This window comes from Haliotis rubra, unplaced genomic scaffold (genome assembly GCF_003918875.1).
Source record: "Haliotis rubra isolate DU_JTF1 unplaced genomic scaffold, ASM391887v1 Scf1360, whole genome shotgun sequence".
In the NCBI taxonomy this organism is placed as follows: domain Eukaryota; kingdom Metazoa; phylum Mollusca; class Gastropoda; order Lepetellida; family Haliotidae; genus Haliotis; species Haliotis rubra.
Window position 1 is genome coordinate 145,254 of NW_025765293.1, and position 62,648 is coordinate 207,901.

At 42.1% G+C, this 62,648-nt stretch overlaps 1 protein-coding gene across 5 annotated transcripts; it reads right to left on the minus strand.

Annotated features, from left to right (window-relative positions):
* Positions 1–15,141: 15,141 nt before the first annotated feature.
* Positions 15,142–44,539, minus strand: LOC124268113. Of its 5 annotated transcripts, none has more exons than XM_046703132.1 (6): positions 44,512–44,539; positions 30,127–30,323; positions 18,019–18,077; positions 17,103–17,163; positions 16,872–16,940; positions 15,142–15,988 (listed from the first exon to the last, which is right to left on the minus strand). In XM_046703132.1, the coding sequence occupies exons 2-6, from the start codon at positions 30,149–30,151 to the stop codon at positions 15,333–15,335; spliced, it is 870 nt and encodes a 289-aa protein (XP_046559088.1). In that variant the 5' UTR covers positions 30,152–30,323; positions 44,512–44,539; the 3' UTR covers positions 15,142–15,332. The 5 variants fall into 5 exon arrangements, with proteins under 5 accessions (XP_046559088.1, XP_046559086.1, XP_046559087.1 ...); XM_046703130.1 differs by lacking the exon at positions 44,512–44,539 and adding an exon at positions 39,961–40,069; XM_046703131.1 differs by lacking the exon at positions 44,512–44,539 and adding an exon at positions 34,561–34,594.
* Between the last annotated feature and the right edge of the window lie 18,109 nt (positions 44,540–62,648).

Below are 62,648 nucleotides of genomic sequence, written 5' to 3' on the forward strand. Positions count from 1 at the left end.
TTAGCTGTGTTTGCTCCAATAGTACTTTAGTTCAACAGCACCTACCTATTCCCTAATTGGTGCTTGGTGTTTAAGGTGATAAGGCCTGGTACCCTTGAAGATCCGGGTTAGAAATGGTCGTCAGTAACCCATGCTTTTCGTAAGAGGCAACTAACAGGATCGAGTGGTCAGGTTTGCTGACTTGGTTGATACGTCATCGTATCCCAATTTCGTAGATCGATAGTCATACTGTTGATCAATGGATTGTCTGGTCCAGACTCGATTATTTACAGACAACTAAACTAAACTCACTCACTCACTTTGACCCATTTCACTTCACCTCATCTTAAACCTGTGAAGATCCGGGGTAGAATAGGTCTTCAGCAACCCATGCTTGCCACAAATGGTGACTATGCTTTTCGTAAGAGGCGAGTAACGGGTTCAGGTGGTCAGGCTCGCTGACTTGGTTGACACATGTCATCGGTTCCCAATTGCACAGATCGATGCTCAAGCTGTTGATCACTGGATTGTCTGGTCCAGACTCGATTATTTACAGACCGCCGCCATATAGCTGGAATATTGCTGAGTGCGGCTTTAAACTAAACTCACTCCCTCACCTCATCTATATTGGGGTAATGGGGTAGCCTAGTGGTAAAAGCGTTCCCTCGTTACGCCGAAGGGAAGGGTTCGATTCCCCACATGGGTATAATGTGTGAAGCCCATTTCAGGTGTTCCCCGCAGTGATATTGGTTAAATATTGCTAAAATCGACACAAAACCATACTCACACACTCACTTGCCTAAGGTCCCATGGTCCTTAGTATGGTGATCTACTTTGTTGTTGTACTTGTTTATGATCTGTAGCTTGTTTAATATGTTGTATTGTCTGTGGTTTTTCATTAATATGCTAGATTTACATCTGTATCTGTGATTTTCAGGTTGTTTTTAATGTAGTTTGTCAACCAGCTTTTATATTCTCGGTTTATGTGTCATGAATGTATAACTTGTTTTAGTCACTATATGGCTGAAATATTGCTGATGTGACTAGAAACCCTAACTCACTCACTCACCCTAAATATACGTATGGGTGTGATTGTAGGACGAAGGTTATTACCCAGAAGCTGTGCTGAACTACGTGACTAAAGTAGGAGGTGGTTTCTCAAGTGACGGAACTACCGGGTACTTCTTGGAGGACATGATTCAACAGGTAATACAGGCTGTGTTCTTGGACACACCTTTACGCCATTCGCTCACTAAACGTGTATATGGCAAACTTTAAAGGTACTGACTGGTCGTGTTGGCGCACTCAAGAATCTGAAATGCTTTACGAGTTTGTTTTCACATGTCGACTCAAGAAACAACCGGCCGAGGGCTCTGAAATACATTTGTCTCATTGATGAGGAAACTATCAGGTGTAATAAGTTTTGAGTTTATACTTTAAAGTTACCATGATTATACGTATAATGATTGTCACTGGTCATTGTTGACGCATCGAGTTGCGATGTCTGCATGTCAAATAGAGTAAGGGAACGCATATTAGTAACTACTTAGTACTGTATGGCTAACAAGTCCGAGAACTTTAACATGCCCACGTAGATAAGGACAAACTTGATGGATGAACAACGTCTTTATTGGATGATGCAACGTTTCGATACAGATTCTTCTTTTGTTGTCAAGCAAGTATGAAAAAAACAGGGTCATATACACATACGCACTTACGCATGCACATATGATATTTGTGCAGTGACAATGTGATAACAAGGGATTACATGTAGAGGCCAGTGACAGTGGATTACAGTTAGAATCCAGTGGGATGTACAGAGCAGGAGAGATTGGACAAGTATATACAAGCATACAAGAAGTTAGGGGTGGTTGATGAGTTCCTGGTTCTGTATGTATATAAGTTCATCTGGCAAACGTAACAGACTTCCCTCCAAACAATGTCTGATCAATGTAGATGTAGAATTAATTTCATAATCTGAATATAATTTCTTGCACAATAAATGTGTTTCAGTTCTCTTTAGAGAAACTACGTCGTAACTCTGGGAGACTGGATCCGGAATTCCTGGATGAAGCGAACCGTGTTCATCTTGGCGCCAAGCTCAGCAGCAGTAGCAGATGGCAGGTTATAGAAGATGTCCGGATACTTGTCAAGGCCGGACATAGTCACAGGTGGGGAGACAGACCCATGTATATTAAGGCCGTAGATTTAAAACAAAACAACTATGAATGTGTTTGTCAAAGATTGACAATAACCAGTTTGTTGTCATGGTAAAGTTTTTAAAACGTTTGAATTTTTCAGCCTGGGCGAAGGTGTGTTGAGAGATCAGATCCTCAGTTCGGAGTACATTGGAAACATCCTGGACTGTGCTTTTGAGGAGGTAGGTAGAGTTCCACTTCTGTCTCTGCAGATTATCATATGTTTATATATTTGGAAAAGTTAATGACAATTGAGATATTGAAAGAGAGGGACACTAAGTGTGTGTAGCTTTGTTGGCAGGACACAGACCTTCAATATTTGTTGGTTGGTTTCTTGCTTTACGTCACATTCAGCCAATATTCCAGCTGTATGATGGAGGTCTGTAAATACTCAAGTCTGGACCAGACAATCCAGTGATCAACTGCATGGGCATCGATCTATGCAATTGGGCTAAGATGACGTGTCAGCGTGTCAACCAATTGTTGGAGGTGTTCAGCTATATTAGCCATCCAAAAGGATTCGATAGTCAAATCTTCCATCAATACACCTGTTTGACAAATCATCTTTGTACAAGCATCTGGTTTCTTTGTTGTTTAACGCAAATTCAGCGAGCCTGACCTCGTCAGTCACCTCTTTTGACAAGTATGAGTTACTGAAGACCAATTCTAACCCAGATCTGACCTTGATTTTAAAGATTTAGATTTTATCATATCAAATTAGGACTTCAGAATTATAAGTACAACAATCATTTCTTTAGTATCCAGAAATTATTGAGAATTTTAGGAATATGTTTAATTGGATTTCTTGACCAGCTATCAAGTGCTTGGTTTCATTCAAGAGAGATAGCTCCGTTAATCCTTTTTCATTAGTTTGTGAAGAGTTATCCCCCTTTGTTTTCTTGCTAGCAGACGTCATTTTCAGTGATCCTCAGTGTGGATGATAAAGAGAAGAGGAAATTGATTTTAGAGTATTATAATAAGGACATCAGATCAGCTGACGTGATTTAAAGTAGAACAGGCATCCCTTTGTCCACTGTTTATCATGTTTTGAAAAATATTGCATTGATATGGCATTGAGCACCAGGGAGGCGCAGGTAGGCCCAGAAAAATGACTGTCGGTGACAGGAGGCGTCTTGGTGTTCTTGTTTCTAGAAACAAATGAAGGAGTTTAGAAAACTTAAGGCTGGATATGATTGATAGAGGAACTGTGGCTGTCTGTAAGGAGACAATTAGAACTGAGCTGCATGCAGTGGGTTGGCAGAAAAGTCAAGGAATTCCATCACCGATCATGAAACCTGAATAAAAGGAGCGAAGATTGAACTGGTGCTTATAGCATAGAAATTTTAACTGGGACAATGTGATTTTCTCAGATAAAAGTTCTGTGTGGGTGTTTCCTAATACACTGAATTTGTGGACCAAACAAACTGAAAACCTTTGTATCAGCGCCCAAAGTACAGTCCGAAATTGAACGTGTGGGGTGGCATATCTGTGTTAGGGGCAACACCCCTCTGTGTATTTGAAAGGAATATGAACAGTGAGTGGTACACATATATTCTCGAGGGACATTTACTTCCATCTGCTCACGTGTTCTATGGACATTTTTAGAATTTCCAGCAGGACAACGACCCAAAACATCGTTCAAAGCATTCACAGGCCTGGTTTCGGACCCAAAATATGACATTATTAGATTGGCCAAGCTATAGCCCTGACCTAAAATCAAATAGAAAATGTTTTGGGACTTATGAAGGAAAGTGTCAATAAGTAAAATCTGACAAATATTGCTAAAATGAAAGAAGAGGTGGTCCGATATTGGGACAGCATGGACGACGACTTTCCAACTTTTTGATCAGTTGCATTGAAGCCTGCATTGCTGCCCATGGTGACTTGTCAAGCTACTAACTGTTCACCTGTCTTTTAATCTGGAGTTATGTTCTGCTAATATTCACATTAATACATGAGTAATGAGTGAAAAAAATGATAAAAAATTACAATCTTTAATTTTTTTTCCTCATGGTAATGTGCATGTTACCTTTGCTCATCCGATACAAAGATTGGAAACGTGATCGATAAGTATCCTTGTTGAATACTATCATGAAACTTGTGACGTGTCGATCTCGTCCGGCGAGCGGAAGCACGCCCCCCAATCCTGTCACGTGACAACGTGAACACGTCACTTTATCCTTTATCGCACAGTGAGTTGGACGTGTATATGATATTTCTGTTTCTTTTCTTACTGTTTCTTTGTAAGGTAAGGTTTTCCTATTGTATCCTTCTACCATGATAAAACGAAAAGCTACTCGCTGCTGGCTGTTTTTTTTCTCACTGTACGGTCTTTGCAGTGTGTTGTTTTGCTTTGTTTTGCCTCACGTTGTTTATCCAGCTTCGCTTCGGCAGAATTAGGTAGCCTGGGTTGTTTTTGTCCTTGCTTGACCATTGTATGTCTTTTGTTCTCTTTCTTTGTGTCATATTTTGTGTGTTTTTCTTCGTAGAGGTTTTTCACATGCTTGCCACTAATGGTGGCAGTCGCTTGGCGTGGCACATACATGCAGAGCTACCTGTGTGTGCTCTCTGTTGTCATTTAGTTTTGTATTCTGCTTTTCCCGCCGTTTTTTTCGCTTCACTGTCGCGTTAAGTTGTCGGCGTTTCTTTCTCATTTGGGTAAGCGTGTGTATACCAAAGTTATGTGGTTTGCACGTGGGCCTTCCCTTCCCATATAGGCTTATATTTGCTTTATCATAACTGTTTGTTTTGCTACATTTTCTTCGTTATAATGTTAATATTTACTTAACATGTGTTCAACAGTAATTGTTTTTCTGTTGTTGCAGTTTGCTGTGGTTAGTTCATGCCACGGGTTTACTGCAATCGGTGTAAGTCTCAGAAGTCGGCTAAAGACCCCCATCCTGCTTGCCCGGATTGTCTGGTCGACTCAGTGTGTACTTGGAACTCTCGGTGCTGATTTTGCCGGCACCTACCTTCCACCGACTTTAAAGCGTTCTTAGCTGCTCGGAACAAACGTTTTACTCAACGCAAGCGTTTTACTCAACGCAAGCATTTTACTCAACGCAAACGTTTTACTCAACGCAAGCGTTTTACTCATGTCTTCTAACGAGGCCTCTGAGACTGCTCAGGTTCCTTCGACGCCTACGGCTCAGCTTGGGAACGTCTCTACGCCTTCAGGGCATCGGCGATCTACGACTTCGCCTCCCGGCCAGTCCTCATCTCCGGAACGCTCCAGAGCGAGCCTCCTCACACAGGCCCAGATCGACAATGCTGTGAATCCAGGCGCTCCATCTATTCTTCAAGATTCCTGGCTTACGGAGCACTTGGTTGGTTTACTTGAACGGGGGGATCGTCAGCGTCCAGATGATCGTTCTTCACCAAGCCGTTCACCTGCGCGGGATGCTCGGCGTTCTCCCAAGCGCACAACGGAGTGTGACGCTCGGCGTTCTTCACCTAGACGTTCGCCTCGGTGTTCACCTCGGCTCTCCCGTTGTCCCAGGCGCTCTCCTGTATGGGACGTTCGGCGCTTCTCGCCTCGGCGTTCCCCTCTCTAAATCCTTCCATCAAGCCTGCTAAACACGATTACAAGGTGCATTCTTTTGACTTCGTGGATTTTGGTGCTACACAAGATGAAGCGGCCAAACGATTGTCGGATGCTTCTCAAGCTCAATACAAGGTCCCAGATGCCAAGTTGTTGGTGACTGATACGGAACTCCATCGAACCTTGAAGCCCCTCTCTGTGCCTGCTTCGGCCACGGAGGCCATGTCTCAAGATCTCTCTGAGGATAACCCTTCCTGCTTAGATCATCTTACCACTATCTTTAGATGGCAGGCTAAAGTTCTGTCTGATGTGGTGGATCACATTCGTTTATCCTCAGCTACCACCACTGTGACTAGGAGGACTGGGTTACTCGCTCCCTGTACCTGGCAGGAGGAATTCAAGAAAAGACTGATGCGTTTGCGGCTCCCACCTTATTCGCGGATAAGATCCCGGATGTCTTTTCAGAGCATGCCTCCTTGACCCAAACTGAGATTGTGCTCCGATCTTTTCGTCACTTCGCCACTTTGTCAGCGCCAACTACCAGGACCACCGACCTTTACCAATCCAGTTCAATCGGTTCATGGAGCCTTTAGAGAGCGTGGCAGGTAACGTCCCAACAACTTCCAACGTCGTCCTGTCGGTAACCAAAAGGACTTGGGCAAGACCGGCAAACCCAAGTACAAGCACCGCTGGTGTTTTGGGCGGTCACGTTGGGACCTCCTGCCCCCAGCGGTCCATATCCGCGATATACCTGTAGGCAGGAGACTCGGGGTCTTCTGACCCAACTGGACAATCCTAGGAGGCCCCTTTGTCACCAATCTTCTCAAGACAGGCTACAAGTTGCCAATAGCCATGTCGCAGCCTTTGACCACCTCGCCCCGGTCTCACGAATATTCCATCGTTCAACACCAGCACCTGTTGACCAACATTCAGGCGTTGTTGGACAAGAAGGCCATAGAACAAGTACTAGAGCCCAGCAACTCCCCAGGGTTTTACTCTTCCATCTTCTTAGTACCCAAAAACAATTCTCAGAAGATGAGGATGATACACAATATTCAACAAACTTTACCTTCCGGAGTTGCCACATTTTCGGATGGTATCTATGATCCAGCTACGAACCAAACTGTCCCCCAAGGATTGGTTGGTCAGTCTGGATCTTCAAGACGCATACCTACATGTTCCCATTTATGAACCTTGCCGGAATTTCCTGAGGTTCATTTTCGACGGTCACCATTACCAGTGGAAGGTCCTGCCATTTGGCATCTCCATGGCCCTGTGGCTTTTCACTCGAATTACAGCAACGATTTCCCGGTATCTTCATTTTTAGGGGGATAGAGTTCGACCCATACATAGACGACTCCCTCATGAGTCAAAAGGAGTGCTGGCTGCTATGCAGACAGAGGGACTTTACACTCAAGCTTTTCCACCAACTTGGTCGGATTGTCCAACCTAGAGCCGTCCCAACAGTTGATTTTCATAGGGGGTTTGTTCCTGACAGATCAAGACCTTCTGCGGGTTCCACCGGACAGATGGCAAAGAATCCTCAGTCTTGCTCCGCGGGGTTTGTCACACCCGCTTACACTCAAGGAATGGCAGTCCCTACTAGGTCTGACGTCAGCTCAGGATCTTACCCTAAGAGGGAGATTAATGCTCAGACCGCTTCAACGGTTCCTCTCACCTTTCATCCTCTTAGACGACCTCAGGTCACGGTTTCCGCTGCCCCTTCATCTTCATCCTTTCTTCAGTGGTGGACAATCGAGTCGAACGTCTGTGGTGGTGTCTCTTTGACACGACCGTGAACTGTTTGTGGATGCATCTCTGCAGGGTTGGGGCGCTCACCTGGACTCTCAGACAGAGGCAGGGCTGTGGTCAACCGCACAGGCAGGTTGGCACAGCAACAACCTAGAGCTCAAGGCTGTCATCTTAGCCATTCAGCACTGGATTCATTCGTTACGGGGTTCCCAGCTCTTGGTGGCATCGGACAACTCGACAGTGGTCTGGTTGATCCGCATCCAGGGAACAACCACCTCCGGTCTTCTCTTGAATCAGACGTTTCATTTGTTTCGCCTTCTGGACGACAACAACATCCAGATCAGAGCTCATCACATTCCGGATTGCAGGAACGTCTTGGCAGATGCTCTGTCCTGACCAGACAAGCTATCCCCAATAGAGTGGATGCTTCATCCGGAAGCATTCGATCTGGTTTGTCACCTCAATCACAGACCGTTAGTGGACCTCTTTGCAATGAAGCACAACCATCAACTTCCGGTCTAAGTGTCTCCTCTTCCGGATCCTGTCGCTTGGGCAGTGGATGCCCTGTCCCTCTCATGGGAGGGTCTAGACGTCTACGAGCTTCCTCCTCCAGTTCTTCTTCCCAAGGTCGTAGCCAAGCTCAAGGTATACCAAGCAGATGACTCTGCTTTTGGTCGCGCCTTGGTGCCCGGCGAGAACCCCGAACTACGTCGACTCGCCGAAGGAGATCCTCAACTGCTACCACAGTGGCTGCACCTTCTACGGCATCCTCACAGCCGCCTGTTGCACCCAGATCCGGACAGATTTCATCTATGTGCTTGGGTCATCTTCAGAAAGCTCTGAAATCCAAGGGTTATTCGGCTGGTGTGGCTACAATCATTGCCCGTGCTCATAGTGTGTCCACCTGCAGCTTGTACAATGACAAATGGTCTGCATTTGAGAAGTTTTGCGCTGATTGCTCTAAGAATTCGGTTAAAGCTTCTCCTCAATTTATTGCGGAATTCCTCCTCTACCTACGCAACACTCGTCATCTGAAGGGTGGTACGATTTCTACTTATTTGGCAGCCCTTAATTCAGTGCTGGCCGTCAAGTCTGATAGGAAGGTTTCCAAGATCCTGGAATTACTGGCCATGCTGAAAGCGTTTAAGTTGGAGGATCAGAAGTCGAAGTTCCGCCCTCCATCTTGGGATCTTAATGTAGTTTTACAACACCTTCGTGGATGTCCTTATGAGCCTTTGTCTGTGGCCTCCTTCGAGGACTTGTCCAGGAAAACAGCTTTTCTTTTGGCGCCTGCTACTGCGGCCAGAGTAAGTGAGCTTCACGCCATAGATGTCACCAGGCTTAGGTTTGAACAGACTCGTCACGGTTCTGTCCATTTGGGTCTTCTCTGGGACTTCCTTGCCAAGAGCCAGTTGCCTGGTCAACCGGATCGTATGTTAGTCATCCCTCCTTTGTCTTCTATAGTGGGCAGTGACGACTCCGATGAACTTTCATTGTGTCCTGTAAGGGCTCTTAAAAGAGTACATCAAGCAGTCAGCAGTCAGGAGACGTACCAGAAAACGCCTTTTTATTCCGTTTTCTTCTGCGTCGAAGGGTGAGGTCAACAGAAATACCATCACTTTGTGCCTTCGCTCGACTATCCTCGCAGCTTACGATTCCGCTGGTTTGCCTCACCCAATCGCCAATAACCCGCACGAGATCTGGGCCTTAGCGTCCACCATGGCTCTGCACAGAAACTGCTCGGTCCCCACTATTATGGAAGGTTGCTTTTGGAGGTCTAACACAGTCTTCGCCAGCCATTATCTCTGGGATTGCAGTCCATGATGTACAGGGGCTTCAGTCCTTTGGCAGGGGCTTCAGTCCTCAGCAACTGATGCGGCTCTCTTCTCACCTGGTGCTTATTCTTTTGTTTAATCATCTTAGTGATAGTTTTAAGGGTTAACCCACGTTCTCTCGTGTTGTGTTTTCCTTATCAGGGGTTCTACTGGTGGTTTATTGTTCTTGTTTCAACGATTCCAGTTCAACAAGTTTCCACGCCCCCGGTTGTGCTGTTTTGGTCTGATAGTTTTGGCTGGTCCTCGCTTGTGTCCGACCCTCCTGCCTTTCACTCGGATCAACATGCACATTACCATGAGGTAAGGTAAGTTAAAAAATTATTAAAATCTAAATATTTTAGATATTTAAATACGATGGATCATGTCCCCCGCTCTGGACTCCGCTCGGACTTCAGGATTCGGATAAAAGTGACGTGATCTCGAGGCAAAACAAGGCAAATTAACACCCCGCAAAGACCGTACAGTGACAAAGAAACAGCCAGCGGTGAGTAGCTTTTCGTTATATCATGGTAGAAGGATACAATAGGGAAACCTTACCATAGCAAATCACAAAGAATACAGTAAGAAAAGAAACAGAAATACCGTATACACGTCCAACTCGCTGTGCGATAAAGGATAAAGTTACGTGTTCTCGTTGTCACATGACGGGATTGGGGGGTGTGCTTCCGCTCGCCGGACGAGATCGACATGTCACCAGTTTCATGACAGCATTCAACAAGGATACTTATCGATCACGTTTCCAATCTTTGTATCGGATAAGCAAAGGTAATGTGCACATTACCTGGAGGTAAGGTAAGTATTTAAATATCTAAAATATTTAGATTTTAATAATTCTCAATAATTTCTGGTTGTACTGTTCATAGATTTGATGTAGAGGTGGCCATCTTGTCCACATGCCAGTGCAAAACTGAACCCCCAGTACTGCATTATACTGTGGACAACACGAAGTATTTATTTGGTTCCATCAACTTTGATATAGCGGTGTTCGACTGTACTTTGAAAGAATAATTACCTGGTATATGGTTGAGTTCCCTGATACGTGTTTCAGGGCAGGATTATCAAACCGAAGGATCTTCTGAAATCAGACTGGAGATTTCTATGGAGTGCTCCGCAGAGGGAGACTGTTCAGGATTTGAAGAGTGCGTCCATCGATGTTGCACACTTGTTGGAGAGTTGCTGTCGCAGGCTGTCTGTGATTCATGGCTTTGATGCTGATCAGCTCCAGAAGGAGCTGCAGGAGCTGGTGCAAGGTGAAGGTCATTCTGCCAAACCCGTCATGCATAGTCTGAGGCAGGCACTCAGTGGTGTGAAGGTAATTACATTTCATGCGAGAAGAGATAGGATGAATGTCTATTTTTTTCATCACAATCATTAGTTGTTTTACTTTGATATGAGGCGGTGGGATGGCCTAATGGGTAAAGCGTCTACTCGTCACCTGACGACCCTGGTTCGATTCAAGACAAGGTGGCGAAAGTTACAATGATCCCCACCCTAGCTTTGGTTCCCGATAGATTGAGTGGGAGTGGGAGTGCTTGTGGGTGTGTATACAGTTATATGTTTGTAACATATGTTATATTTGGCATTACACTTTCTTTGAAAAGTACAGATTCTAGTACTTTTTGTTGGGTTGAGTCCAATCCGGGACTCGAACCCACACCCTCAGAGTGAGGCACCTAATCGCCAGCACACAAAGCCAGATGCCTATACCGCTCAGCCACCGCGGCTTACACAAAAAAGGAAGTCGGACAACTGGTAGTCTAGACTGCGGACTTTGTGTACCCCTCTGATAAGTGTTGATTGGCACGGCTGCCACGACCCAAAGCTATGAAATACACAATGCCATTTAGAAAGTGATCAAATGTAACAAATGTTATATTTAAGATTGCACAATCTTTGTAAAGTACAGTAAATTATATGTATGCACATATACATGTACATACAAACATAGGTATGAATGTGTGCATGTATGTAAGTGTGTGTATGTATACATGTATGAAGGAACATAGGTATGAATGTGTGCATGTATGTAAGTGTGTGTGTGTGTGTGTGTGTGTGTGTATACATGTATGAAGGAGCATAGGTATGAATGTGTGTGCGTGCGTGCGTGCGATCGTGGGCGTAAATAAGTACGTACGTAGGTACCTATGTATGTATTTACGAATGTACGTATGTATATGTATTTATATGTATGTCACCTATATGGCGGCGGTCTGTAAATAATCGAGTCTGGACCAGACAATCCAGTGATCAACAGCATTAGCATTGATGTGCTCATTTGGGATGTGATGACATGCGTCAAGCAAGTCAGCGAGCCTGACCACCCGATCTCCTGACCACCAGATCCCGTTAGTCGCCTTTTAAGATAAGCATGGGTTGCTGAAGACCAATTTTATGTGTGTGGGGGCTGCATGCGTGCGTGTGCGCGCTTGTAATTTGTACGAATGTACGTATGTACGTATGTATGCTGAAACAATGCCACTGTGGTGTTAAATATCAAATGACTCTGAAACACAGATGATATTTGTGGTTGTTTGTTTCAGGAAGGGCCTCGTGTGGTGGACAAGATGATGGCACTGGGGAGGGACCACACTGTACAGCGACTGAAGCACACACTCCACATCCTCTCTCACACATGACAGCTGTCACTCATGTGTCACCCAGGTGATATCTACTAGGCGCCACAACACACGGTTTCAGGCCAAGCGAATTCCCAACTGTTGCAATACGTAATATTCCAGCAATAACCTGGCGTAGGACACCAGAAATAGGCTTCGTCCATTATATGCATGTAGGAAATGGAACTTGGTTCTTTGGTGTGAGGGACGGTGGGGTAGCATAGTGGTTAAAGCATTCTTTCGTCACGCCGAATACCCAGGTTTGATTCCCCACATGGGTACAATATGTAAAGCCCATTTCTGGTGTCCCCTGCCGTGATATAGCTGGAACATTGCTAAAAGCGGCGTAACACTAAACTCACTCACTCACTTTGGTGTGACGAGAAAACACTTTAACCTCTAGGCTTCCCCACCACCCCTCGCTTTAAAGAACTTGCCTCGGTCATCATTGAGATGTATGTGTAATTTGATCCTGTGAATGCATAAAAGTATTATATTTGCAGTTAAACTAGGCTGAGTGAAAGACTGAATGCAAGTGGTGAAACAGTGAATGTCATTTGTATATTTGATGAATAAAATATATATACTGAAATAAATCATTTGTGATCAAGTTTAATATATTTCTGCCTTTGAGAAAATAAATATTTGAACTTTTGACCATCACAGTACATATACCAGAGATGACAGAATACTTGGGTTAGAAAGTCGATATCCAATTACTTAAACCACCGTTTTTCAGTAAAGTATGAAATTACAAACAGTTTTTATGAATGATTCCTTGCTCAGAGAAAAACTGATTGATCATGGGTATATGTACAGTACTTTTCTCCATCGTCCCTGGAGCCTCCATACATATTGACGCCAAAAACATGTTGGAGCCTCAATACATATCCCCTCTGCCCCTCAGTACATGTTGGCCCCCCAACACATGTTGGAGCCTCAGAACACGTTGGCCTCTCAAAACATGTTGGCGTCTCAACACACATTGGCTTCTCAAAACATGTTGGTGCCTCAATACATGTTGGCCTCTCAAAACATGTTGGCGCCTCAATACACGTTGGTCTCTCAAAACATGTTGGCGCCTCATACATATTGCCCTCTCAAAACATGTTGGCGCCTCAATACACGTTGGTCTCTCAAAACATGTTGGCGCCTCAATACACATTGGCCTCTCAAAACATGGTGGAGCCTCAATACACGTTGGCTACATGTTGCCCTCTCAAAACATGTTGGCGCCTCAATACACGTTGGTCTCTCAAAACATGTTGGTGCCTCAATACATGTTGGCCTCTCAAAACATGTTGGCGCCTCAATACACGTTGGTCTCTCAAAACATGTTGGCGCCTCATACATATTGCTCCATGTTGGCCTCTCAAAACATGTTGGCGCCTCAATACACGTTGGTCTCTCAAAACATGTTGGCGCCTCAATACACATTGGCTTCTCAAAACATGGTGGAGCCTCAATACACGTTGGCTACATGTTGCCCTCTCAAAACATGTTGGCGCCTCAATACACGTTGGTCTCTCAACACATGTTGGAGCCTCAATACACATTGGCTTCTCAAAACATGTTGGAGCCTCAAAACATGTTGGTCTCTCAAAACATGGGTTAGAGTTCCTTACGTACCCCCCATCTAATGTTTTCAATAAATACAAAGATACACAAGTAATGAAAAGTACCTTATAAAATAGGCGGAACTCTTTCCAAAACATGTTGGCACCTCAAGACATGTTGGAGCCTCAATACACCTTGGAGCCTCAACACATGTTGTAGACTCAATACACGTTGGCTACATGTTGGCCTCTCAAAACATGTTGGAGCCTCAATAGATGTTGGCTACATGTTGGCCTCTCAAACGTGTTGGCGTCTCAATATATGTTAGCCTCTAAAAACATGTTGGCGTCTTAATACATGTTAGCCCATCAGTACATGCTGCCCTCTTCAATACATTCCCTACACCACACAAGCTGGTAGTGTGAGATTGCTGCTGAAAAGTAGATGTGGATAAGTAATAAATACACGAAGATGTCCTGCTGTGTTAGATTATACCCAAAGCCAACTTTACATCGACACTTCATATGCAAGCCACTGTTATTAACTAATTGTATATATACTCATGGAAACGAATAAGGCAACACCTGAAAGTACATATGTTCCTTTATTCTTTTCCAGGTTTCTTCACAAGGTATGTATTGTACTGTGAGTGAAATTCTGGAAATAAATAAAGGAACACTTGCACTTTCATGTGTTCCCTTATTAGTTTCCATGAGTATAATGTATAATTTCTTTTGCTCTTCTCATGTTAATTTTATTTCCCTACACAATACAGAGACCTTATATGTGTATACAAGCATAATAGAAGTGTAATAGTGCACTAGTTTATTTTACAAGTCTTGGTCTTACATTGTACATTTCTTCAAATCATAAACGTCCGATATAATCAATGTCACTAACAAATTTCACATTCATAATTTGATGTTGGAAAGCATGTTCATGCCCCAGACAACAGGCTACACATAATGTGTACAGTATGGCTGGACTGACAGTGTCACCAACAAATTTCACGTTCATAATTTGTTCTTTTAAAGCGAGTTTATGACCCACAGGATACACATAATGTGAACAGTATGGCTGGACTCCGTGTCCTGAACTTTAACAATGTGTACAGTATGGCTGGACTTCGTGTCCTCTACGTTAACAATGTGTACAGTATGGCTGGCCTCAGTGTCCTCTACGTTAACAATGTGTACAGTATGGCTGGCCTCAGTGTCCTCTACGTTAACAATGTGTACAGTACGGCTGGACTCAGTGTCCTCTACGTTAACAATGTGTAGAAAGCTATTATAATACAAACATTTCAAGTCCTGACAGCAACACGATGAGGAGATTAGTAGTAATCAGTGAGGAGCATCTTGCTTAGACAGGGTTTAGACTAGTGTCTGTCTGTCTGTCTGTCTGAAGTACCGTCATCATAAAATAACCAGAACTTTCTTCTCTGCCATGTTTATGACGCTGTCCACAACGCTTTGTGTTGATCTTCACAACCATGGGCGCCGGTGTCATAACATGGCATCATGACAGTGTCTTATAACTAGAGCTTTCTTCTCCCCCGTCATGTTGATATCGTTGGTACATATCTCCGTGTGTTCCTACTCACGACAGTGGCCGCCGGTGTCATAACATGGCATCATGACAGTGTCTTATAACTAGAGCTTTCTTCTCCCCCGTCATGTTGATATCGTTGGTACATATCTCTGTGTGTTCCTACTCACCACCATGGCCGCCGGTGTCATAACATGGCATCATGACAGTGTCTTATAACTAGAGCTTTCTTCTCCTCCGTCATGTTGATACATACGTATCTGGGTGTGATCATACTCACCACCATGCCCGGCTTTAGCATGCCACATCACGACAGCGCCTTGACAATCATGGCTTTCTTCTCCTCTGTCATGTTGATGTCACTGCCCACCACAAGTCTCATGCTGAGAGTGACGACAGGTGGGCTAAACACCCCGAACATCGGCCACAGTGGTTGACTGGAGTCTACATTGTCTAACGTCGATATCACCTTGTTCTCCTTCACATCAATGAAGACAATCTTCTTCCTGGCGTCATCATAGACAACACCGTAGTGTAGTGTGTGTGATGCCCCTGCTGTGTTGGGGATGGTGTCAGGTAGATGTAACACAACCTTTCCCTCCTTCAAGGTTACCCTACATATCCCTTTGTGAGTAGGACAGTGGTGGACGGTCAAACTGTAGGCATGGGGACGACGGGCTACAAAGTGAGTCATGTCCATCTCTTCCTCAGCACAGACACCAACCTCCAGGATGAGATTGCTCCCTGTGAGTGTTTTGTCCAGTCCGACCCTGGTCTCCGTCTCCCAGTACTGGGGACAATCAGCCAAGGGGAGGGGGATAGTGCTGCATGTGCCCCAGTAGTTCGTCAGTCTCCCTTTCCCTGCAGACCTGGTGTCAGACGTGCTGTTGATCAAGTCCCCCTCTGTGTTGATGTGGGTGTAGTCAAGGTTTACTTTATCTGTGTCATACTTCAGATGTATACCTACAACACATAAACGTGGATTAGATGCTCATGTTGTCAATCACTGGGTTGTCTGAATAATTTCAAACCGCCGTCACATATCTGGAATATTGCTGAATGCAACGTTAAACAACAAACAAACGAGTAAAAGATAATCTTAAGAACAAAAATGATAAAAAACACAACAACGTGAAGGTCAGATTTGATCACTGATTGTTATGTACAGGCCATAAAACTACCGTATCCCGTGATGGGATTCAAACCATGGACCTTTGATTGAAGTCGGATGGCTCGTCCACATGGCCACAGGAAGCTGACAAAGCGAAAATGTCATATGTATATCATTTCACGCCCTGTCACATAAACATCGTATCTACTGAGTGTAACATTCTGAAAGAAGGTACAATAAGTGACCAGTCCAGCAAACACTAATCAGGTGTCACCGATTCAGAAGACAAATTCTCTCTAGGATGATGTTGCTGTATCCCAAATATAGTCAGCATTGACATCGGGATCAGAATTTGTGTTCAGCAAACTATGCTTGTCGTAAGAGAAAACTAACAGAATCGGGTGGTCAGGCTCGCTTGGTTGCCACATGTCATCGTATCACAATTGCGTAGATGGATGATCATGCTGTCCATCACTGGATTGTCTGGTCCAGACTCGAGTATTTGCAGACCGCCGCCATAGAGCTGGAATATTGCCGATTGCGCCGTTAAACAACAAACAAACAAACACTTTGTACGTCGATCATTAGCCAAACAGTTGTTCCAAAACATTCTACTACAGAATACACTGGGTGGCTAATGTAGCCAAGCCCCCAAATCACCTCCATGATGTGACAATAGGGTTCAGAGGTCTGTAGTGTAAGCATAGATGGTAAATGGGTAGATTATGAACGTACACTTCAGCACCATCGACTTGTCCAAGACGTCTGGTTTCAGCAGGTGAACATCGCATTCATTGAGCAGCCCTGCAACATCAACATTGCCATCACTTTGATAAAGCAACATATTCATATCTTGTAGTGAATGTCAATAATATACCCAACACACAGGCCAACATTTTAGTGTTATAACCTGGACTCAGTTATCTGAATGAAGAAAGTAAAGGAACAAAGGTGACTGGACCTTACCAAGCAGGAAATGAGTGGTTTCTGAGGCTCTCTTCACGATGTTTTCGTTCTCATCGATGCTCTGAAAAGATAACCCTTAATCAGACATTATTGTCTGTAAGTATGTATGTCGGGACATATGGGGAGGTAGGCGATAGGTATGTACAAATATCTAAATATTTTAAACTTAACTCGGAAAAGAACATACAATGTACCGAATATGCCGTATATTTTATCTACTGGCACAGCGATGTTTCTGGATTGCTTTACAATGGTCTGACAACCTTATAACGGCCTACGATGTGTAGTCACTATAAAAGTGTTATCTATAAATTGTGCCCACTTCGTTGTCAACGAATACCTCCAAAATAACTGAATGAGTAAGTCAGTGAGTTTAGCTTTACACATTTTTTAGCAATATTCCAGCAATATCACGATGGGGGACACCAGAAATGGGCTTCACACATTGTGCCCATGTTGGGAATCGAACCCGGGTGTCCAGCGTGACCCAAAATAACTGAAGTTACCTTGTACCTCTTTTTAATAAAGTGAATGTTTAAAAAGCATATCAGTCTCAGATTGTTAATTCTGATATAGCTTGCATGTATTTCGATTTTGGTTTTGTCTCAGTCAATGATCCTCTTCTGTTTTCCGATGTGCTGAATGAATGAATGAATGAATGAATGAATGAATGAATAATTATTCCTTAACCCCGCATCAGCAATATTACAGCTATTCGCGGCAAGCGATGTGCTGTAGACATTAGATAGGTAATTATGGTAATGTACTTCTGAAAACGGATTCAAAATGTTTTAGATCGTTGTCTTACATTTTAATTGGTTCTAGTACATTTAATACTTTGTAGTCATACATACTATCTCATACGCTCTTCTTTAGCGGTTATGGTGCATTATATTATTTTAATTACCAAACTCACGTTCTTATATTTGATTTCCATCTCAGCTATGAAGTCATGTTCAGTTTGAGTTTCCTTGTCTGAAACAACACCATGATGTAAATACACCCTTAAGAATGAATGAATAATTGGTGCTTTACGCCCCATCAGCGATAATGGGACATCCATAAGAAATCTCGAGAAATCTCGACTGTAAAATTCCAACATCAGCTGACTATGAGCAAGTGTTACAATATTTATAAAGTGCGTGGCTTAACACATTTTTTAAGTATCTAAACGCTTTAACCACAACTCGTCCCCTGACTAGACAATGGCATTGTGTCAATAACTACCGGTCCTTGATCTCGTACCCCCAGTGCGAGATCAAGTCCAACAAAAGCCTCTATAAAGCTTCATTCATGAAATAAAGCTTTTGTCAGGCTCTTATCTCTCTCCGCTATTGTATATACCAGGTTTGAGCTCCCAGTTAACTTCCTGGTCACTATGACCGCGAACCAACACTTTCCTGATCACGTGACACTATGTCGTGTTGACAGGAAACAGTTTAATGTGACAGGATACTATTGGGATCACTCGCCATGTTAAATATTTTACATTGGGGGTAACATTGTGGGGGTAACATTGTGGGGGTAACATTGTGCCGTGATTCCTCTCTGACGGCGGCCCGTTGCTGCCCTACGTGATGTTGATCTCAGCAAAACAGTTTAACGTGAATCTCCTATGATTTCTTTGGTTTTCGTAATGAAGGCTTGCTGGGCTTGTTGTATCCCCTGTTCTATGTTACCTTTTTTTCTCGTCTTCGGTGACGGCAGTCTTACGAGACTTGGTTCGAATTTCTCGTTTCATTTCGTGATATTTTCAGAGAGGACCAAACGAAACTCTTACTCTGAGATTTTATTGTCAGTGAGAGCGGTGGAAATATGGTCGTCTATGGTGTTTAACTTTGCATCGGCTAGGATCCTGATCTCGTCGTGTTTCAATGCCTTACGATGCAGCCTGCGTGACACAAACTTAAAGATCATTCCAGCAAACCCTGAGACCCCAGCTGTTATTTCGATGCCTAGCACTACGGGTGTTGCTACGATGGTGGCCAACAACCCCACACCTACTGCCCCTAACCCCATGCTGGTTGCCATAAGGGTGGTATCGGCCCCGTCCACGACATTGAAGCTCTATGGTACTTCTTGTACAATGCTGCCTGTCTGTCGCGGTCTTGTTCTAGATGGTGTGTTATGTCGCATAACTGTCTCAAGCGGAACCCGTCTACGGTTTCCAGTGTCTTCGCGACTTCCTCTACGACTGGGTACAGACCCATTCTGTGTGCATATAATATATCTTATGAGATATTTTCTAATTGGGCTTTATTTAATAGGCGATCAATGTACTTGAGGCTTATAAGGCTTAGATTCTCGCATCGGAAGATACGGGAAAGGTCAATAGGTAACTTCTGGTCTATACTAACCCACGGGAGTTCTATTGAGGGGAGCAGTAATCTCAGTGAGGGGTCCGAGCTCCGTCGTATGACAATACTGCAACGCATGGGGCTTCGCATTACGGTGTCGTCCCAATGTACTGTCACCCCAGGTAAAAGTTGCAGGCCTGAACCCTTAATAACGCCCCCAAGAGCGACTTCTATGATGAGTGTGGAGCCTGGTGCCATAGTCATAAGACCTGATAGGGCATCGGGTGAGTCGGCCCTTAACTCTGACTCCATGGATGAAACTAACATGTTGCCCGGGTGACCTGCTATTTGGGAAACTATCACCCTTTCATAACTCGGAATGAAAGACGTGAGGGCGAAGCCGTTTTTCCAAATTTCGGTGACATGTCTACGTTCGTTTAAAGAGATGTAAGGTGCGGTGAGTCAAGAAGACACTCATCTGTTATCACTGATTCAGATAACAAAATTCTATCCATGATGTTGTTGCTGTATCTCATGTATGCTTTTTTTAATTAATGACATTAGTGAATATGAATTTAGGCAAAAAATGCAGGAATCACAGAAATGTTACTCTACACGTTTCATGGTCTTATATGAAAGACACAGATAAACGCTTTACGTCTAAGAACGAAGAGCCATAAGGAGCTCATATCACTGGGAGCGATCTGAAGGTCTAGTTGTTAAAACATTCACTCGTCATGCCGAAGACCCGGGTTCGATTCCCCACATGGTTACAATGTGTGAAGCCAATTTGTGGTGTTCACCGCCGTGATATTGTTGGACTATTGCTAAAAGCGGTGTAAAACTCAACTCACTCACTCACTCTTATCACTGTGTCTCAGGACCGCATTGCTTGATTCGGGAGCAGGGTGCAGTTACAGGGGCAAACACGCCGAGATACAGTAGACGGTCAGCACTAACAAGACGGGTCAGAGATAGCAACATGTCAGGTTATAATGTGGCTCATGACATTTTAACACCTAATTTAGTATCATTCAGTGATGTCATGGTCTCTTTTCTGAATATTCTGGTACGTCATAATTGGGGTATGTGATGATGTCTGTTGTCTGTTTTCCATCTGATACGAAACTGAAGATGACCAACAGGAACTGAATTGCTGGTATTTTAGTACTATTGTACTAAATTAACATGGAATGTACTAAAGGGAATAACCAATAACGTGTTGTTTGACACGCAACTTCCTAGTTCAAGTATGAAATCGAAAAGGCGCCGGCCAAGAACGTGCAAATCATGAAGTAAACGCTCCTAAAATTGCGTGTTTGAATAAATGTTAATGTTCGTTTAAGTCTTCAACTAATGCTCGACGTTGAGGCACACATTCTGCAGTAAACCACTTTTATAATGAACACGCTTATAACGAACTAATGGATATTACGAACTTCTATTTTGAGTCGAACACACCAGCGACGGACAGCTTGAAAATGGTCCCTGCCTTTAAGACAGAATAACAAACAGTGAGGTGACATATTACCCAAGAAGCGTGAAGATCCGGGTTAGAATTGGTCCTCACCAAACCTGCTGTGTTTGTCGTAAGAGGCGACTTATGGGATCGGGTGGTCAGGCTCGCTGACTTGGTTGACACTTGTCATCGCAGCATTCCTATTTCGGACATCGATGCTCTTGCAAACGACCACTGGACTCGATTATTTACAAACTGTTGGTGGAATATGTCGACTGCGGCGTTAAACAGAAAAGAAACATATTACAAGTACCGGATACATGTACGTCGATAATTAGTCTAACAGTCGTTCCATAAGGAACATTCTACTATGGAACACATTGGGTGGCTCAGGTAGCCAAACCCCACAAACCACCTCTAGAATGTGACAATAAGTTCTGACTTAGTAGTGAATGGGTAGATTATAAACGTACAGTTCAAGACCATCGACTTGTCAACGGTGCCTGGTTTCAGCAAGTGAACGTAATTGGTGACGTCAACGTTGTATTCATTGATCAATCCTGCAACATCAACATAGCCATAACTATGATAGTACAATATTTCTACATCTTGCAGTGAATATCAATAATATGGCTAGTCACGTTGTGGCTGAAATATAGACGATGTGACTGTCACTCACTTAATAATAAGGCCAACAGACAGGGCCACTAATTTAGTGTTAGAACTTAGAATCAGTTATCCGAACGAAGAAAGTAAAGGAGCAAAAGGGAAGAGCTTACCGATCATATCCCATATCTTGGCGAGGAAAAAGCTGACATGTTGAATAGATTACAATCTTTATCCCACTTCAAAAGACTGTTCAAAAAGGAATCTAATTCCACGAACTTGCTGCAACTGCGTTCTATCGAGGTGCATGCAAACGCTCGTTCGGCTGCTGCTAAAGCTTTACTGACATTATTCCTTGTTTAGGAGAACTGGCGATGAATTTCCAATTTTGATCGACGCCATTGTTTTTCAGCTGCACGGCATATCTATTTCTGCTTGCAGGTGTAATCGTTATACCAGCCACCGTGAGGACACATGGCAACAGAACTAGGTATCAGAGGAGCATGCTTATCCAATATCCTTGATGAGCAAGCAGTTAACACACCAGTCTTATCACTGCAGCAGCTCAAAAGATGCAATGCCGTTAGAAAACTGCATAACGTCTATATTTCAAGTCTGTCTGTAATTTCTTTTCTCACTTTCTTGGGTTTAGTGAATTTGACAGAGCACTGAATATGTGAATGATCAGATATCTGTTTGTCACTAACATCGACATCCTAAATATCACGACTATCCTTGGTTATGACTAGGTCTAGTGTATGACCTGATTGATGAGTTGGACCAGACACGTGCTGTAGGATATTGACAGATGTTGGCATGTCAAAGAAAGATATAGCAAAGGAGTGAAATACAGAATTAATATATTGATATCCCCCATTAAAACCAGATGACCTGTTGTGCAAGGACAGTTTTGACAAGGCATTCAGGAACACTTGTCACATGATTTTAACCTTTATCATACCGGTATTAGATTCCATAGTCAGAAACACATCAAATTTACAGGAGAGTTTTATAACGGCGTGACTAAGAAAATCCAACATTTCATAGTGATATCTCGGACGGTTCCAAAATATAGGTATGTTCCCATAATGGAATATTGGCAGGATAATCATGAAAAATGAAACAAAACTATATGTTAGTAACACATCTTCTATTTCATTGAAATAAAGTTCACAAAACTTTCCTTAACATAACAAATCGCTGATGCGGGAATGTTCCGGGAAGAGCTTAGGTAATGAAATGTTTGTTAAACAATCACATAAAATAACATACACTAGCTTGTTATTGATTGTTACCTCCACTTACGCAAATGGAATGGGTTTTCTTCGCAAAATTTCAGCGATTAATGAAAATCGGATTTACTTCTATACACTAAAACAATATTAGATATGTATGTATTTTCGTTGATATGTTTTTGCGTTCGGAAAACTAACGTGTATCACATTATCACAATTTAGATTAAAGAAACACAAAACGTATATAAATATCACCAAGATAGTATCACATCTATTATAATATGTGTCAGTGACGATAACAGATATAATCGTATGCCGCACAGAAAAGGCCATGCTATATATATTAAAGACAGTTTAAACATCCCAACATATAATTTATAAACAAAGATTGAAGAAGAAAGTGTTTGTATTCCTGATTTTATAACGCTTCATATTACGATTACTTCCCTTTGAAAATGAACAACATTGATTTCTCCCTACCCCACAATGTTTTGCTATCATAACTAAAATATATAGTATTATCGTTTCCCTATGCAGAATCCATCCATAGGTATGATAAAATTATAATCGAACAAACAATCATAAAAATTGAAAGTTGTCAAATTTACTCCTACACTCCATTTGATCACAGCCCCTAAAGGTCGGGATTGGAATGAACCTTCAGTAACTCAAGCTTATCATAAAAGGCGACTAACGGGATCGGGTGGTCAGGCTCGATGGCTTGGTTGGCACATGCCATCGGTTCCCAATTGCGCAGATCGATGCTCTTGCTGTTGACCACTGGATTGTCTGGTCCAGACTCGATTATTTACAGACCGCCGCCATATAGCTGGAATATTGCTGAGTGCGGCGTAAAACCAAACTCACTCACTCACTCACCACTTGATCACTGATGCTATAATGAGCACTCGCTTCGCAAAAAATACGACAAATGCAAGGAGGGTGGTGTTACAAGATCTATTTATTAAAAACGGCAGCACGAGGTGTACATGGTACATGCAAAATCTCTTTTTTTTCTTCTTTTTTCTTTAGCTAAAGGTCAGATGTTACACATGCGATACATAAGTACATACATAAGCGGTGTGTTACACTACTTCTATGTGATTCCAAAAATGCAAAATCTCAATATACTACAAGCGGTCGATCGAAAGCAATTTCCATGTGAAGGAGTTTATCCATATAATTAAATGACGTCACGAGAAATCAATCATTCATGTCAGTGACAGCGGTGCGATGAGTACCGGAAATCCATTATAATAGTAAGAAATATTTATACATCTAGACAACACGTGTCTAAAGCTTGATTATAATAACATGACATTATGACAGTGTCTTTGATAACAGGACATTTCTTCTCCGACATGGTGATGTTGTCTACTACAAGTGTGTTGGCAGTCACCGCCATGGCCACCTTAAGCAAGCCTCAGTGCCTTGACAATCGTTGCTTTCTTCTCTGTTGTCATTTTGATGTCCTCTACAAGTCTCATAATGACAGAGTGGGTACTCAGTGGCGTGCTAAGAACCCCGAACATCGGCCACAAGGGTTGACTTGTGTCTACCCTGTCAAATGTACCCATCGCTTCGTTCTCCTTCACATCAATGAAGACAATCTTCTTCCTGGCGTCATCATAGGCAACACCGTAGTGTAGGTCGTGTGTCCCTGTTTCGTTGGGCATGGCGTTAGATAGATGTATCGCATCATCATCACCCACCTTGATTTCCCTGTATATCCCCTCGCGATAACGAGAGTGGGCGACTATCAAACTGTAGGCACGAGAACGACCGGCTTTGTAATGATCCATGTCCCGCACGTCATCAGCAAAGAGACCAATCTCCAGGATGTGGTCGTTCGATGCGAGTTTTTTGTTCAGTCTGACCTTTATCTTCGTCTCCCAGTAGTCAACATATCTAGAATGTGGGAGGGAGATAGTGCTGCATACGCCCTGGTAATTCGTCAGCCTCCCTCTTAATTCAGACCAGGCGTCCGACCTACTGTTGATTAAGTCCCCTTCTCTGTTGATGTGTGCGTAGTCAAGGTTTATTTTATCTGTGTCATACTTCAGATGTATACCTGTAAAACATAAATGTGGTTTAGATGCTCATGATGTCAGTCACTGGATTGTCTGAATATTTCCAAACCGCCGTCACATAGCTGGAATATTGCAGAATACAACGTTAAACAACAAAGAAACGAGCAAAATATAATCTTAAGAACAATCTAAAAAACAACAACAAAGCGTAAAGGTCAGTTTTGGTCAGTGAACCATTTTCCAAGCTGTCCGCCTTTGGTGTGTTTGACCCGAGTTTCATTTTTGACAAGTCTATTTGTTATATACAGGATACTAAACGACATTCCGTGTAATACCATGTTTATTAAACGAGTTAATGATTTGGTATGATACTAAATCTTTCACGAGTTTAATAACAATGGTATTTCGCGGAATCGAGTTTAGTATTCTGTTTATTACTCATCAACATAAATTGACAGCAAGTGCCCTTCTGTGTGATGATTCTCAGCTTTCCGCGAGTCAACCAAGGCCTAATACCATTGTGGCAAAGGTATTAGCAGTGTGACGTCATAGCTGTAAACCATTATGACGTCATATGTATGGCGGTATTACACTAGCGTAATATAGCCGTAAAATTATTACACTGCAGTATCTTCCACGGGCGGATAATAAAGATAAGATTTACTGGCCAGGACCAAAACAGAAGTTCGCAATATCCATCAGTTCGCTATAAGCGTGTTCGTAATAAACGTAGTTTATCGTAGAGGTTATGTCCTCAGCGCCGAGCACCACAAACCTCAATTATGATGCACCGGAGTATTCAGACGAGGCCGTGAAATCACTACGTGATACTAAACCGGGTGTTAAAATTTCATGAGACAGATTACATATTATTTGTTATTGTATGACATGCTACTGTTTCCGACCCGTCTTGATAATGCTGACCATCTACTGTATCCCGACATGCCTCGCTCTATAACCGTGCTCTGCTCCCCAAATAAGCCACGAGGTCATATGACACAGTGATAAGAGTAAGAGATAGAATTTAGTTTAAGGCCGCTTTTAGCAATATTCCAGCAATATCAGTAACGGACACCAAAATATGGGCTTCACACATTGCACCCATGTGGGGAATCGAACCGGGGTCCTCGGCGTGACGAGCTAACGCTTTAACCACTAGGCTATCAGACCGCCCCCAATGATAAGAGCTTGGTATGGGTGTGCGTTCTTAGGCGTAACGCGTAAATCAGTATCTTTATATAAGACCATGAAACGTGTACAGCTGCAGAGTAACATCACTGCTTCCTGATGGTGGTTTTTGCTCTAATTCATATTCACTCATTTCACTAATTTTGATTCTAAACAAAAAATAGTCGAGATACAGCAACAGCATTGGAGAGAACTTTGTTTTCTGAATCAGTGATAACAGATGAATGTCTACTAGACTGGTCACATGTTGTACCTCGTTTCCTGAAAGTTACATTCAGTTTATGTTGCAGGGCATGAAATAATTATACCGGTGACATTTTCGCTTTGTCAGCTTGCTGACGGTGTTTGCCTCTGTTGTCATGTGGACGAGGCATCTGACTTCCGATCAAAAGATCCATGGTTCGAATCCCATTACGGGACTCAGTAGCTTTATAGCCGTTGAGACAGGATAGTTAACAGTGAGGTTACATATTGCTAAAGATCCGGGTTAAAATCAATATTTCCAAACCGCCGTAACATTGCTGGAATATTGATGAATGCAACGTTAAAACAAACATAATATAAAGAACAATATGAAAACTCAACCAAAACAAAACAAACAAAAACAAAGCGTGAAGGTCAGTTTTGGTCAATGATTGGTTATGTACAGGCAATAGAACTACTGAGTCCCGTGATCTGATTCGAACCTTGGACCTTCTAATTGGAAGTCGGATGCCTCGTCCACATGACCACAGAGCTAAACCCCGTCAGCAATTTCTGATGTCTGTATATTATGTCAAGCCCTGACACTAAAACATCGGATCTACTGACTGTAACATTCTGAAAGGAGGTACAACAAATAACCAGTCTAGCAGACGCTGGTCTGTTATCACTGATTCAGAAAACAAAATTCTCCCTAGGATGTAGTTGCTGTATCTCATATATGAATTACTAAAATGAGCGAATATTAATTAAAGCAAAAAAATGCAGGAATCACAGAGATGTTACTCTACACGTTTCATGGACTTATATAAAGAGACAGATGAACGCTTCGCATCTAAGAATGAAAAGCCGTAAAAGGATCATATCACTGGGCCTGAAGGTCTAGTGGTTGAAACATTCACTCGTCATGCAAGAGACCCGGGTTCGATTCCCAACATGGTTACAATGTGTGAAGCCAATTTGTGGGTGTTCACCGGCATGATATTGCTGGAATATTGCTAATAGGCGGCGTAAAACTCAACTCACTTTTATCACTGTGTCGTATGACCGCATTGCTTGATTCGGGAGCAGGGTGCAGTTATAGAACAGACTCGCTGGGATACAGTAGATCGTCAGCACTAACAAGACGGGTCAGAGATAGCAACATGTCAGTTTTATAATGTGGGTCATGACATTTTAACACCTAATTTAGTATCATTCAGTGATGTCATGGTCTCTTCTGACCATTCTGGTACATCATAATTGAGGTATGTGATGATGTCTGTTGTTTGTTTTTCTTCTGATACGAAACTGACAATGACCAACAGGAACTGAATTGCTGGTATCTTAGGACAATTGTACTTATTAACATGGAATGTACTAGAGTGAGTGAGTGAGTTAAGTTTTACGCCGTTTTAGCAATATTCCAGCAATATCACGGTGGGGACACCAGAAATGGGCTTCACACATTGTACCCATGTAGGGAATTGAAACAGGGTCTTCGGCGTGACGAGCGGACGCTTTAACCACTAGGCTACCCCACCGCCCGAAATGTACTGAAGGGAATAACCATTAACGCATTGTTTTGACACGAACCTTCCCAGTTCAAGTATGAAACCGAAAGGCGCCGGCCAAGAATGTGCAAATCATGATGAAACCGCTCCTGCACGTTTGATTAAATGTTTATGCCTGTTTAAGTCTTCAACTACTGCTCGACGTTAGGGGCACAAGCTCTACAGTAAACCACGTTTATAACGAACTAATGTTTTGGTCCCGGCCACTAAATTTGATATTCCATCTATTTTGAAAAGTCCTGTCAAAAATAAAACTTGGATTAGACACACTGGTGGCGGTCAGCTTGAAAATGGTTCCTGCCTTTTAGACAGGATAACAAACAGTGAGGTGACATATTACTCAAGAACCGTGGAGATCCGGGTTAGAATTGGTCTTCACTAAACCTGTGTTCGTCGTAATGGGATTGAGTGGTCAGACATATGTCATCGCATTCCTATTTCGGACATCGATGCTCTTGCAAACGACCACTGGATTGTCTGGTCCGGACTCGATTATTTACAAACGGTTGCTGGAATATTGCTGATTGCAGCATTAAACAGTAAACAAACAAACAAACAAACATGTTACAAAGACCGGATACTTGTACGTCGATGTCTAACAGATGTCTCCATAATGAACATTCTAATATGAATACTTTGGGTGGTTAAGGTAGCCAAACGCCACCAAATCACCTCCATGATATGACAATAGTTTCTGACTTGGTAGTTTAAGCATAGATGGTAAATGGGTAGATTATGAACATACACTTCAGCACCATCGACTTGTCCAAGGCGCCTGGTTTCAGCAGGTGAAAATCATTCAATGAGCATTCCTGCAACATCAACATTGTTATAACTATGATAGTACAACATTGTTATATCTTTTAGTGAATGTCAGTAATAAGGCTAGTCACGATATGGCTGAAATATTGCCGATGTGACTGTAAATTCATTCACTCAATAATAAGGCCAACAGACAAGCCACTACTTTAGTGTTAGAACTCAGAATCAGTTATCTGAACGATGAAAGTAAAGGAGTAAAAGGGACTTGAGTTTACCGATCAGGAAATCGATGGTTTCTGAGGTCTCTCTTCTCGATGTTTTCTTTCTCTTCGACGACCTGATACGATAAGCCATAATCGTAAATTATTATATGTAAGTATGTATGTCGGGACATATGGAGAGGTGTTAGGTAGGTGACTGGTAGGCAAAAAGAATATAAAATAATAATGTTGAGAATTAAACTTGACAAAGGGCACACGATGTACCGAATAGAACTTATAGTCTACTGCCATAGGGATGTTCCTGGATTCCCATACAATGGTCTCACAACGTTATAGGGCATATGGCGTGTAGCTATAATGCTATATTAAATAAATTGTTATCCACTGTGCCCACTTTGTCGTCAACGAACACCTCTTAAATAACTGATACTACCATGCACTTCTGTTTGATAAAGTGAATGTTTGTAAGTCATGTCAGGCTGTTAATTCTGGTATTTAGTTTGCAAGTATTTCGATTTTGTTTTTGTCTCAGTCAATGTTCCTCTTCAGTTTTGCGATGTGCTGAAAACGTTGGACAGATAATTATGGCCATGTACTTCTGGAAACGGATTTAATTGTTTTAGATCGTTGTCTTACATTGTAATTGGTTTTAGTACATTTAATACTTTGTAGTCATACATACTATCTCATACGCTCTTCTTTAGTGGTTATGATACATTATATTATTTTATTTACCAACTGCAGGTTCTTAAGTTTGGTTTCTATGTCAGCCACGGAGTCATCTTCAGTTTAGTTTCCTTGTCTGAAACAACGCAATGATGGAAGAAAAAGCATCAAAATCCGTTATACATCCACACGAAATCTCGATTGTAAAATTCCCAATATGTTATGAGCAAGTGTTTACAAATTGTGTGTACACCCAATAATTAACACATGTATATGCTGCTAAGAATAATGTTTAAAGTGTTTTATTTGGGATTACACTTTCTGAGTAAAGTACAAATTTTGTTAGGTTGAGTCCATCCGTGATTTGAACCAAAACTCTCAGAGTCAGGCACCTAATCACATAAAGTCTGCGATCTAACCCACTCAGCCATCGCGGTTTCCATAAAATGGAAGTCTGACAACTAGTATTCACGTACCTTGTTTACCCCTGGACAAATGTAAATTGACATGGTTTCCAAGGCCGAAGGCTATGAATACACAATGCCATTTTGAAAGTAGTCCAATGTAAGATTTGGGATGACACTTCTTAGTTTTCTAGATTCAACCCCAAACAGTTCTAGATTCATCTGAAATTCACTGAGAAAAATTGTAGATCCTATGGAAAATATAACACTATGGACATATAATTGTAATCCAATATAAAACACTATAGAAAGGTGTGTATTAACAAGAATACTGTGTCTGTAAAAACACTATCATGGAACGGTGTTCCAGTTCCACATGGGCACGAAACGAATAAATAATACCTCTTGCATGTTCTTCTTTAGACATTTCTTTGGTCAAGATGGCACAAAATCACAAAATCCGATGTATTTCAGCTTTGACAGGTCGTTGGTTTTAAAGACAGCTGCAGGTATGTCGAGTGTGTGAGTCTCCTTCGTCTGACCTTTCAATATCCACCAGGAGCTCCTTCTTTCGCTGATCAAGTTGTGCTCGCAGTGATCTGAAAGTATGGCCAATATTATTTTCCCACATAGTGTGCTTTGTGTCTGTTATTTCGGTCCCTTGTCTGCTATTTGAACATAGGACTGTTCCTAACTCAGTTTTGTGTTGGTCCATTTGTTGGATCCCTCAGCAACAGACTCAAAGAACACCAAACGGCCGTCAACAAACTCGACCTCAAATCCGCAATCTCTGGCCACATCAACAAGAACCAAAACCATGCCATAATGTGTGAAGCCACCAAAGTCCTAGCTACCAGCAACAACAACTGGCGTCAAAGGAAACTGTAAGAGGCCATATACATCAGGAGACCCCGACCGTGACAAGGGAACATATCCGCCTAGAGCTTGGGACTTATTATTTATGGCTTCGATTTGTTTCCATATTTTTCCTTTCCCTTGTTAAATGCCACCAATGTTACCTTATCACGCATGCCTGGGCCGAAAGAATGTCTGTTGTGTGGAGTGTCTCTTCTGGGATATGTCGTGATAAACGTATATCTCCAAATGTGCAGATAATGTTTGTCTAAGAAATTCAATCATTACCTTATCACACTGTTCATACCCTGTTCAACTATCAATATGACCATACTCGCATGTAAGTTAACAATAGTCTAATTTGTGAAATATTCCATGACTCAAGACCACGCGATGCTCTAAATCCAATGATTTTTCAACATGCGAAATAAGAATTGCGAAGCAAGTTGTTTAATGATTTTAAAAATGCGTTTTCTTAAGTATTACGGTTTCTCCGTTAATAATGGCGTGCTTTTTTCAACATATATCTTTATGGCCAACTGACACAATTTTATTTAGAAACAATGTAGAAAAAACCCTTCAACTTCAGTAATAAATAGTGCGCAAAAGGAATACTTACTAGGTAATGGGCAATGTAGTAGCAAAACGTATTACATGTCCATTGCTTACCATCAATCTCGTATTTAAATCATTCGTGAACCGCTGCGTCATAACTATGGCTGTAACTGGTAGTATCCTGTACCTTTATATCATTGTGTATCATTATATATTGTGTTCATAACAGTTGTTGCCACTTTACTGTCACCACGTCCATATCAGTTCAACTTTAAAACACTTCCCCGTACTTCGTATATATGTCTCTGTACGTCACACTAAAACCAACACCTAACCGTCGCTTCTAATTTCGATAGACGGCGTTCATCCATCTTACCCTTATTCACCTGTTGCTTGCCTGATGCATATAAATGGCGTACTGTTGCATTTCAAATATTACAACTCATTGCGCTTGGGTTCTATAGCCTGCAACATTGCCACACCACCGTGCGGTATTTGAGCGGCTGGATCTTATCATAATAACTGAGAAATTATCGACCCAACTCGAATACCCGTAAAGATCCGTGTTAGAATTGGTCTTCAACAACCAACGCTTGTCGTCAGAGGCGACTAGACTAACATGACGGGTGGCCAGGCTCGCTGACATGGTTGACACATGTCACTGTAACCCAATTGCGTGGGTTGATCAGTGGATTGTCTGGTCCAGACTCGACGCTATACACACCGCTGCTTTATGGTTGCCACATCGATGGGTGCAGTGGTAAACAATAAACAATAAAAACACCAGACCCATTCCGAACCTACCCACGAGTCGGTCATCTAAGGATGTTAAATGTGTAAATCAACACATACTTAATGTGTAAAAACTGAATGGATATCATTTTCAGTCCTTTCAAGTTTGTCTCCAAAAACCTTAGATCCGTGTGTGTGACTTTGACGGACACAGTTACTGAAATGCATAGGGACCATACTAATAAAAATGCTTACACGTGATATGGTGTCCTATTTCAGAAGATCAACCGCTGATAATCTTATTGAACATGGTTGCCTTAAAGCAGGTTAGCTGATAAACAAGATCACATAGATACTATTGGTCAAACAAGACATTTCCTGAAGACTTCACGACACATGCACATGCACATGCTAAGCTGTCACCCATGTCAACATGTAATCTTTTCAATTTATCCCCAATTATCTTCTTATGCAACTGTTGGACAATGATGGCGTGTTACATTGTTACGCCTCCTAAATCTGAAAACCTCGGCGTTGGTCTATATCAGTGGCAACATCTATAATCTATATAAGTTATGCGTTGTTCAGTCTAAGAACTCACTGTATATGGTATTGAACATGCTGCAACTTAAAGGACATCGATACATTCAGTGACGCAAGAGGTTTCAACACAGCTACGTAATGTAAGTCCCCATAGTTCCTAGTATGGTGATCTACCTTCAGTTGTTGGCGATCTTTATCCCGTGTTTTAAATTGTATTGTCTTAAAATGTTTTAGTTTTACAGGCTAGTTTTATATTCACATCTGTGATACTCTAGTATTTTTACCGTCATTCGTAGACAGGTTTTACTTTTCAAATTATTTTCATTTTTATTGTATAAATTGTTTTCGTCACGATATGGCTGAGATATTGCCGATGTGACGTTAGAGATTAAGTCACTCACTTACTCAACACAGCTACATAACGCGCCGTGTACATGCACACAAAGGCATATTATTAGCGCCGAGATTAATCGCGGTGTACTTTCAACATGAGTAGTTTCTTCTTTGAGAGGCATTTTAGAATTTGTAAAGATGAAGAAAACCAAGTTCTATGGATAGTCAACTTCCTAATTGCAATGAGTGCAACGTTTCGGTGGCGGTACTTAACACTATCACTAACTAACTTGTTGGAACCAACGGCAAACTTTATTCAGATGGATTGTACGAGGATCATGCATTAATTTGCTAAAATGCATGTAAAAATATCGTTCATGTGAACAGCTGCGTTTTGTTAAGAATTCGCCAATTTTCACCGATTTTTAATCATTTACTGAACTCATGACAATAAGCTTTTCAATGTTACGGATTTGTTTTACAATACATCAGTTCATGTGTAAATCGTACCTTTAAACCTTAATCCGAACGTATCTGACTGAGGAGGCAGTCAAGACACTAGTCCAAGCTTTTGTCATCTCCCAACTGGACTACTGCAATAGCCTCATGTATGGCATAACCAAGACTCAGTTGGTCAAACTGCAGCGGATACAGACCACTGCTGCAAGAATGATCACGGGTACCCGGAAATTCGACAACATCACCCCAGTACTAAAAGGTCTGCACTGGCTGCCAATGAATGAACGGATACAGTTCAAAGTCTTGGTTCTGGTATTCAAGGCACTCCATGGGTTAGCACCAAGCTACATCCAGGAGCTCATCAAGCCATACAGGCCAAGTAGAGCCTTAAGATCGACATCAGGCTTGACTGTCACTGTGGAGATCGGTCATTCTCCAAGGGTGGTGCTGACCTCTGGAACAAGCTCCCTGAAGATCTGCGATCCACTGAGACTCTGGGAAACTTCAGAGGAAAACTGAAAATATTCCTCTTCTCGAGAGCATATGACTGAGCGCCTTTGAGCAGAGTCCTTATTATTTAAACTGAATGGAATATTTTGCAAAATCAAGTTTAGAACAGTTGACTGAAGCAAGTGGCTACATTTACACCAGAGAGTCTAAACTTATGATGTATAATATATATCAAGCAGCATGTTGAATAACATAAATGGAGATCGGTAGACAGCATTGTGGACTCTGGAGGGAATGGCACAGATCCTCGAGGTTTGTTTAAATAGCGAGTATACTATTGTCGTAACTGCCGATTGGGTGTCAGAAGGCCTTTCAACAGTAACTTATTAATATGACCGTTCCACTTGGTCAGTATGAAATGTAAGCTCAAGCTCTCAACTCGCTTGTTCGGTTGGGAGATTCTAAGTGAAGGAGTGAGGTGTTGGTCGACCACGACCCATAACTAACCACATTGCGTTCATGTACTGGCGCACATTCATACAATAATTAAATCAACACCAGGTTTTATACTCACCTAGGTTTACTCAATCCCTCTCTTCATTACAAGGACTGGACAGGACAGGGCAAGCTCTACACTCTACACACTACACACTACACTTGGGGGATGCTAAGTGAAGGAGTGAGGGGTGAGGGTGGCGCACATTCATACAATAATTAAATCAACACCAGGTTTTATACTCACCTAGGTTTACTCAATCCCTCTCTTCATTACAAGGACTGGACAGGACAGGGCAAGCTCTACACACTACACACCACACACTACACTTGGGGATGCTAAGTGAAGGAGTGAGGGGTGAGGGTGGCGCACATTCATACAATAATTAAATCAACACCAGGTTTTATACTCACCTAGGTTTACTCAATCCCTCTCTTCATTACAAGGACTGGACAGGACAGGGCAAGCTCTACACACTACTCACTACACACTACACACTACATTTGGGGATGCTATGAAGGAGTGAGTGTGTTGGTCGACCAGACCCATTACTAAAAACATTGTGGTGGCGCACATTCATACAATAATTAAATCAACACCAGGTTTTATACTCACCTAGGTTTATTCAATCCCTCTCTTCATTACAAGGACTGGACAGGACAGGGCAAGCTCTACACACTACACACTACACTTGGGGATGCTATGAAGGAGTGAGGGGTGAGGGTGGCGCACATTCATACAATAATTAAATCAACACCAGGTTTTATACTCACCTAGGTTTATTCAATCCCTCTCTTCATTACAAGGACTGGACAGGACAGGGCAAGCCTCTCTACACACTACACACTACACACTACACTTTGGGGATGCTATGAAGGAGTGAGGGGTGAGGGTGGCACACATTCATACAATAATTAAATCAACACCAGGGTTTTATACTCACCTAGGTTTACTCAACCCCCCTCTCTTCATTACAAGGACTGGACAGGACAGGGCAAGCTCTACACACTACACACTACACACTACACTTGGGGATGCTATGAAGGAGGAGGGGTGAGGGTGGCGCACATTCATACAATAATTAAATCAACACCAGGTTTTATACTCACCTTAGGTTTACTCAATCCCTCTCTTCATTACAAGGACTCGACAGGACAGGGCAAGCTCTACACACTACACAGTACACACTACACTTTGGGGATGCTAAGTGAAGGAGTGAGGGGTGAGGGTGGCGCACATTCATACAATAATTAAATCAACACCAGGTTTTATACTCACCTTAGGTTTACTCAATCCCTCTCTTCATTTCAAGGACTGGACAGGACAGGGCAAGCTCTACACTACACACTACACACTACACTTAGGGGATGCTATGAAGTAGTGAGGGGTGGGGTGGCGCACATTCATACAATAATTAAATCAACACCAGGTTTTATACTCACCTTAGGTTTATTCAATCCCTCTTCATTACAAGGACTCGACAGGACAGGGCAAGCTTTACACACTACACAGTACACACTACACTTGGGATGCTAAGGAAGGAGTGAGGGGTGAGGGTGGTGCACATTCATACAATAATTAAATCAACACCAGGTTTTATACTCACCTTAGGTTTCCTCAATCCCTCTCTTCATTACACGGACTGTACAGGACAGGGCAAGCTCTACACACTACACACTACACTTGGGGATGCTAATGAAGGAGTAAGGGGGTGAGGGTGGCGCACATTCACACAATAATTAAATCAACACCAGGTTTTATACTCACCTTAGGTTTACTCTAATCCCTCTCTTCATTTACAAGGACTGGACAGGACAGGACTAGCTCTATGCACTACACACACACTACACTTGGGGATGCTAAGTGAAGGAGTGAGGGGTGAGGGGTGGCGGACATTCATACAATAATTAAGCCAACACCAGGTTTTATACTCACCTGAGGTTTACTCAATCCCCTCTCTTCATTACAAGGACTGGACAGGACAGGGCAAGCTCTACACACTACACACTACACTTGGGGATGCTAAGTGAAGGAGGAGGGGTGAGGGTGGTGCACATTGATACAATAATTAAATCAACACTAGGTTTTATACTCACCTAGGTTTATCTCAATCCCTCTCTTCATTACAAGGACTGGACAGGACAGGACAAGCTCTACACACTACACACTACACTTGGGGGATGCTAATGAAGGAGTGAGGGGTGAGGGTGGCACACATTCATACAATAATTAAATCAACACCAGATTTTATACTCACCTATGTTTACTCAACCCCTCTGTTCAATACAAGGACTGGACAGGACAGGGCAAGCTCCACACACTACTCACTACACACTACTACACACTACACATTACACTTGGGGATGCTAAGTGAAGGAGTGAGGTGTTGGCCGACCACGACCCATTACTAAAACATTGTGTTCATGTACAGGCGCACATTCATACAATAATTAAATCAACACCAGGTTTTATACTCACCTAGGTTTATTCAATCCCTCTCTTCATTAGAAGGACTGACAGGACAGTGCAAGCTCTACACACTACACAGTACAATTGGGGATGCTAAGTGAAGGAGTGAGGGGTGAGGGTGGCGCACATTCATACAATAATTAAGTCAACACCAGGTTTTATACTCACCTTAGGGTTTACTCAATCCCTCTCTTCATTACAAGGACTGGACAGGACAGGGCAAGCTCTACACACTACTCACTACACACTACACACTACACTTGGGGATGTTAAGGGAGGAGTGAGGGGTGAGGGTGGTACACATTCATACAATAATTAAATCAACACAAGATTTTATACTCACCTAGGTTTACTCAACCCCTCTCTTCATTACAAGAACTGGACAGAACAGGGCAAGCTCTACACACTACACACACTACACTTGGGGATGCTAAGTGAAGGAGGAGTGGTGAGGGTGACGCACATTCATACAATAATTAAATCAACACCAGGTTTTATACTCACCTTAGGTTTACTCAATCCCTCTCTTCATTACAAGGACTCGACAGGACAGGGCAAGCTTTACACACTACACAGTACACAATACACTTAGGGGATGCTAAGTGAAGTAGTGAGGGGTGAGGGTGGCGCACATTGATACAATTATTAAATCAACACTAGGTGTTATACTCATCTAGGTTTACCTCAATCCCTCTCTTCATTACAAGAACTGAACAGGACAGGGCAAGCTCTACACACTACACACTACACTTTGGGGATGCTAAGTGAAAGGAGTAAGGGGTGAGGGTGGCGCACATTCATACAATAATTAAATCAACACCAGGTTTTATACTCACCTAGGTGTACTCAATCCCTCTCTTCATTTTACAAGGACTGGACAGGACAGGACTAGCTCTACACACTACACAATACACTTAGGGGATGCTAAGTGAAGTAGTGAGGGGTGAGGGTGGCGCACATTGATACAATTATTAAATCAACACTCAGGTGTTATACTCATCTAGGTTTACTCTAATCCCTCTCTTCATTACAAGAACTGAACAGGACAGGGCAAGCTCTACACACTACACACTACACTTGGGGATGCTAAGTGAAGGAGTAAGGGGTGAGGGTGGCGCACATTCATACAATAATTAAATCAACACCAGGTTTTATACTCACCTAGGTGTACTCAATCCCTCTCTTCATTTACAAGGACTGGACAGGACAGGACTAGCTCTACACACTACACAATACACTTAGGGGATGCTATGAAGTAGTGAGGGGTGAGGGTGGCGCACATTCATACAATTATTAAATCAACACTAGGTGTTATACTCACCTTAGGTTTACTCAATCCCTCTCTTCATTAGAAGGACTCGACAGGACAGGGCAAGCTTTACACACTACACAGTACACACTACACTTGGGGATGCTATGAAGGAGTGAGGGGTGAGGGTGGTGCACTTTCATACAATAATTAAATCAACACCAGGTTTTATACTCACCTTAGGTTTCCCTCAATCCTCTCTTCATTACAAGGACTGTACAGGACAGGGCAAGCTCTACACACTACACACTACACTTAGGGGGGATGCTAAGTGAAGGAGTAAGGGGTGAGGGTGGGCACATTCACACAATAATTAAATCAACACCAGGTTTTATACTCACCTAGGTGTACTCAATCCCTCTCTTCATTTTACAAGGACTGTACAGGACAGGGCAAGCTCTACACACTACACACTACACTTGGGGGGATGCTAAGGAAGGAGTAAGGGTGAGGGTGGCGCACATTCACACAATAATTAAATCAACACCAGGTTTTATACTCACCTTAGGTTTACTCAATCCCTCTCTTCATTTTACAAGGACTGGACAGGACAGGACTAGCTCTATGCACTACACACTACACTTTGGGGATGCTAATGAAGGAGTGAGGGGTGAGGGTGGCGGACATTCATACAATAATTAAGCCAACACCAGGTTTTATACTCACCTGAGGTTTACCTAATCCCTCTCTTCATTACAAGGACTGGACAGGACAGGGCAAAGCTCTACACACTACACACTACACTTGGGGATGCTAAGTGAAGGAGTGAGGGTGAGGGTGGTACACATTCATACAATAATTAAATCAACACTAGGTTTTATACTCACCTAGGTTTATTCAATCCCTCTCTTCATTACAAGGACTGGACAGGACAGGACAAGCTCTACACACTACACACTACACTTGGGGATGCTAAGTGAAGGAGTGAGGTGTGGGTGGCACACATTCATACAATAATTAAATCAACACCAGATTTTATACTCACCTATGTTTACTCAACCTCTCTGTTCAATACAAGGACTGACAGGACAGGGCAAGCTCCACACACTACTCACTACACACTACACACTACACATTACACTTGGGGGATGCTAAGTGAAGGAGAGGTGTTGGCCGACCACGACCCATTACTAAAACACTTGTGTTCATGTACAGGCGCACATTCATACAATAATTAAATCAACACCAGGTTTTATACTCACCTAGGTTTATTCAATCCCTCTCTTCATTAGAAGGACTGGACAGGACAGTGCAAGCTCTACACACTACACAGTACAATTGGGGATGCTAAGTGAAGGAGTGAGGGGTGAGGGTGGCGCACATTCATACAATAATTAAGTCAACACCAGGTTTTATACTCACCGTAGGTTTTACTCAATCCCTCTCTTCATTACAAGGACTAGACAGGACAGGGCAAGCTCTACACACACTACTCACTACACACTACACACTACAGATGGGGGATGCTAAGTGGAGGAGTGAGGGGTGAGGGTGGTACACATTCATACAATAATTAAATCAACACAAGATTTTATACTCACCTAGGCTTTACTCAATCCCTCTCTTCATTACAAGGACTGGACAGAACAGGGCAAGCTCTACACACTACACACACTACACACTACACCTTGGGGATGCTAAATGAAGGAGTGAGTGCTGAGGGTGGCGCACATTCATACAATAATTAAATCAACACCAGGTTTTATACTCACCTAGGGTTTACTCAATCCCTCTCTTCATTACAAGGACTGGACAGGACAGGGCAAGCTCTACACACTACACACTACACTTGGGGATGCTAAGTGAAGGAGTGAGGGGTGAGGGTGGCGCACATTCATACAATAATTAAATCAACACCAGGTTTATACTCACCTAGGGTTTACCTCAATCCCTCTCTTCATTACAAGGACTGGACAGGACAGGGCAAGCTCTACACACTACACACTACACTTGGGGGATGCTAAGTGAAGGAGTGAGGGGTGAGTGTGGCGTACATTCATACAATAATTAAATCAATACCAGGTTCTATACTCACCTAGCTTTACTCAATCCCTCTCTTCATTACAAGGAGCCAAACGTGGAAGGGCAACGATCGCGATACGAACGTTCTGCTGACTTTGAAACCCGCACCACTCTGCTGTTGGTGACGGTGTCTTTTAAGGTGTTTCAGCCAGCTCCGCCCTTGTCACATGTCCCGATGCAACAGTTCTGATTCGTTTATAGTTACGCCACCCATGGTCACATGTCGTACCTCGTGATCGGAGAGCTACTTGGTGATTCACAGTCAACTAATACTTTAAGAGTCCTTTGCAGGAGAGACCAGCCCCTCAGTAGGAGATGAGTTAATTTGATGAGTAATATGGTACTAAAGTGTAATTTCAAACCGAGTTGTATTCGTCTGCAAGAAAGACTGGTATGCTAATATATTCTACATGCGAATGTGATTCATTCCTCAAGTACGTATTGACAACATTTATAATCGTTAAATATATCACTCACTGTGAATTGTATTGGTGCACGAACAGCCTGTTAAAGGACATCGATACGTTCAGCCAAGCAATAGGTCTCAAGACAGCTTCAATACCCGCCACTTACATACACACACAGGCATATTGCTTACACTGATAACACGCGATTCGTTTGTTTGTTTTGTTTGTTTGCTTGCTTTTGTTGTTATAGCGCGGCACTCAGCAATATTTCAGCAATACACGGTTTGTAAATAATCGAGTCTTGACCAGACGATCCGGAGTGAAACAACATGAGCGTCGATGTACGAAAATTTATGGGTTATGGTGACATGTGCCAACCAAGTCAGCGAGCTTGACAACCCGATCCCGTTTGTCGCCTCTTACGACAAGCATGGGTTGCTGAAGTCCATTTCTGGATCTTCACGACTGTTTTTTTTTTGTAAGACACAAAGACTCAAAGCTGTGTCTATAAATTTAACTCGCTCATTTATTGGTTTAGTCAAACATTGCTGATATGGACGACTACAGACTCTAACCCATACGTCGATATCAACCGAGGTGTAATTTCAACTCCTGGGGTTTGTAATATAAGAACAAACTTGGGTTTGACAAACACACAACAAGCCATACAACCGCTGACGCATGAGAACAATCAATCAGCAACATAAACACTGGCTAAGAAGACAACCCCATACACTTTGCCTTTTATGTATGCCAAGTAGCGTAAATGGGTATAGGGAGACGGCATTGTGCAATCTCGATTGGCAGTGTGCCAAGGCATATTTCAATAGCGATTATACTACCGTGGTAGGACCCTATTGTCCTATCAAAACCTGCAGCCAAGACATGCTCTAGTCGTGTATTGTTAATATGAGCCAAATCTTACACCGCTCATCAAAGTGTTTGTGTTTAAAAACTGTTTCACCTTCTTTTGTAAATGTTCCTTGTATAAAGTTTTCTGTCTATTATCCTTGTTAACCATTGATTCGTTCTGGTTATGTAAATAAATAGTAGTTTTCTATTTATTACAGCGATAAAGAAACATTTCCTCAAATTCATACTTGGTTGACACATGTCATCGGTTCCCAATTGTGCAGATCGATGCTCATGCTATTGATCACTGGATTGTCTGGTCCAGATTCGATTATTTACAGACCGCCGCCATATAGCTGGAATATTGCTGAGTGCGGCGTAAAACTAAACTCACTCACTCACTCACTCGAATTCATATACACTAAGGATGAAGGATGAAGTAGTTCAAACCATATATCAACACTGATGCCAATATACCGCGCCCTGCTAATCTATTCTCCATTTCTGTTCACAACGCGTGGAAAACCCAAATGAAACGATTATAACACAGATATATACATTTTCAGGTAAAGTTCCTACACCTCTCCTCAATCGACCCAGCACAAAACTGTACCTATTACATACGCACTGATACTTGATACACACAGCAAACATGATTTAACGCAGAGATGCCTCGGTCTCCCTTCCCTAGCCTTGCTCCAAGGCTGTACTGAATGCTAAACCCATGGATATATACTTTTTGTTTATAATGCTATCCTTCGAAGAGGCAAGTCAAGATAAGCGATATTAATATTATTTAAACTATAAATTGTATACCTTAGAGACAAGTCTATTCCTTCCCATTCTCTCTCTCTCTCTGTGTATCTCTCTCTCTCTCTCTCTCTCTCACCCTCTCTCACTCTCACTCACTCTCTCTCTCCTCTCTCTCTCACACACACACACCTGTTCTCTCTCTCTCTCGCTCACTTTTCACTTTCTCTCTCTCTCTCTCTCTCTTCTCTCTCTCTCTCTCTCACTCTCTCTCTCTCACTTTCTCTCTCTCTCTCACACTCACACACACACACACACACACACACACACACACACACACACACACACAAACAACACATGTGGCCCTGCCATATACTTACCTCAGATGACCAAACTGTACAGCAGACACCACACTTGAGTTTACATATACATGCCACGGTTGCCCAACCCCTCACAAGGAAGCACAAATGATGCAAGCTTTAGTATCCACTTTCCGGATCACAAACACGACATTTGTGCAAGCATACTCTGAATTGTTCAACACAATTGTGGTTGACAGTTTAGTGGCGCAATCCTGTGTTTCACTAATTTCATTGACACAATTATCATTCTAAAACACATATCTCCCACGAGACGAGATAACACCATGACCATGTTAGAAACCAATACACGCACACAAGCACATGTTATTCAGACATCAAGACAGCAGGTTCCATCAATGAGAGATCCTGTCTCATACCTGAACTGCGAAATCGTTTCAACATTCACATGCGATCCCAATTAAATACAATATTATGCATCATAAGGTGAATATTCCCTGTCTCAATGTGTTCAATATCGATGTTGTGTTCATGCTATAAACGTCCTTGTCCAGTGCTTGTCTTTTCCCTTTCTTTGTTTTATATTTCTTGTTAAATGGGCCGTGCTTGTTTTAATCTTCGTTCACATCCGATGAGCTCTGGTTTTAAGTAATAAGCTTATTCAAGCGCTAATGAAACGTTTTTTCTTCAAATCCATACACCGGATGAGTGAGTGAGTGAGTGAATGGGAGAGTATGGTATTACGTCGCTTTATCAATATTCCAGCAATATCACACCAGAAATGGGCTTCACACACTGAACCCATGTAGGGAATCGAACCCGGGTCTTCGTCATGACGAGCTAACGCTTTAACCAAACCAATACACACCGTATGCTGCCGCTAAGGAAGGATGACTTCTATACATATACCAACTTTGATAGCAGTATAGTCCACATGTTTTCCTATTCTTTATGCTTTTACAGAATATTTCTTATGAGTATATTAAGGTTTTGTTTTGTTACATTTATATGTAGGTTTGAATTTCCTGACGCTATTTTTTCAAAACGGTATTGTGTGCATATTATTTCACTGCTTTTGACAATATTCCGGAAATACAAGACCGGACAACATCTGTGATGGGCTAAAGATATTTAATCCCATCCGGGTACTTGAATGCGATAACACTTTATCACTCTATACTCCTTTTCCACTAAGAGAATGTATAAATTTTTCGCCGTGATAATACATTACAGTTAATGCCTTATTTTAGGGTTATCTATACTAGGCAAGTACACATTGTTTAGTACGCTGATAAGCAAAGCATACCTTTATACTCTACCTTCCCAACTCATCAAATTACATATATGCAGATGTAGTAATTTCAGCTCAAGTTTAATCCTTTACTCCTCGATACGTCTCACTAAAAAGTTACACCACCCCATACCTACCGGCAGATACGATTTATCACATACAAATGATATATCACATACCTACATAGTTTACAAATCCCAAACAGAGACAACAGGTAAGATGTTTCACGTACACACCTCACTTCACAAACCCCATACCAGACAACTACGAATTAACACATACGTACCTCAGATTCCCCAACCCCATACCAGACAACAAACTACGAATTAACACATACATACCTCAGTTTCCCCAACCCCATACCAGACAACAACTACGAATTAATACATACATACCTCAGTTTTCCCAACCCCATACCAGACAACAACTACGAATTAACACATACGTACCTCAGTTTCCCCTAACCCCATACCAGACAACAACTACGATTTAATACATACATACCTCAGTTTCCCAACCCCATACCAGACAGCAACTACGAATTAATACATACATACCTCAGTTTCCCAACCCCATACCAGACAACAACTACGAATTAACACATACATACCTCAGTTCCCTTACCCCATACCAGTCAGCATGTACTGTCTATGACATAATACCATATTTGCCGTACACCACCCCAGACAGCAGGTTGACCTGTCACACATATATCTTATCTGTCACTCGTGATTACATGTACGCCAAATACATGTACAGTCATACGAAGTCACACACACACACTAAGCATCGAGAAAACCTTGAAGACTTAAAGATGAATATACTAAGGCTATGATATACACACCTATATGTTCTGAAAACACATACATTGAACGAATTTAGACGATATTTACGATAGCAAATCAAAAGAAACATTATATGCTTATGACGTTCTTAGTACTCACATTCTGAATGTTATCGATGTCGGTGGAGATTAGTACGCTTGGAGGTAACTGCAATAGATAAGCGCAACAGCTGGCACGGGACTGAAAATGCCCGTGCCACTCGACAATCTGACAGTACATTGTACATTGTTGGGTCTTGATAATGACACTGTTACCTGTGTCTTGGGGTGAGTCGAGAGACAAACAACACACCTGTCTTTACTGGAGACTGTCGTCACTGGTGAATGCAGACTCAGATCCTGCTGGAAACTATTACACATTGATTTTAACTCTACACATGGTAATATCTGTATTCTCAGTTCTATGAAATAGTTGGCGACAGCAGAGACCATATATCGGTATATGGACTCTGGCGACAGTTTACCCACGCCTGTGAGTTAATTGTTGAAACATAGGAGGTGAAGGAACATCTGTCAGTTTGATGTGGAGCAATAATCCACCTTCGTCAATTTCAGTTCATCAATGAAAACCATACATTTTATTTCACACACACACAAACACACACATACAAACGCAAACACACACGTGTAGGTGTGTCTGTGCACATGCAAACAAAGGACTATACGTGTTGTGGTTTGTTCTGTCTTGACCAAAGCTGAAATGAATAATATTCTTGTATTACAAAAACAACAACATGAACATGTATTATTACTCACACTCCCTTGCGGCAGACATGTCATTACCTCTTTGAACTGAATTCGAAGAGCCTTGATCACCGGTGCTCAGAGAGATGTATTACATGGTTCACAACTGCGACAAGACACTATATAATTACTCTCCAAGATTTACCGGTATCATGAATTTAAAGGTCTTTCAGTACATTCAATCATTTAAGAATGTCAATACCACGTGAATTCTCAAAACCAGAAGACTAACATGTAAACAGTCCTTTCAGACGTTTTTCCCTAGATGCGTTACTGAAAATATGTTAATTATTCGTTCATGACAACTTCTGAGAATGCTTTCTCGATATTAATTCAATTTTAAGATAAGTCAGTAGACATGTATACTTAGTACGCTATTCGTAACAACAGATATATACTGAGTCAAAACGAAACTTCACAAAATGTAATTTGAAAAATAATGAATAATTTTTCTCTGATGATACATCTATGTATCCGAAATGGGATCCCTATCTGTCGACTCTAGAAAAACGTTAACACAACCCACTCAAACCCATCCATTCGTCGTGCAAATGACGTTAGTGCCAAATCAGGTTTTGCACGTGCAGTCGATCACGTGATCTTCGCATCGAAGTTTTCTTCATATGCACGTGTTTGCATTGGCCTCAAGAATTGAAGAAACACTTTTAAACCACAGTTTTAACGGTACTTGAAATGCCACAATTGTCAAATGTGCAACGTGAACGTGCCGTTGGCATGTTGAAAGCGGGAACATCAGTTATTGACGTCGCAAGAGCAATGGGATGCAGTCGTCGAACTGTGTATGACTTGCGAGGTCGTCTACAACAAACTGTCATCACTTCTGGCCCATGGTCGGGTCGTCCACGTGTGACGTCACGAGCAGAAGACCGTCAAATCGTCCTACGTCACCTACGTGACAGATTTCTGCCGGCTATAAGAACGAGGGCTGAGATGTTTAAGGTCTACTGTCCTCACAGACCATTCGAAATCGCTTGAGGGCTGCCAATCTCCATTCTCGACGTCCATATCGTGGACCAATATTGACGCTGTTTCATCAACGTGTACAGGAAGTCGACAGATTCGGGGGCGGAAGTTGCATGGTGTGGGGTGCTTTCTGTGGGAACAACCGTTCTCGACTTCTGGTCATCCGTGGAAACCTCACAGCTGCTGCTTACCGCGACCAGGTGCTCACCCCTGAACTCGTTCCTTTCATGGCGGCTCATGGCCCAGGTCTACAGTTCCAGCATGATAATACTCGGCCGCATACCGCGATGTTGACAACGAAATTTCCTTTGGGGAGATGAGGAGACGGTGTTTGGCAGTGGTGAATTCGCGGGGCGGCCATACACGATATTGAACTGAGAAATTTCACATTTTTATTCTTGTGACTTGACATTCTGTATACCCATGTTTTGGAACGGCGGTGTTGCCTAATGGAACTGATTATGGCACTGTTAGTGTATCGAGTACATCACACAGATCTCAGCAATGAAATAATAACAATATAACCATCTTACCATCTCTTGTTCTTTTTTAAGGTGCCCTGAAGAAAGAATGTGAGGTTTCTTTTTGACTCAGTATATAAACGAATCAATGTTGTAAATGACATCTGCTACTAAAGGGTCCTTAATGTGAGATATTCGAAGGACTTATTGCAACAGAGATATAAATAATGATAAAGTTCATATTTGTATTGCGCCTAAATCCAAAATTTGCTCAAGGGCGCAGGTCAAAAGCTCGTTTGAACAAGAGGGTCTTCAGTTCACTTTGAAATATCTCAAAAACATTGATTTGCTGGATAAGTGGTGCGAGTTCATTCCAGAGTGCAGGGCCTGCTTTGGCAAAACTCCTGTCACCGTAGAGTGTTGTTCTTGTTATAGGAACATTTAGTTGTTCAAGAGAAGCTGATCGCAGCGTTCTCTTAAGTTGGTATCATCAGCCAAGTAGGAATCGGATCAGAAGAACACGATTTTGTTGGACTTCGTTTAATAATCCTTTTAATTTCCAAGTCGTTAGTGTGGTTGAAGGATGACAGCGTGTTTGGGATGGTAGTCATTAATGTCTCGTTTGTAGACGACATGTTTGCTGTTGGTACCTCCAGTTCAGATCGAATCTTGAGAATCTATAACTGAAGAAGGAACAGGTCTCAGCTAGCTTGTCTGGTGATGTATCAGAGGGGAGAGCGCTCTACTTTTTCATGAAGAGCAAGGTGTTGGAAACACTGAAAATATCCTTTGACTGGTGGCATTTGTAATTGCTGTTTTAAAATGGCTAACTTTACCTTCTTCAATAAGTCAGTTGACACCATCACGCTGAACTGCATGAATCTCTTTGAAGATTATCAGTTAAGTGCGTCTCATTTGCCTTCTAAATAGCTTAGGAGTTGCTTGGCTCTCCTTATTTTATCCGTGTACCATGATGTCTGATATCGGATGGTAACTTGATAATTCTTGGATGGCGCATGTTTGTCAAGAAGTGCACCAAGTTAATCTTTGTACCGGTTCTCGGAAACAGCAACGTCATCCGACACAATGTTTGACCTTACTGTTTGAATGTCCTCAGCAAATGATGTCACATCAATGTCTTACCACTTCCAACAGAACACTTTCTTCTTGGGCTTAGGGCTTTTTGGAACACTTGTAGTTGCTATGATGTAACAGTGATCAGACTTGACGGAATGGTCATATTTAAAGTTCCATAGTCGAAGTTCATCGGATCTTGTTATGAGATGGTCCAGTGCATGTCCATTTCTATGGGTTGCTGATAGAACATGCTGGACGAGATTCCTGCGCTATAAATTCAATTCAGTTATTTAATCTCATAAACCACCTTGGTGGTACAAGAGCATATATTGTAAACATATACAAATACAAATTGAAATTCAAAAACAACATATCAACATTTTCTTCTGACAAGAGATGATAGATGTAAGATATATTGTGATTTATAAAAGAGAGCGAACACGTTGAGCGTTTTTGTCGAGGTTAAAATCCATGTGGAAATTTAAATCTCCTCATACGATAACTTTGCTTTGGGTGATATTCCATTTATCCTGTTATCCTGCATGAAATGCTTACCTGTCAATCAAGTCAGGTTTAGGTAAAGCTATCACTAATTTCTGTACAACAAAACTTGAAATGTTGCAATGTACGGCAGCTAACGTGGATCAGTAGTTTCATTCACAGAATGTCATTTTAGAAGCTGTAAAGATGAAGGTGAGGTGAGGTGAAATTGGGTTTAACGTCATGCTTGAGAATATTTCGCCTCACATGACGACGTGCATGAGTGTGTATGTGTTGGTTTTAGAGTGCTAGCCCACTGAGATACCATGCCGCAGTGAAGCATGAATACCCCACTCAGACACATTATACTGACTCCGAGCCGACCAGTCTTTGTTGTACCCATAATGCCGAGCGCCAGGTAGGGCCAACAAGTACCATATTTTAACGTCTATTGGTACGACGCGGTCGGGGATCGACCCGCGACCTTCTGCTTCTCCGGGCGTGACGCTCTAACCACTACACCAACGGAGGCGGTCTAAAGATGAAGGAAAACCAGGTTCTATGTATAGTCAACTTCTAGAATGAAACGAGTGCGACGTTTCGGTGTAGGTACTAACACGCTTGATAACGGTGTTAGTACCTACTCAGAAACGTCGCATTCTTTGCAATGAAGAAGTTGACTATCCATAGAACTTGGTTGTCCTGGGTCATTTAACACTGACTGTATTTTTATGAATCTGTGACCTGGCCATAATATGTGCAGGAAACCAATGTCAAGAGAAGACTAGAAGTAGATTGCAGAGCCATGGCATGATCCCCAAACAACCAATATCACTAGCTGTAAATATGTGCATTCAACAGAAAGTCATGGAACCCAAACAACCAATATCACTAGCTGCAAAAATGTGCATTCAACAGAAAGTCATGGAACCCAAATAACCACTATCACTAGCTGTAAATATGTGCATTCAACAGAAAGTCATGGCACTCAAAACAACCAATATCACAAGCTGTAAATCAATGTGCATTCAACAGAAAGTCATGGCACCCAAACAACCAATATCACTAACTGTAAATATGTGCATTCAACAGAAAGTCATGGCACCCAAACAACCAATATCACAAGCTGTAAATATGTGCATTCAACAGAAAGTCATGGCACCCAAACAACCAATATCACTAAATTTAAATATGTGCATTCAACAGACGGTCATTGCACCCAAACAACCAATATCACTAGCTGTAAAATATGTGCATTCAACAGAAAGTCATGGCAATCCAAAACAACCACTATCACTAACTGTAAATATGTGCATTCAGCAGAAGGTCATTGCACCCTAAACAACCAATATTACTAGCTGTAAATATGTGCATTCAACAGAAAGTCATGGCACCCTAACAACTAATATCACTAATTGTAAATATGTGCATTCAACATAAAGTCATGGAACCTAAAACAACCAATATCACTAACTGTAGATTTGTGCATTCAACAGAAAGTCATGGAACCCCAAACAACCAATATCACTAGCTGTAAATATGCGCATTCAACAGAAAGTCATGGCACCCAAACAACCACTATCACTAACTTTAAATATGTGCATTCAACAGAAGGTCATTGCACCCAAACAACCAATATCACTAACTGTAAAATATGTGCATTCAACAGAAAGTCATGGCACCCTAACAACTAATATCACTAATTGTAAATATGTGCATTCAACATAAAGTCATGGAACCCAAAACAACCAATATCACTAACTGTAGATTTGTGCATTCAACAGAAAGTCATGGAACCCAAAACAACCAATATCACTAGCTGTAAAATATGTGCATTCAACAGAAAACCATGGCACCCAAACAACCAATATCACTAACTGTAAAATATGCATTCAGCATAAAGTCATGGCACTCAAACTACCAATATCACTAGCTGTAAATATGTGCATTCAACAGAAAGTCATGGCACCCTAACAACTAATATCACTAATTGTAAATATGTGCATTCAACATAAAGTCATGGAACCCAAACAACCAATATCACTAACTGTAGATTTGTGCATTCAACAGAAAGTCATGGAACCCAAACAACCAATATCACTAGCTGTAAATATGCGCATTCAACAGAAAACCATGGCACCTAAAACAACCAATATCACTAACTGTAAATATGCGCATTCAACAGAACGTCATGGTACCCAAACAACCAATATTACTAGCTGTAAATATGCGCATTCAACAGAAAGTCATGGCACCCAAACAACCAATAGCACTGGCTGTAAATATGTGCATTCAACAGAAAACCATGGCACCCAAACAACCAATATCACTAACTGTAAATATGCGCATTCAACAGAAAGTCATGGTACCCAAACTACCAATATCACTAGCTGTAAATATGTGCATTCAACAGAAAGTCATGGCACCCAAACAACCACTATCACTAGCTGTAAATATGTGCATTCAACAGAAAACCATGGCACCCAAACAACCAAATATCACTAACTGTAAATATGTGCATTCAGCATAAAGTCATGGCACCCTCAAACTACCAATATCACTAGCTGTAAATATGTGCATTCAACAGAAAGCCATGGCACCTAAACAACCAATATTACTAGCTGTAAATTTGTGCATTCAACAGAAAGTCATGGCACCCAAACCACCAATATCACTAACTGTAAATTTTGTGCATTCAATAGAAAGTCATGGTACCCAAAACTACCAATATCACTAGCTGTAAAATGCATTGCATTCAACAGAAAGTCATGGCACCCAAACAACTACACTATCACTAGCTGTAAATATGTGCATTCAACAGAAAACCATGGCACCCAAAACAACCAATATCACTAACTGTAAATATGTGCATTCAGCATAAAGTCATGGCACTCAAACTACCAATATCACTAGCTGTAAATATGTGCATTCAACAGAAAGCCATGGCACCAAACAACCAATATTACTAGCTGTAAATTTGTGCATTCAACAGAAAGTCATGGCACCCAAACCACCAATATCACTAACTGTAAAAATTTGTGCATTCAACAGAAAGTCATGGCACCCAAACCACAAGTATCACATGTTTGATTAAATATGTGCATCAAAAAGGGTTAATATAGTTTCATAATATCAAGTTCAGTGAAGGGTAGCCCATATCAAGTTCTAGGGAGCCCATAGGACGATAGGTACACTCTTATTTCATTGTATTTGAGCCTTTCATATTCGTACGTCCAGATCTTCCTCTCATATTTGTGGCTGACTCTATTGGCAACCGGCACAACAGTCTTTCACGTTCAAAATGCAAACAATAATGACAAAGGAAAACCATGGCACCCAAACAACCAATATCACTAACTGTAAATATGTGCATTCAGCATAAAGTCATGGCACTCAAACTACCAATATCACTAACTGTAACATATGTGCATTCAGCATAAAAGTCATGGCACCCAAACAACCAATATCACTAACTGTAAATATGTGCATTCAGCATAAAGTCATGGCACTCAAACTACCAATATCACTAGGCTGTAAATATGTGTACAACAGAAAGCCAATATGTTTCTCACAATAGGTAGTCAATCATTGATCAGTCAGCTGCATTACTACCTTATATCGATTAACTTAATTGTACGACGCAAATGCATAATCTCCAAGGTTTTCCCGCTCTTCGACAAAAGAATCATTCTTGCCTAGGAGAAGCGCTTATTTTTCTGACATTTGTTTGTTGGTTGTTCCACGCCACGCTCAGTACTTTTCAGCATATGGCGGCGGTCTGTGAATAACTCAGACCGAAACAAACAACCCACTGATCAACTGCGATCTCCGCATTAGGGATACGATGACATGTGCCAACCAAGACAGCGAAAGCAGGTTGTATCCCAATTTTTCATACGGTCACAAGTCATACGGGACGGTCATACGGAACGGTCTGGATCAATTAATACAACAAGGGTCATGCTCCCTACGATACAACAGACTCCGTCCGCTTGTCTTGTGCTAGAAAGAAGGTGATAGCCAAACATAAGTCTACACCTGTACTCTGCATACCGATTGTTTTGAATTTGTTCTTAGAAAAGCGGGATAAGAATATAATTCCATTTCCGACTCGAGTTAAACTATTATTCAGAATTAATGAAAGTCTATAATTTTTAAACTTTGAGTCTATTCATGTCGTAGATTGTTTAAGAATGACTACATGTATATTGGCCCTAAGAAGAATCAACTTACTTCATTCGCCATAATGGCAGGTTTGATAAAAGTAGAGTATGTGACATAAAGGCGAGTCACAAGACATGTCTTGTTTCCACGTCATCTACACAACAAGAACCGCCTCCATGGTGTAGTGGATTTAGAGCGTCACGCCCGGAGAGCGGAAGGTGGCAGGTTCGATCCCCGACCGCGTCATACCAAAAGACGTTAAAATATGGTACTTGTTGGTCCCTGCCTGGCGCTCGGCATTAATGGGTACAACAAAGGACTGGTCGGCTTGGAGTCAGTATAATGTGTCTGAGTGGGGTATTCATGCTTCACTGCGGCATGGTATCTCAGTGGGCTAGAACTATAAAACCATGTTCAGCCTGGGCTAGTACAAGCAGCCGCACATACACATACACACGCATGCACGTCGTCGTATGAGCGAAATATTCTCAAGCACGACGTTAAACCCAATTTCACCTCACGTCACTACAACAAGAACTCAACAAAGGAATACTTTATTCACATGCCTGTGTATCGTGACAACCTCTGGCAACTACGTCAGCAACATCACTGCACACAACCACGGACCTCAGGATTCAGGTGCAGTGAAGTTCATCAGTAACATCAGGAAGCTAGCTACGTAGAGAGGAGAGTACTCCAGTACCGACCATGTACCAGGACGAACTAGCAAGACAGGATCCCCAGCTTGTACCCAAACTGCCGTCGCATCCAAGCGTCTCCAGCACCGACATACGATACCAGCCCTACCACCGACAAATCAAGTAGAGCTGGAGTGAAGGTGGACGCAAACAACCAGCGGCCAGTCGCGTTTCGTCTGTTCACCGATGGAGATGGAGAGGAGAAGGTGCTGGTCTTTTCATCAATGGAACAGTTCTACGTCTCTTCTGTCAGCAACGATTTTGGAGCTGCTGAACGCCCCGAGGACGCAAGACGGCCAGAAAACGCCTTTGGAGTTCCTGGACGCTGCTGAATATTTGTATCTGCCAGAGATCTAAACTGACTCAGTGAATGGTGTAAACCAAGAGTAGTATTTCAGTAATGAAATGATACGTCAAGAGTATGTGTGTCAAAGTACCGTACGGAAGAAATGTTTGTATGCGATGAAATGTGAAACTTGTTTATAGGAAAAATACACTTTGCTAATGAAATGATATGTCAAAAAGTATGTGACCAAAGTATTGAAGAAAGGTGAAGACCAGTTCTAACCCGCATTATGAACGGAACATGAAATCACAGTGAAATCTCACATCAAAACATCACGTGATGTTCAAACACCCGGAAGCCAAGGCTAGAATCGGAGAACTCACATTCACTCATGCAGCTGACTGACTGACTGACTGACTGGTTTTACGCCGCTTTTTAGCAATATTCCAGCAACATCACGGCGGGGACACCAGAAATGGCTTCACATTTGTACCCATGCGGGGATTCGAACCCGGGTCTTCGGCGTGACGAACCAACGCTTTAACCACTCAGGGCTACCCCCACCTCCCCACTAATGCAGCTGAGCAGATCACACGCTTAAACAGATTAACAAAGGATCTAGAGTCTCTATATGCCATGTTGTGTATTAGCTTGTGAGATATGGAAGTGTCTGTAGCTGACTATTCACAATCAATATTTACTCAAACATTTCGGTGATATTGTATCATAAGAGGCAACTCACGAGATTGGGTGATCAGGGTGACTTGGTTGGCACTTGTCAACGAACGCTTTAACCACTAGGCTACTCCCACCGCACCCTGCTCGTGGAACAAGTCAAAACATTGATTACACAATAGTCTCGTTTCCTGCTACCCGTGAAGGTCCGGGTTAGAATATTGATCTTCAGTAACCCATGCTTGTCGTAAGAGGCGACTGACGGGATCGGGTGGTCAGGCTCGCTCACTTGGTTGACACATGTCATCGGTTCCCAATTGCGTAGATCGATGCTCATGCTGTTGATCACTGGATTGTCTGGTACAGACTCGATTGTTTACAAACCGCCGCCATATAGCTGGAATATGCTGAGTGCGGCGTTAAACAACAACCAACTAACCAACCATTACTGTATGTTAGTTATTCAATACTAACCGTCAGTGTAAAAGAACACCGAGAATTACTACTAGTTGTTTATTCGGAATCTTGCAATCACCTTCTGGTAATATAAGATTGTTTTACTCATACGAATAGTGTTTTGTCCGAGCGACGGGTAGTTAAGTATAATTTTAAACGGCTTTGCACAGCCCCACATCTCGCATACATACACGGGTGACCATGGTGATTTCCTCATACTTGCACCAAATAACACTCACGAATGCCAAGCTACTACATAAATCAAATACAAAACCTAATCGCACTTCTATTATTTTCATTACACTCCGCTTACAAGCGATTAACATTTTCTATGTTACCCGCTTGGAATTCCAAACTGTGGGAATTCATTTGGTACTCTGTGTTTGTAGCTCTTTATCTCGAATAATTGAGTCACGTCTGATGTACGGAAATTACCGATGTTTTGAGAAATCTATGGAAGAGAGATGATTCTAAATTTGTTCATCTTGTCGTCTGCTAGATTCAATGTCATATGAAAATCTAGTATTAGTAACTCCTTATTACTCCTTATTATGATCCGATACCCGTGCATCAGACATTGAGGTGTTCGATAAGATAACTACGCTGTTCACTTGTCCCTCAGGGCCCCTGCATCGATGTACCCTTCGGCCTCTGGGAACATAAACAAACATAGAGGGTATATCAACCCATGTCCCCCTCGTGACCAGTGAACAACTTAAATTTATGTTGTGCAGGAACTATAGAAGGGTCAAAAGTGTTGTACTAGAAAGGTTAAAGTGTTGACTGCATACTGCTGCATGACAGGTGGTTCGAGCCTCAGGTGCCCGCTTTGTTACATCACCTTGTACCCGTGAACATCCTGGTTAAATATGTTTCTTCAGCAACCATGTTTACCTTAAGAGGCGACTAATGAGATCTTACAATATGGAACACGTTTTTATGGATAACAACTTCTTTCGTTTCGATACAGATTCTTGTACCGTTGTTGTCTTGCTTGACTTGACAAGAATCTGTATCGAAACGTCGCCTCTAAAATAAAGATCGAAGTTGATATCCATAAAACGTGTTCGTTATTGTACGTCTCAACTTCTAAAAATGCCACTCAAATAATGAGATCTTGTGATCTGGCTGTCTGACCTGGTTGACACATGTCATCGTATCGTAACTGCGTAGATCGATGCTGATCCTGTTGATCCCTGGATTGTCTGGTCCAGATTCGATTAGTGGGTAGGTGGGCGAGAGAGTGGAGTGAGTGAGTGAGTGAGTGAGTGAGTGAGTGAGTGAGTGAGTGAGTGAGTGAGTATTTAATGCCGCTTTTAGCAACATTCCAACAATATCACGGTGGGGTACACCAGAAATAGGCTTTACACATTTTACCCGCGAGGCAACATTGAGAGTTGACACGAAGATTGGTAGGGTTATTTCCCTTTATCTTTCCTGATATGCCTCCTTTTTTGAGGTGAAGCCACACCCGGCTGACATTTCTAATATGATTAGGTAAATCTTAAAATTTACAAGAGCATCGTTTTAAACAGTAGAATAATGTTCATTTTAATGTGCAGATAAATTTCTCAAATATCGCCAACACCTGAAGGGATCGATGGTGTAAATCCTGCACACATACTGTAAATCCCCATCATCCCTCGCAAGCATATCATGCAAGCAGCGGGGCGTATTCGGCTTGTTTCTAAATGATACTTCGGGTAAACCTGTATAAAATGACACGATTTCACTGAACCCCACATCGACCATTTCCTCCGCGAACAGCTGATGTTCATGTTCATGAAATTTCGCTTGTAGGACGCTGGACGCATGAACTTGTGCAACTCGTGTAGCATGAAATATGGATTCCTCAATACTGACTGAGGATGACCAATGGGACTGAGGTGACCTGGATGCTACCCTCATGTCCACGTCCGATGCTTGCTACGTTGCCATGCACACACTCTTTATATATTGCCGTTGTTCAGCAGCTTGTATATGAGGGAATTTATGCTCATTAATGATAATATGGTCAAGTCCACATCTCGCCCCCACTAAATCAGTTTATCGCTTTTAACGTTTCTGATGTAGTGCCGAAACATCAATACGATACAATGTGCTTTTCTTTATCGATGACACGATCATATAGTGAACACTTTCACTTTCACTGCCTTGGCCGGATTATTACTGCTTATTGAATTGTTGTTGAGCGCTTTCGTGAAGGTTTGAGGATCTACACCGGTACTGCCCGCAGGGAATCAAACTTATTTAACGAATATTGGATTATAACTAACCCCAGATTAGTGAGCTCGTGGCTGACTGGATATTGCCTAATATAAACATGAAATGAACAGGTGAAATCAGTAAAAAACAAAACATTTTTAATGCGGAGACACGTAAAATTACAAATGGTGAAAATACGTGTTAAAAATGTAGTTGTTGTGCTCTACTACTCAGTGACATAACACAGCGGTAATCCCTTGCGATAGGGGAGTTCTGCATTTTGGGAGATCTGCGTTATGGGACTAAACTGTTTTCAGCATTGTGACACATAAACAGTGTTTACCACTTGCAAAACAATTTTAGTCGGCTTGTTCCCATTTTACCAACATCCCATTTTGCCTACACTCTTATAAAACAAATTTAGACTCAGTGGCTATGCTTCATGCAAAGTTAAACATTGAACTACCTACTCTGTACAATGGACTAATCGGCCAGTTCTAATGTCTTAATCACTATCATATTATGATAATACTGGCTGAGGTAACTTGATTCAGGAACTTAATGAAGCTTAATCAAGTGTCCTGCTGCGTCAAGTAACTGTATGGCTGTCCTTCTCCTGGTCACAAACTGCTGCTTCAGATGCTGTTGACGCTGGCCAATGTCTCTATATACACGTGGCCTTAGTCGGGAAGTTACACCATGCTCCAGCTGTAGACGGGCTCGTTTTTCTGTCGTTTCTTTTTTAATTGCCTCTATGAATTCATAAAGGTTAGGATTGTCTTCTTGATCTGCTTCTTCAATCCACTATACAATCCCTCCAGGTGATTGTTAGATCTTGGTCCTAGGTTATCATGCTGGTTCCACAACTGAAGAGGGAAGCGGGCATCATAGTCCTCCCAGGTCTGGGTCACATAGTCACTGAAGGTTGTGGTCTTCTCGCCATTGGGACCTTGTGTAATAACCTGTCGGTAACAAGGCCATGTTGAGTCGTCATCTGTAACCTACGTGAATAAGTGAGTGAGTTAATATTTAACGTCACATCGGCAATATCTCTTCCATATCGTGAAAAAACAAATTATACAATAGTGAGTGAGTGAGTTACAGTTTATCATCACATGGGCAATATGTCAGCCATACGGTGTTTAAGTGTTACCTACGTGAATGACCTACTGTCCGCCATGCTCAGAAATGACAAGCTCTGCTCTTTGAAGAAATGCTATTTTGCACTGGAATGAAGACCAGATATTTTAGTTGTACAAATGTTGGAACAACAAACTTTGAGCAACCTCTACTCATTAACTCTTGGAGAAGCATGTTCTCTCATCATCAAAGTTTGATTGTGACAACAGTGTTCTGGGAGATAATCTTCTTGTGTGTACTCACATAATCCTTTTACTGTTAACAAAAATATAGTTATATGTATAGAAACAGTAAGTGTGTTAAGGTTCCATGGATAATTTATTTTCCCAATGGAGAAGACAGTTCTCTCATGATCAAAGTATGGTAAGATCAAGATCAAACCGTCACTTTGTCAGTCACTTAAAACTAGGAGCAAACTATTGTATCGGCACTTGTAATTAGACTTGGGACATAATCATTTGTGCAAAAGGGTGTCCCATATTCCCTTCACTGTAGGCTAATTGGGATGTAGGCAAAATGGGACCAAACCATTTAGTCACAGGCCAGTGTTCATAATTTGCAATTTTACCTGTAGGTGATGAACAGTGTTCACCAATTGTAGAACTACCCCAATATAAAATCAATTATCAATTTCGTAGATAAACTAAGAGATAAACTCTCTTCACAGTGCCTATCCTACATACATGTCATCTGTCACATACTGACACTGACCTTGCTGTATGGCTATACAAATTGCCCATGCCACTTTAAGTATTAACACAACCTCAGCGAACACGCATTGTAACCAAAGTGACACGGCATATTTACAAAATGGATCATAACACCAAGCAGAAACAAATCCGTATTTACAATTTTGTGCCATCTCATCCTCCCGGCTACCCATTCACTGATGAGTGAACAGGGGTATTTGGACAGGGAGAGTATTAGGGCTAAATAAGCCACTAGATTCGTGATGAATTACAAAATTAAATAAGACTTACCTGTAAGGTGAAGTTGGATTGTAATTCCACCGACCTATGAGGTAATGAGGGGTTATGTGAGATGCGCATGTGCAGAATATTAGTTTTAAAAGCATAGAAATATGATAAGTGTATATCCGGGTGGGAATATTGGGTGGGCACGTAATCCCTCAGTACTTCATAGGTCGGTGGAATTTCAATCAAATTTCACTTCACATTAAGTCTCATTATTTTTTAAATTCCATTTCCATACCCCGTCCCTCGGGGTATCGTGAGATGTTTAGAGCCTGATATTTCTTAATTACCTTAATAACATGATGTACACACTACTGAAACGTTATTACCATAAAGTTGAACATGAATAAACAATAATGAATAAACATATTTAAATGATGAACATTAACTCGATAAACCAACAACTTGTTAATTAGAGTTGGTAGAGGCATACAAGTTAATTATTCATTTGACACTGATTCCGATACTGCACTACTATAGCTATTGTCCCGAGTAACCGGTTTGTGATAAAACTGTCTGAAGACACAATCATTGCTCCAACCTGCTGTACGGAGCACAGTTTGTATTGGCACATGGGCAGCAACCGCTGCACTCGTGGATGCAGACCTAACACTATGAGGTTTGAAAATGTATATATCTATGGCAGCATCTTTCACAACTGTCTTGATCCATCTTGCTGTAGTGTATTTTGTCACTTTCTTATGGGGTTTACTAATACCAATAAACAATTCTCAATACAACTTTAGAGTTGTCACAATACACAGTCTGGCGTCAGGCTCAAAGCTCTGAAGGGTTATCTCCCTTTGACGAAAACCAACCCTGCAATGCTTAAGTAGGTCTCCAAATCTAATTCTAACACTATGGATATTCTAAGATTACAATAGCATCTATCAAGTGCAATGCTTAAGTCCTTCGACCTGACAGAAGCAAAGGAGCATGGTAGGTGTATGAGTTTGGTCACAATCTTCCATGTATCTCAAATAGTTTAACACATACTTCACATCCCAAGTTACAGTTTATCTCAGGAGTGCCGGTCTCATGTTAAATTTTCATTTTCACACTTCACACCGAGGGGTGACAAACGGCTTGTGGAAAAGCGCCGGCTGTTTCCTGACTAGTACTGGGCTGTGCGTAGTTGCACCTGAAGTGCATGCGGGAGCTGTTCCACCAGCCGTTTGCTAGGTAGTTACTTGTGGACCATCTCGTCCCTCGGACGCTTCTGTAAAAGGCTCTTGCCCTCTTCCAGGGTTAGCTTTGTGCTTGTAGCTCTAGCATTTCTTGACACACTGTTGACGGAATTGATGAGAAGGACTATTGTTATGGTATGGCTGGTAACGTGACTTTTGCGAAACGGAATGTTGGACGTTCATGGGAGAGCACCACTGTTCCCCATTTGTTTGGAATCCCCAGTGTCCTTAATCTTCTTCTGAAGCTCATCCCCAAACAAGTACTTGCCTGTCACTATTATATCTGAAGTACACAGCCTTTTGTACGGCCCACTCAAGTCTTGTATAAAGGCAACACGCCTTTTCATGTTCATATCGGCCTGGGCCCCAGGAAGCAGTCGCAGAACATCTGTCTCTTTTTGAAGAGAACATCTGTCTTCTTATAAAGCTCCTTCCGCTGCACAATACTAAGTCTTGTCATCAACATGTCCGCAACATGCATAATAGGGACCATAGATTTCACAAACAGGACCTTGCACGTGCTGCATGTTTATGTCCCGTGACTTTACTTTCCTGCCTTGTTTCATGCCATATCTCTTCATTCACTTTTGGCACAACTAAACCATCACAATTCCGTGGCCAATATTATTTTCCCATCAAGTCTTTCAGTTTGGCAAGGTTGAGTGGTCTTGCCAAACCTTCACCGGTTGATTTGGCAAGCTCCGGTTTAATGTCACTGAATGTTTTTCGTCATCCCCGGAGAAATCTACAAACTCCGTCATGAAGACGGACATAAATGAAGCTACCTGTAAAGATCCGGGTTAGAATTGATCTCCAGTAACCCATGCTTGTCTACCCGTAAAGATCCGGGTTAGAACTGATCTTCAGTAACCCATGCTTGTCTACCCGTAAAGATCCGGGTTAGAATTGATCTCCAGTAACCCATGCTTGTCTACCCGTAAAGATCCGGGTTAGAACTGATCTTCAGTAACCCATGCTTGTCTACCCGTAAAGATCCGGGTTAGAACTGATCTTCAGTAACTCATGCTTGTCTACCCATAAAGATCCGGGTTAGAACTGATCTTCAGTAACTCATGCTTGTCTACCCATAAAGATCCGGGTTAGAACTGATCTTCAGTAACCAATGCTTGTCTACCCGTAAAGATCCGGGTTAGAACTGATCTTCCGTAACCCATGCTTGTCTACCCGTAAAGATCCGGGTTAGAACTGATCTTCAGTAACCCATGCTTGTCTACACGTGAAGATCCGGGTTAGAACTGATCTTCAGTAACCCATGCTTGTCTACCCGTAAAGATCCGGGTTAGAACTGATCTTCAGTAAACCATGCTTGTCTACCCGTAAAGATCCGGGTTAGAACTGATCTTCAGTAACCCATGCTTGTCTACCCATAAAGATCCGGGTTAGAACTGATCTTCAGTAACCCATGCTTGTCTACCCGTGAAGATCCGGGTTAGAACTGACCTTCAGTAACCCATGCTTGTCTACCTGTGAAGATCCGGGTTAGAACTGATCTTCAGTAACCCATGCTTGTCTACCCGTGAAGATCCGGGTTAGAACTGATCTTCAGTAACCCATGCTTGTCTACCCGTGAAGATCCGGGTTAGAACTGATCTTCAGTAACCCATGCTTGTCTACCCGTAAAGATCCGGGTTAGAACTGATCTTCAGTAACCAATGCTTGTCTACCCGTAAAGATCCGGGTTAGAACTGATCTTCAGTAACCCATGCTTGTCTACCCATAAAGATCCGGGTTAGAACTGATCTTCAGTAACCCATGCTTGTCTACCCGTAAAGATCCGGGTTAGAACTGAACTTCAGTAACCAATGCTTGTCTACCCATAAAGATCTGGGTTAGAACTGATCTTCAGTAACCAATGCTTGTCTACCCATAAAGATCCGGGTTAGAACTGATCTTCAGTAAACCATGCTTGTCTACACGTAAAGATCCGGGTTAGAACTGATCTTCAGTAACCAATGCTTGTCTACCCATAAAGATCCGGGTTAGAACTGATCTTCAGTAACCAATGCTTGTCTACCCATAAAGATCCGGGTTAGAACTGATCTTCAGTAACCCATGCTTGTCTACCCGTAAAGATCCGGGTTAGAACTGATCTTCAGTAACCAATGCTTGTCTACCCATAAAGATCCGGGTTAGAACTGATCTTCAGTAACCAATGCTTGTCTACCCATAAAGATCCGGGTTAGAACTGATCTTCAGTAACCAATGCTTGTCTACCCATAAAGATCCGGGTTAGAACTGATCTTCAGTAAACCATGCTTGTCTACCCATAAAGATCCGGGTTAGAACTGATCTTCAGTAACCAATGCTTGTCTACCCATAAAGATCCGGGTTAGAACTGATCTTCAGTAACCAATGCTTGTCTACCCATAAAGATCCGGGTTAGAACTGATCTTCAGTAACCCATGCTTGTCTACCCGTAAAGATCCGGGTTAGAACTGATCTTCAGTAACCAATGCTTGTCTACCCATAAAGATCCGGGTTAGAACTGATCTTCAGTAACCCATGCTTGTCTACCCGTAAAGATCCGGGTTAGAACTGATCTTCAGTAAACCATGCTTGTCGTAAGAGGTGACTAACGGGACCGGGTGGTCAGGCTCGCTGGTTGACACGTGTCATCGGTTCCCAATTACGCAGATCGATGCTCATGCTGTTAATCACTGGATTGTCTTGTTCAGACTCAGTTAT

What these genes read in the sequence shown, in the direction of transcription:
- LOC124268113 (XM_046703132.1), bottom strand. Translation starts at nt 30,151, where the DNA reads ATGTCTAAAGAAGAACATGCAAGAG. An exon ending in TAAAGAAGAACATGCAAGAG is followed by an intron (nt 18,078 to 30,126) that starts GTATTATTTATT and finishes GTGTTGTTTCAG; the next exon opens with ACAAGGAAACTCAAACTGAA. An exon ending in TGGAAATCAAATATAAGAAC is followed by an intron (nt 17,164 to 18,018) that starts GTGAGTTTGGTA and finishes TTATCTTTTCAG; the next exon opens with AGCATCGATGAGAACGAAAA.